This window comes from Triturus cristatus, chromosome 7 (assembly GCF_964204655.1).
Source record: "Triturus cristatus chromosome 7, aTriCri1.1, whole genome shotgun sequence".
NCBI classification, from domain to species: domain Eukaryota; kingdom Metazoa; phylum Chordata; class Amphibia; order Caudata; family Salamandridae; genus Triturus; species Triturus cristatus.
The window spans coordinates 1,278,717,682-1,278,789,770 of NC_140590.1; the positions used below are offsets into that span (position 1 = coordinate 1,278,717,682).

Here is a 72,089-nt window from a genome sequence, read left to right on the forward strand (position 1 = left end):
ATTCTTTGTCATCTCCCTCTATGCTCTTGGGCTGCAATGAATTTGCCCTTTGCGCATCAGCAGTGGCTGTTACTACCTCTTCCCCAAGCTGTTTCACTCTTCAAGTGTGGGATGCATGTATCAATTTTGGTAGACCTCGACATTTAACAGCTATGTTAGTGACAAAAATAACCTGGAGTGGGGCGTGGTTTCGGCGCCGATCAAGATGGCCGCCTGAGACGGGAGCTCCGCCGCAACGGGACGGCTTTTTCTTCGCCGCTCCTGGCCTGGGTCATTAAACTTCCCTAATTGGATTAGTTCCGTCAACCAGAACACAGCGCGACGCCGGTGAGAGCTTTTGCGGCATGAATTGAGCCGTTTTTGGTCCTTTTCTCGTCGAGGATACATTCTCCTCACAAAGCTTTTTTTCTTTAACATGGAATGATACGCTGGTGCCATCTGCTGGCCTCTTCATGCAACTGCACCCTTTGTGGAGAATTTTTTCCTTCATTAAGCCTTCTGCTTTAAGTTAATATGCCCACAATTAGCCTCTGTGATGTTCCTGGCTTCGGGTGGCATGCTCATTGGCTTCTTCCATCCTTTTACCTGTGAGACTGAAGGTTTTTTTTTTATATATATAACATTTCAATTGTCATGGTGCTTGGCATGTATTTCTTTTGACAACTTCATCCAAATGTCAGTTTTTTGATGGCGCTGTTTTCCACCACTTTCAGTTTTTTAAAGGCCTGAAATATATCCTTCACTGGCGAGATACATATTGGGAGCTGTTTTTTTTTTTTTTTTTTCTGTCAAGTCATCGTTGTCTACCTAGATACCACCCTTGAGGTTTCAGTAGTCACGGTATTGCCTTGGTTGGACCTCCATCTCTTCACGTCAAGCGGTTTGCGCATAGTTCATTTCTCTGGAAGAGAGTCTATGGGCAAACTGCGCAAACCCAAATTTATCTTTGTTCCGTCGAGGGGCACCTCTGTTACGATTCCACCAGCCTCTTCTCTACAATCTACTCCCTCTTCACCTGCAGGTCACATGGCTGGGACTGCTCCTCATCGTCTCCCCTCTACACAGTCGTCTTCGACTAAACCTGCTTCTTCTCCTTCATCTACAAAACGACAAAAGCAAGACTCACCGCCGCCTTCTACCTCTCCGTCCTCTATTTCAATGGAGTTATTGTTAGAGGAGATTCGCGCTCTGCGTCCTTTTGTTGAAGAGACCAATACCAAGATGCAACAGTTTGAGGAGAAATGGCTGGCTTTGGATAGTAGATTGTCATCGGTTGAGCAGCAAATCTCCGAAACAAATACCCATTCTCAACGTATTTCCTGTTTGGAAAAATCTGTTCTTGCCCTTCAGCGGCACACTGAAGATTTGGAAAATAGAAATAGGAGGAATAACCTTCGTATTTATGGTCTGCCGGAGTCCCTTGAGGGAGATGACCCTGTGACTTTCTTTACTTCCTTCCTTCCGAAGCTTTTGGATATGTCACCTTCTACGTCCCTTACCATCCAAAGGGCTCATCGTTTGGGTCCCCGCCCTGATGCAGCGGTTAAGCCAAGAGGTGTCATTATTCTGTTTCTGAAGTTCACTGATCTTTTATCTGTTCTTTCAGCAGCAAGATCTAAGCGTCAAATAACATGGCAGGGTCAGAGAGTATTTCTTTCACAGGATGTTTCCAATGCTACGGCCTCCAGACGGAAAGAATTCTTAAATCTTCGTGCGCCTCTTCGAGCTCTTGGGGCGAGATATGGCTTGTTTCACCCCTGCCTGTTTAAAGTTACTCATCAAAATCGCACCTGGTCCTTTCATGATCCTGCTGAACTTAAAATTTTTATTCATATCCAGAATAATAGCGGCATGGATACCTCAGCTACTCCTAATGGTTGACTGTTTACTGTTTTTTTTGCCTAACTTTTTCTCCTCACAGGTTTTATGATAAGTACGTCATAGTGTTTTTTCATCTCTTTTACTGCTTACTGCTTTATGCCTAACTTTTTCTCCTCACAGGTTTTATGATAAGTGCGTCATAGTATTTTTATCTCTTTTTGAAGCTTTTGTTTTTGTTGGTTCTCCATTTCTTGTTGTTAATTTCTTTCTGTACATTCTTTTCTCATTTATGTAGATCAATTCGTTGTATTTCCCTCCATTATATTTGGCTCTATTCCCTTACTTCTCCCGTCCTGGGGTCGCTGGATTCCCCGGTCTTTGGCTGGCTCGTCTTGTTGCGTGTCGCCATTGCCCCACCGTTCTTCATTCTGTTCCCCTCAGGTATGTTTCCCTCAGTCGTCCTGTTGGACATGTACTGTCTCTTCTTGTTTCTCTATCTTCTGTTTTTCCTCTTCCTTTTTTCCACTTTCCTTTCCTTCCCATTCTCTTCTAGTTCTCCCACCTTTCCGTATTGTTTTTATTTTTCTTCTATCATCCTCCTTATACGATCTTATTTATCTTCTTTCTCTTCATACTTTGTTGATTTTGGTTACTATGCTCTCTTTCTTTATTACCTGCCCTTATTTCTTATCCTTTGTACTTTTCATACGATTTTTGGTATATTTATATTTTTGAGTGTTAATGTGATCCTTGTTCTTATTGATTTATACTGTTTGCAATTTCAGAGTTATTTCCTGGAACGTAAAAGGTTTTGTTAGCCCAGTTAAACGACAGAGAGTCCTATCTCACTTAGCATCTTATAACCCAGAACATAGTTCTTTTGCAAGAAACTCACCTTACAGAAGCTGAGTCACTTAAACTTAAAAGGAACTGGGTGGGTACGGTCTTGTTTTCCCCTGCTGCTCACAAAAAAAACGGGGTTGCTATGTTATGTCACAAACGCTTGAAATGTAAAATTCTGTCTCAAGAAAATGATACTGATGGTCGATGGATCCTTGCTAAGTTATTGATTAATTCTGTTTCTTTGACTGTTTTCAATGTTTATGGCCCCACGCACCCTGATTTCCTTTTTTGGCCCTCTATTACAGAAAAATGTATTCAATACCAAGATGAATTTTTTATTTTAGGTGGAGATTGTAATCAGATTGTTGATCCGTTTCTTGACCGTAAATCTGCAGTACGCTTTCTTCCCCACAAATCTCATAAACAATTCCTTGACACTCTTTTCCAATCTCACTTTGTGGACTCTTGGCGGCTATCCCACCCTGACACTCTAGACTATTCCTTTTTCTCTCCGCCTCACTTTTCTTTCTCTCGTCTTGATTACATCTTTCTTTCTCAACCTTTATCTCAATCCTTACTATCTTCTTCTATTGAGCCCATAGTTATCTCGGATCATGCACCTGTTGTGACAGATCTTGAATTACTCTCTCCTTCTCCTAAATCTTCTAGGTGGCGTTTTAATGCTTCCCTTCTTACTGACCCTCTTTTTTCCTCCTCATTCCGTGCCTTTACTCGCGACTTCTTTTTAATTAACTGTGACCCTGGCATCTCCCCTCATATTTTATGGGATTCCTTTAAGGCTACTGCTAGAGGTTTTATAATTGATTTTGTCTCCAAGAAAAAGAAACAACGTCTCCAAATAAAAAAGTCTACATTAGTTGCTATCAAGGCATTAGAACATAAATTTTATACATCTTCGGACAAATTGATTCCTCCGGACCTTTTGCGTGCTAAATTGGAGTTCAATAAATGTACCACGGACAATGCCTCATCTATTCTTCTCCGTAGTAGTGCCCGTTTCTACGGTGGTCGCAATAAATCAGGGAAACTTTTAGCGAATTATCTTAAGGCGCGGAAGGATCGTGCTACTATAGACTCTATTTTTTCTTCAGACAATACTCTTTTACATAAGGATGGTGAAATTCTCGACCAATTTTGTTCCTTTTATCAGCAACTCTATACTCCAGAATCCCCTCCTACCCCTACTCTTATCCAGACTTATTTGGAGGCAATCCCTAGACCCATTACTTCTCACCTCAATTTTCCAGATCTAGAAACTGATCTTTCATTGCATGAACTCTCCACCGCCTTGAATACTCTCACTAAGGGGAAAACTCCTGGTTCAGATGGTTTTTCGGTTGAGTTTTATTTGCACTTTTCTGACCTTTTGCTTCCTAAACTTCTTGTTCTTTTTCAATCCTTTTATGCTTCTGGTAAGTCAGATGGCACATTTCAGGACGCTACTATTTGCCTTATTCCTAAAGAGGGTTGGGATCCTCAATTTTGCAAAAATTACCGCCCGATCTCGCTAGTTAACGTGGATTATAAGTTACTGGCTAAAGTACTTGCTCTGCGTCTGGAATCCTTTATGCCGCACCTCATTGGCAAAGAGCAATGTGGCTTTGTCAAAGGTAGGCTTACTTCTGATAATTCCCGTCTTTTTCTAAACGTTTTAAATAAAGCTTCCTCTCTTTCTATCCCCTTAGCAGCCATCTCTGTTGACGCAGAGAAGGCTTTCGATAGAGTTGACTGGTCTTTTCTGTTTGCTTCTTTACGTTGGCATGGTTTTGGACCCAATTTTATTTCTCTTATTTCCTTACTTTATTCTGCTCCCAAAGCTTCTGTTCTTGTCAATGGTCAGATCTCTTCTTCTTTTATGCTCCATCGAGGGGTTCGTCAGGGATGTCCTTTATCTCCGCTTCTTTTTGTTCTTGCTCTTGAGCCCTTTTTATCTTCTATTCGCAATAATGACTCTATATCCGGTTTCCCATATGGTGATAACCAGTTAAAGCTATCTGCTTATGCTGATGACATTCTCTTATTCATATCTGATCCAACTTCTTCTATTCCTTCTTTACTATCTGAATTCACCTCTTTTTCTTTAGTCTCGGGGTATAAAATCAATGCTGACAAGACTGAGATCCTCCCCCTTACATCGGTTTGTCTTCCTCATCTCTTCTCTTCTACAGGTTTTGCATGGAATAAATCAAAAATTAAATATTTAGGAATTTGGTTCTCTTCTTCTATTGCCACTTCCGTTAAATTAAATATGTCTGCCGTTCAATCTCGTATTGAAAAACTGTTTACTACTTGGAACCCTCTTTTTCTCTCCTGGTGGGGTCGATTGGATTCCATAAAAATGATGATAGCTCCTGTCTTGATTTACACTTTCTCTATGTTACCTGTTCACATTCCTCTTCTCTATTTTAAACGAATTGACTCATGTCTCTCAAAATTTCTCTGGAAGGGCAAAAAATCTAGAATCTCTTTACTTAACCTTCGAAAGCCTAAGTCTAATGGAGGAGTCAATTTTCCAGACTTCCGTCTATATCATAAATCTTTCTCTCTCCGCCAGGCATCCAGATGGCTTGCATCAGGCTCCTCTCCTTTTACTCCTCTTTGGCTCCTGATCGAACAATCGTTGTTGTTACCCTTCTCTTTTCCCGAAATCCTACGCTTTTCCGCCAACTCACCATATACTCTTCCACCCTTATTTAAACATACTTCTTCTCTTTTGCGTCCCCTATTTCTCCTTTCCAACATGACGCGTGAGTCTTTTTTAAATTCGCCTCTTTGGTATAATTCACTCATTCTTCTCAAAAACAGACCTATCTGTTGGAAGTCTTGGCGTTCAAAAGGTATCATATGGGTTAATCAGCTTTTTGATGGCTTAGTACCTTGCTCTTTCCCTAAATTTCAACTTCTGTTTCATTGTCCCCGTTCCTTTTTACAAAAGTTTTCTATCCTTATGACGATTGTTCTTGACCGTTTCTATTCTCTCCCCTCTTCCATATCCACTTCTACTCCTCCCCCTCTCCTTCCAATTCTTCTTACTTTGCCCAAGGCTTCTCTTATCTATAAATTCTTTTCTTCCCCCAATCCTGCACGTAATAAAACTAAATTAGAACTCTCTTGGGAATTGGATTTGGGTTCTTCCTGGTCTGTTGCTCTTTGGGATAAAATTTGGGCCAGATCTTTAAAAATTTCTCGTTCTGCTTCTCTTACTCAATCCCTATTTTATTTTTATCATCGCCTTTACCGTTCTCCTCTCTCTCTATCTCGTTTTTCTCCATCTATTCCTAATGCTAACTGCTGGACCTGTGCTTCGCCTATGGCTGATACTTTTCATCTCTTTTTTTTATGTCCTTCTGTTTTAAAATTTTGGGATAAAGTTTGGTCATATATCACCCATATTTTTGATCTTTCCTGTCCATATTCTATCCCCCTCCTTTTTCTTGGCAGCCTTTCTGACTTGCTTGATATTCCTCCACACTCTCATGGTCTCTACGACCTCATGATTGCTCTTGCCTTCCAACACATTTCCTCGAACTGGAAATCCCTCACCAGCATCTCTGTTCAAGCTTGGTGGAACGCACTATGCCACACTCATAGACTTGATGTTTCTTTTGCCTCTTCCTGTAAGCCACCTCGTAATGTGGATCTTTTCTGGTTACCTCTCACTTCATATTTAGATCTTTTGGCCACGAAGAAGGTTTCACAAACTAATTTGGAGAACTTTAAACCACCTTGAAATATTTATTTATTTATTTATTTTTCTTTTCTTTTTTTGACTCTCTTCTTTTCTGCCGCCTTTTGCTTACTCCTCTAGTTTATTATTATCTATATTGTATTATATTTTATATTTTATGTACTGATCGTGGATCACTCCTGTTTTGCATTCCTTAATGATTATTGTTGACATGTTTTAGCATTAAGTATTATTTTCCCTTCTTCTTCTTCCCTTTTTTCCCACTTTCTTTCTTTTCCCTCCCTCCCTCTTCCCTCTTTTTCCCCTTAAAAGTTTATAAAAGAAGCTTTTTCGGTTTTTAAAATGATATCAGCTATGTTCATATCTTGTGCTACTTGTTCACTATTTTATGTTTTCTCTTGCTGATATTTTCCTGTATAATATTATTTCAATAAAGCTTTTTCAAACACAAAAAAAATAACCTGGAGTTATTAACAAGTTACAGGAAATGTCATGACTTAGAGCTGACAACCTCTTTAGTCACTCCACTCGCAGCAGAAGCTGCTCCTGTTTGGAGTCTTGATCCCAAATCTGAAGGGACCTCCGGGCCTGAAACAGTGCTAGAATTCTCAGGGGATTCCCTCTGTGGGGCTGGGAGCGGAATCGGTGGCCTCCTCTGTGGAGGTGAAAGTAGGCTCTGCGACATTACCATGGGAGCTGGACTTGGAATTGGAGCTGAGGCTGTTGAGATGCCATAGGCATTAGCTGTGGGGAAAGCAGTGTATTTGGCACCCTTTCGTCAAGAAGATTCTGGTCAATAGGCACACTGGCATTGGCACTGACAGGGGACGGGAGTCCAACAGAAGGTTGATCTCCCCCAGCTGGTGAAATTGAGTTATAAGGGGGGGGGGACAATAATTTTTCTAGAAAGTCATCACTAGCATCACTATCACTCTCCTAATTGTTCTTTATTTCAGCCTCACCTCCCTCTCGTATTTTCTTTCTCTCTGATTTGATGTTAGTTAATGCAGGATACAACCTAAGTCCCTCAATTATATCTCTCAGCCATACCTGTTGTTTAGCATCCCACTGTAGAAACGTACACAGCAAATAGACTACCTACAATCGTAAGGAAAGAGCCCAGACCACAGAAAAACAAAGCTACTATTTTATGGTAAGCCTGAGGGAATTGATAGCACTTTTTCACTACACTAGCCAAGGTTGTTGAGATGCTATAATATGAGATCATGTGTTGAGGTGAAATGTACATGGAATTTTGAACAAATGAAATACTTTAGGAATATTATATATATAATTGTTCCTTTTTTGTAATTTGGAATTCAGCAGAGTGATTAGGATCCGATAGGAGATGTATTGAGAAATGGGCAGAAGGAAATAACGATTTTTGAGTACTTTTGCTTTATTCTTTCATGTATAAAGAATTGTTAAAATCATTTTTTTAATCATGAGTTATGACTGTCTGAATTGTATATAGTGTAATATAAAATGAGAAATTTTGTGTAAATAATGTATATTAATTTTATGTATATATATGTATTGTTTATAGCCCTGAAGAAGTCCGTGAGGATGAAACGCGTTGGCTATGGTCTGTTTTAATATGTTGAAAGAAAATTTCTGAATAAAGGATCAAAAAAAGACAAGAATCGTCTCTGCTGAAAGTCCATTTTTTGAAAGATTAACTGTCGACATTTATTTATGTCATGTACAAATGTCTAATATCTGTTGCTTCTTGGGTGCTGGACCATTAAATTTAGCATCCCACTTCGCATCCACCCAACTATGGACTGACTTTTTAGCTTGGGTCTGATATTTCTCATTTTTGCTCTGCATGTGCTCCTGTGGTAACTTTTTCTAGAATGTACATTTCTGGATGACAAATTATTTTTCAATACTAACGATTTTTATGAGAAATATAGCTGTAACTGATGAATTATTAATGTTGCACTTAAAACAATTTGTATTAGATGTTTTAGAAGTGTGTTTATTATTATACTTTTGTTGTGCCACATTTTTTACAGATACATCATTTTAATAATATGAATGCTTTTTTGGTGTTATGTTCATTTTGCTCCTGCTCGTTACCCCTACTAATCAATGTCGCTGTGCATGTCTTCCCTCCCCACAGTCTTCGCAGAGCAAGGGACACTGAGGCAACTGTTTTTTTTCCTTGGAGAGCATGTATTGTGAATTGAACTTTCTTAGTGGATGCCTGCTAGCATACTGATGTATGGGTCTTTAAAAATGTTTCATATAGTGTTGTACATCTTCGCACTCTGTTTCTGCCGCATCTGATGAAGTATTCCTTTCCTTAGAAATGGGTTAGTTTTATGTGATTATGTGTGACGATCTTAATTCAGATTTGCTCAATATGTGTTATCACTAGCCATCAAAAAAAGGTAGCACGCCGTTTGCAGGTCACCGTCGAGTTGCACAGCCTTACACACACTGGTATTTCAATTAATACACATTCACCATGGTATTTCCAAATTTTAATCCATTTTAATTCATCTTTACTCCAATTTTGTCCATCACGTCAAAGGTACGAGATCCAATTGTCTTATGCTTTTTAATTGCTCCAGAATTGCCCATCCGGGCCTATTCGTAGGCATTTAACGAACCCCGAATCCTCCGAATCATCCCAATATGATTTCTCCCAGTGCATTTCGGTCAATAATGACCTTCGTCAGGGGTATCTATGATTGACAAAAAATATGTATCAACCACATGTGTTCAACATTCCACACAGTACAAAATGATCAAAGTGATACAAAAATAATCTTAAACGTGAACATACATTGCACCACAAACCTTAACAGACAAGTTACAACATGATATACTTACTATCTACCCCTAGACCTTGGACTAGAATGAGTCAGATTAGCAAACCTTCAACTCTGGTAGCAAGCAAGTTTATCTTCATAACCACAAGCAAAATACATAAGCCAGCAACACTAGTCTAACAACAAGACTGATCTCTAATGGACTCATAATGATCACCACACTGCACAACACACTAACTCATCAAAGACTATAAAAACCACAACATTCTAAAACATTCTCAAAGACATAAAACATTACTATATGTACACTCCTAGGACTCTTAATCTGCTCAGGAATGCCAGATTTCCGCCAATTGCTCGAATTTGGATCATTGGAAACTCGAGGACATGCATTAGGCTGGGGCAGATTTTGATCAGATTTTGGGGCAAACTCAAATAGTGAGTTAAGATAAAACAAGGATGGTCTTTGCTCCTCCCTAATCTTGAACAATCTTAAAATTCCTATCTAACGGTCTTTGTCTCGAACTGAGGGTGAAATCACAAATCCACTAGCATTTTATTGACAGTAAAGCAGATTTTTGCCCCACAAGTAAAGACAGAGAGGAGTAGATTGCAAATTGTTGTAATCTTCTCCTAGGTATGTTATGTTAAGGACCCTCCCAGCGTGGAGTGTGGAGCGCTGTATTCAGTGCATTCCACGTTCGACCTAGGAGTGGTAGATTCTGAGCTAGGCAGTTGATAACTGGCTGGCCTAGGGTGAGCATCGCTTTCCATGCAGGACAACTTAATTCAATAAAGAATTGCCGTACCTCTTACCTGAGTTCATCTGGTGATTGGAGAGGACCGTTCTTAACATTGGCGATGAGTTGGCCAGCGTTCCTGCAGTGTATCCAAACTTCGTGAACTATCCCTAAAGTGCAAATTTGGTGCAATGACAGACGAACTTGTTCGTGATCAGTTGATAGTGCAATGTAAATGCAAGAAAACACAGGAACGTCTTTGGGCTGCAAAGAATCCCTCGTTGAAAGATGCCATTGATATTGCGAAAGTTCTTGAACAGTCTCAATACTGTATGCGCGAGCTAAAGTAAAAACAAGAAAATATTTCAGATAGTGTTACGAGTGTGTCTAGAGATGATTCAGATGTTGCAGCTGTATTTAGGTCAGGTAAAATGCCACAAAGAGGTAGACAACAAATCAGATTGTGTTACAGATGTGGTAGTTCATTTCATAATGCAGATTATACTAGATGTCCGGCAATAGGGAAAGGTTGCAAGAAATGTGGACGTAAGGGCCACTTTGCAAATATGTGTAAGCAATCGTTTAAACAGAGGGTGGCCACAATTGATGGTAATGCTAACATCTTTTCTCATGACACAGATCCTTCGTGTGTAGTCAGTACACCCATTCAGCAGGTGGATAAAATTTTAAGTGTGGATGATCCTGCTCACAATATTCTAAGTGTCGATGACCAAATAGGTAGGAAGAATAGACCTAAAGCAGACTTTGGGATAAATGGGAAACCAGTGCAATTGATGGTGGACTGTGGATCCATGTACACGATCATTCCAAAAGACATATTTGATATGTCATGGGCAGATGTTGTGTTATTACCCAAAGATATCAATCCTGGGGGTTACCAAGGTGAAACAATAAATTTGTTGGGATACATGAACTCCACGATAGAATTTGAGGGCAGATCCATACAAGGAAAAGTATATGTTGCCACGGAGGGACCACCTATCTTAGGGTGGATGCACCAATATGATCTTTCGATCATAGTTAATCCCAGAGCTCCCACTCAGGTGATGGTGATTGATAACAGGACCGTTCTTAACACAAATCATGAAGGTTTTTTACAGATTAGTAAAATTACATCTAACACCAGTTCAAGCAATACATTTGAACTTCTCTTGGCTATAACATGTATGAATATAATCCAAGTAATACAATGGTTTAGTGTATCAAAAGCATCAAGTGCAAATCCCAGCAAAGATTTGTTTCCATAAAGTAAACACCCGAGTTCTATGCTAAAGTCGTGGGCAAGATGGTGAATTTCATCAGCAATTGGTATCAACAAATATAGAATTGAAAGAGGAACCAAATAGATTAGAATCCGAAGAAAGACACTTGCTCTCAAGAGTATCTTTGCAAACAGGAATATAAGAAGTAATGGTCTCAGGATATGAGAGGAGACATCTGCCTCCAAATGTGGATAGGAGTAAGAACTATGTGACATATTAGGTAATCTTGGTGGCTGGAATCTCAGAATGGAAAGTAGAATGGTATGTGATGGATATTCCAGCCACTGACAGTTGGCCTAGGCCTCTTCTCTTTCAGGAGGTTTATTCCTGCTGTCAATGGTTTCAACAAATTAACCTACCTTGTTGAATACTGATGCATGTAAAAGATTTCTTGCCAACAGGACGTAACACCGGTGACAAGAGGATTTAAGGAGAAAAGCCTAGAGCCTCTGGATGTTACAAGAGGTGCCTTCCCACGCATCAGAAGTGCAAGAGTGGCCGATTTAAAATGTGGAATGTATGTTGATCTCGTGCAATGCTATTGAGGAGTCCAAAAGGCAAGGAAATTAAATTATTTTAAAATATAGAAGGAAAACGGCTTGAGTGAGTCCGGTGCGAGCACAGAGCGTGGGCTGATACAAGTTGTGATTGAATGACATCAAGCTCAACTTCGTCTGCTTCAACTAGAATGCTAACGAGCCGACATGGCATAAAGAGTTGATGCCTACGCTAGAACGGCAACAACAATGCTCCATACACATAGCAGCCATATTGCATATGAGTCTCTTCAATTTGGTCATTGCTTAGTTACAAACAGTGTGTCAGTGTACCTGCAGTCACATTGAAGTAGCGCAAGAATAGCTATTCATTTGATATTAAGGTGATATCTTGCTTTGGACAGTCACGTCATGTGGGAACAGCTTGCGAATACAAGAGATATATTTTGGTGATTCGCACACCTATGGTGTTGATTAATTTGGTCCAAAAAATTTGATGGAAGCGACATTGCAAGTCAAAATATATATTTCGGTGATTCGCACACCAGTTATGTAAAACACTTGCAAATACCAGGAATATTGTTCAGAGATTCACACACCTTCTATTATTAATAGATGTGTGGATTATAATATTATAAGGTTATATTAGTAAATTAGTAGCCTTTGTTTGTGCTTGTGAGGGTATATACACAATATTGTCTAGGTCATTGTGCATAAGTTTTTTCTTTTTTTTCTCTACAGTTAAAGGAATCTTATACCCACTCTAGTATTATTATTTTTGTGTTCTCTGTGGGACCAAATGGGGGGAATTAAAAGCACCTATTGCGTGTTTAACCTAGCGCAGGTGACCCTGTTCTAGAGTGGAAACAATGGAAAGATGGTTTTGAGGCCTACCTAGAAGTCATTGGGGGAGATGTTTATATAGACAAAAGAAAGTTTGCCGTTTGAAAGCATTACTTAGGTCTGGAAGGGAGACCCATTTTCTATCATTTACCACCAATGCCTATGGAAGATGAAGATGATGAGGAAATAGATTTATATGAAACAGCGATAAAATCAGATAATCTCTACACTAAGGAAGTAAATGAAGTAGTTGCTAGGCATACATTTTTAAGTAGATGTAAAATACCTAATGATCTGTGATCAAATGGTACATAAGATTTGTGGTGTTAAATTACATGAAAAGTTGTTATCAGTTGAAGATCTAACATTAGGATAAGCCTTAGATATAGCTCATCAGTTTGAAGAAATGAAATTAGGTATGAGGGAATTATCTGACAAAACAACTAGTGAAGTACAATTGGTGAAGATTGTAGAAGTAGAAAGTGAAGTTCTTAGTGGAAGAGGGAAATCCAGAATTCAAACTTGGGTTTATGGCATAGACAAAAAGGAGTATTTGTGCTAGAAAGTTGGTCTTGTGTAGAATGTGTAGGAACAAAAACAGTAACAGTAGTGCTGAGGTAATCAAACAAAATACTGGTTACATCAAAGAAGTCAAGCAAGAGGTGGCGGAATTTCCAGATGAGTACATCTTGAGTGTATATGAAATTGATGACAAGAAATGTGATGTCCCTTTTTGTGTCATTGACATTAGTGAAAAAGAGATCAAGGTAATGGTAGAGATGAGTGGTTACATAAGTTTCCTGATGTACAATTAGTCCCTCCTGATATCAGGCTTGTGGGTTATGTTAAAAAATCCTTTAACGTATTGGGTCATTTTACCTTTACTTTGAGTTACAAAGGTAAGACAATTAATGCAAATATGTATGTGGCTAAAGAAGGGTCTGAATGGGATGGGCATAACAGAGGGATTTGATGATTACATTCCATCCTAATCATCCTTAACAGGTTTGGCATATTATGATCTAATTCTACAAGTTAGTGAAGATAAAGCATTTGAATGGGAGAATTTGTTTCCCAAAGTTTTCTCATCAAAGTCATCACTACTACAAAATTGTTCATAAAACCATCTTAAAGCAGGGTACGGTGCCTAAGGTACATAAAGTCTGGAATATTTATTTATCTATGAGAGAAGCGTTAAAGGAAGAATTTGAAAAATTGTGCATGCAGGGTATAATAGAGGAAATGCATCATCAAAATGGTTGTCACCAGTAGTGGTAGTGCACAAACTGAATGAGAACATCAGACTGTGTGTTGATTTAAGAGATCTGAATCAATGGGTGTGTGTGGATCGGAATTCATTCCTCAACATTTAGGAAATGTTTTCAATGCTGAAGGGTGCCACAGAGTTTTGCACTTTAGACCTTTCCAGTGTGTACCATCAGATTGTACTACATGAGAACAGCAAACAACATACGTTGTTCATTACATCAGTAGGGGCGTACAGATATAAAAGGATGGCATTTGGTTTAATATCAGTATTAGCATTCTTTCAAAGAGTTAATTGCTAAACTATTTAAAGATGTAAAAATGTCATATACTTTCAAGATGACGTTCACGTTTTTGGGAATACAAAAAAGAGCATCTTGAGACTTTATGCAAAGTATTAACCATTTTTCAGAATTATGGGCTAAAGTTGAGTAAAGATAAGTGTACATTCGGTATGGAATCAGTTGATTATTTAGATAAAAATATTATTAAACATGGTATTTCACTGAAATACATTCTGGTCAAGGCAATAGAACATGGGTACTCACAAATTTTCTCTCGGGGGCCAAATTTACAGTGTGGTTTGTGGCCGAGGGCCGCACTGGTGGGGGTGGGGTCAGAGGGGGAGGGGCGGGGCTAAAGCAAAAATCTCCCCCTCCCTCTCCCTCCCTCTCCCTCTCCCTCCCTCCCCCTCCCCCTCTCTCTCCCCCTGTCTCTCTCTCCCTGTCTCTCTCCCTGTCTCTCTCTCCCTGTCTCTCTCTCCCCCTGTCTCTCTCCCCCTGTCTCTCTCCCCCTGTCTCTCTCCCTCTGTCACCCTCCCTCCATCGCCCTCCCTCCCTCTCTGTCTCCCTCCTCACCCTCCACCCTCTGTCTCCCTCCACCCTCTGTCTCCCTCCTCCCACTCTGTCTCCCCCTCTGTCTCCCCCTCTGTCGCCCTCCCTCTGTCGCCCTTCCTCTGTCACCCTCCTACCTCTGTCACCCTCCTCCCTCTGTCGCCCTCCTCCCTCTGTCTCCCTCTGTCTCCCTTCTTCTGTCTCCCTCCCTCTGTCTCCCTCCCTCTGTCTCCCTCCCTCTGTCTCCCGCCCTGTCTCTCTCCCTCTCTCTGTCTCCCTCCCTGTCTCTCTCCCTGTCTGTCTCCCTCCCTCTCCCTCCCTCTGTCTCCCTCCCTCTCCCTCCCTCTCCCTCTCCCTCTGTCTCTCTCTCTCCCTCCCTCTCCCTCCATCTCCCTGTCACCATCTCCCTCCCTGTCTCCGTCTCCCTCCCTCTGTCTCCCTCCCTCTGTCACCCTCATTCTCCCTCCCTGTCTCCCTCCCTTTCCCTCCCTCCCTCCGTCTCCCTCCATCTGCCTCTGTCTCCCTCTGTCTCTCTTCCTCCGTCTCCCTCCCTCTGTCTCTCTCCCTCCGTCTCCGTCCCTCTGTCTCCCTCCCTCCGTCTCTCTCTGTCTGTCTCCCTTCCTCTGTCTCCCTCTGTCTCTCTCCCTCTGTCTCCCTCTCCCTCCCTCTGTCTCCCTCCCTCTGTCTCCCTCCCTCCCTCCCTCTGTCACCCTCTGTCTCCCTCTCTGTCTCCCTCCCTCTGTCTCCCTCTCTGTCTCCCTCCCTCTGTCTCCCTCCCTCTGTCTCCCTCTCTGTCTCTCTCCCTCCCTCTGTCTCCCTCTGTCTCCCTCCCTCTCCCTCCCTCCCTCTCCCTCCCTCCACCTCCCTCTCTCTCTCCCCGTCTCTCTCTCCCTGTCTCTCTCTCCCTGTCTCTCTCTCCCTGTCTCTCTCTCCCCCTGTCTCTCTCCCTCTGTCAACCTCCCTGCGTCGCCCTCCCTCCATCACCCTCCTCCCTCTGTCTCCCTCCACCCTCTGTCTCCCTCCTCCCCCTCTGTCTCCCCCTCTGTCTCCCCCTCTGTCACCCTCCCTCTGTCGCCCTCCCTCTGTCACCCTCCTACCTCTGTCACCCTCCTCCCTCTGTCGCCCTCCTCCCTCTGTCTCCCTCTCTGTCTCCCTTCCTCTGTCTCCCTCCCTCTGTCTCCCTCCCTCCGTCTCCCTCCCTCTGTCTCCCTCCCTCTGTCTCCCTCCCTGTCTCTCTCCCTCTGTCTCCCTCCCTGTCTCTCTCCCTGTCTGTCTACCTCCCTCTCCCTCCCTCTGTCTCCCTCCCTCTCCCTCCCTCTCCCTCCGTCTCTCTCCCTCCGTCTTCCTCCTTCTCCCTCCATCTCCCTGTCTCCATCTCCCTCCCTGTCTCCGTCTCCCTCCCTCTGTCACCCTCATTCTCCCTCCCTGTCTCCCTCTGTCTCTCTGCCTCCCCCTCCCTCTCCCTCTGTCTCCCTCCATCTCCCTCTGTCTCCCTCCCTCGCTCTGTCTCCCTCCCTCCCTCCGTCTCCCTCCCTCTTGCCGTGTCCCTCCCTCCCTCTGTCTCCCTCCGTCTCCCTCTGTCTCCCTCCCTCCCTCTGTCTCCCTCCCTCCCTCCGTCTCCCTCCCTCCCGCTGTCTCCCTCCCTCCATCTCCCTCTGTCTCCCTCCGTCTCCCTCTGTCTCCCTCTGTCTCCCTCCGTCTCCTTCCCTCCGTCTCCCTCCCTCTGTCTCCCTCCCTCTGTCTCTCTCTGTCTGTCTCCCTCCCTCTGTCTCCCTCTGTCTCTCTCCCTCTGTCTCCCTCTCCCTCCCTCTGTCTCCCTCCCTCTGTCTCCCTCCCTCCCTCTGTCGCCCTCCTCCCTCTGTCTCCCTCTCTGTCTCCCTCCCTCTGTCTCCCTCTCTGTCTCCCTCCCTCTGTCTCCCTCTGTCTGTCTCCCTCCCTCCGTCTCCCTTCCTCTGTCTCCCTCCCTGTCTCTCTCCCTCCCTCTGTCTCCCTCTGTCTCCCTCCCTCTCCCTCCGTCTCCCTCCCTCTGTCTCCCTCCCTCCGTCTCCCTCCCTCCGTCTCCCTTCCTCTGACTCTCTCCCTGTCTCTCTCCCTCCCTCCCTGTCTCTCTCCCTCCCTCCCTGTCTCTCTCCCTCCCTCTGTCTCCCTATGTCTTCCTCCCTCTCCCTCCGTCTCCCTCCCTCTCCCTCCGTCTCTCTCCCTCCGTCTCCCTCTCCCTCCATCTCCCTGTCTCCATCTCCCTCCCTGTCTCCATCTCCCTCCGTCCGTCTCCCTCCCTCTGTCACCCTCCGTCTCCCTCCCTGTCTCCCTCCCTCTACCTCTGTCTCTCTCCCTCCCCCTCCCTCCGTCTCCCCCGTCACTCTCTGTCTCCCTCCCTCCGTCTCCATCCCTCCCTCCGTCTCCATCCCTCCCTCCATCTCCCTCCCTCCCTCCGTCTCCCTCCCTCCCTCCATCTCCCTCCGTCTCCCTCTGTCTCCCTCCGTCTCCCTCCCTCTGTCTCCCTCCCTCTGTCTCTCTCTGTCTCCCTCCCTCTATCTCTTCCTGTCTCTCTCCTTGTCTCTCTCTCTCTCTGTCTCCCTCCCTGTCTCCCTCTCCCTCCCTCTGTCTCCCTCCCTCCCTCCCTCTGTCACCCTCCCTCTCCCTCCCTGTCTCCCTCCGTCTCTCTCCCTCCCCCTCCGTCTCCCTCTGTCTCCCTCCCTCCCTCTGTCTCCCTCCGTCTCCCTCCCTCCCTCCCTCCGTCTCCCTCCCTCCCTCTCTCTCCCTCCCTCCTCTCCCTCCCTCTCCCTCCGTCTCCCTCCATTTCCCTCCCTCTGTCTCCCGCCCTCTGTCTCTCTCTCTGTCTCCCTCCCTCTATCTCTCCCTGTCTCTCTCCCTGTCTCTCTCTCCCTCCCTCTGTCTCCCTCTGTCTCCCTCCCTCTCCCTCTGTCTCTCTCCCTGTCTCTCTCCCTCTGTCTCCCTCCCTCTCCCTCTGTCTCTCTCCCTCCCCCTCCCTCTCCCTCCGTTACCCTCCATCTCCCTCTGTCTCCCTCCCTCCCTCTGTCTCCCTCCCTCCCTCCGTCTCCCTCCCTCCCTCTGTCTCCCTCCCTCCCTCTGTCTCCCTCCGTCTCCCTCTGTCTCCCACCATCTCCCTCTGTCTCCCTCTGTCTCCCTCCATCTCCCGCCCTCCGTCTCCCTCCCTCCCTCTGTCTCCCTCCCTCTGTCTCTCTCTGTCTGTCTCCCTCCCTCTGTCTCCCTCTGTCTCTCTCCCTCTGTCTCCCTCTCCCTCCCTCTGTCTCCCTCCCTCCCTCCCTCTGTCGCCCTCCTCTCTCTGTCTCCCTCTCTGTCTCCCTCCCTCTGTCTCCCTCTCTGTCTCCCTCCCTCTGTCTCCCTCCCTCTGTCTCCCTCCCTCTGTCTCCCTCCCTCTGTCTCCCTCCCTCTGTCTCCCTCCCTCCGTCTCCCTTCCTCTGTCTCCCTTCCTCTGTCTCCCTCCCTGTCTCTCTCCCTCCCTCTGTCTCCCTCTGTCTCCCTCCGTCTCCCTCCCTCTGTCTCCCTCCCTCCGTCTCCCTTCCTCTGACTCCCTCCCTGTCTCTCTCCCTCCCTCTGTCTCCCTCTGTCTCCCTCCCTCTCCCTCCGTCTCCCTCCCTCTCCCTCCCTCTCCCTCCGTCTCTCTCGCTCCGTCTCCCTCTCCCTTCATCTCCCTGTCTTCGTCTCCCTCCCTGTCTCCATCTCCCTCAGTCCGTCTCCCTCCCTCTGTCACCCTCCGTCTCCCTCCCTGTCTCCCTCCCTCTCCCTCTGTCTCTCTCCCTCCCTCCCTCTGTCGCCCTCCTCCCTCTGTCTCCCTCTCTGTCTCCCTCCCTCTGTCTCCCTCTCTGTCTCCCTCCCTCTGTCTCCCTCCCTCTGTCTCCCTCCCTCTGTCTCCCTCCCTCTGTCTCCCTCCCTGTCTCTCTCCCTCCCTCTGTCTCCCTCTGTCTCCCTCCGTCTCCCTCCCTCTGTCTCCCTCCCTCCGTCTCCCTTCCTCTGACTTCCTCCCTGTCTCTCTCCCTCCCTCTGTCTCCCTCCCTCTCCCTCCGTCTCCCTCCCTCTCCCTCCGTCTCTCTCGCTCCGTCTCCCTCTCCCTCCATCTCCCTGTCTCCGTCTCCCTCCCTGTCTCCATCTCCCTCCGTCCCTCTCCCTCCCTCTGTCACCCTCCGTCTTCCTCCCTGTCTCCCTCCCTCTCCCTCTGTCTCTCTCCCTCCCCCTCCCTCCGTCTCCCCCCGTCACTCTCTGTCTCCCTCCCTCCCTCTGTCTACCTCTGTCTACCTCTGTCTCCCTCCCTCCCTCCGTCTCCATCCCTCCCTCCGTCTCCCTCCCTCCCTCCGTCTCCCTCCGTCTCCCTCTGTCTCCCTCCGTCTCCCTCCCTCCGTCTCCCTCCCTCTGTCTCTCTCTGTCTCCCTCCCTCTATCTCTCCCTGTCTCTCTCTTTGTCTCTCTCCTTGTCTCTCTCCCTCCCTCTGTCTCCCTCCCTCTCTCTGTCTCCCTCCCAGTCTCCCTCCCTCTGTCTCCCTCCCTCCCTCCCTCTGTCACCCTCTGTCTCCCTCCCTGTCTCCCTCCGTCTCTCTCCCTCCCCCTCCGTCTCCCTCTGTCTCCCTCCCTCCCTCTGTCTCCCTCCGTCTCCCTCCCTCCCTCCGTCTCCCATCCCTCCCTCTGTCTCCCTCCCTCTTTCTCCCTCCCTCTTCCTCCCTCCCTCTCCCTCCGTCTCCCTCCACCTCCCTCCCTCTGTCTCCCTCCCTCCCTGTCTCTCTCCCTCCCTCTGTCTCCCTATGTCTTCCTCCCTCTCCCTCCGTCTCCCTCCCTCCGTCTCCCTCCCTCCCTCCCTCCCTCTCTGCCTCCCTCTCTCTGTCTCCCTTCCTCTCCCTCCGTCTGCCTCCCTCCCTCTCCCTCTGTCTCCCTCCGTCTCCCCCAGACTGCACCTCTGTGTCTCACTCCCTCCGTCACCCTCTGTCTCCCTCTCCCTCCCTCCGTCACCCTCTGTCATCTCACCCCGGGTGTGTGTCAGCCCTCAGCCCGGGCTGAGACAGCTTCCCAGTGCGCACACACAGCCGCACTGAGACAGCTTCCCAGCGCGCACACACAGCCGCACCCGAGTACTTCACAGGTCTTGAAAAGACCATTTAAATGTTATGAAAGCTTTCTTGTATTTCACCTCTAAGGCCCCTGCATCTCCACTTTGACAATCACTGGAATCCCCCGGCCCCCACAGAGCAGAGTCTGGGCTGCTGCAACCGGCAGTGTTTGCTAACACTAATTAAAAAAAAAATTAAAACACAGGTAGGATGTCTGCAAGGTTCGCGGGCCGCCAAGAAAGGCTTGCCGGGCCGCTGGCGGCCCGCGGGCCGTACTATGAGTAACCGTGCAATAGAAGATGCTCCCGAACCTCAAATTAATGACCAACTTAGGCCATTCATAGCTTTAGCTGAATTTTATGCTAATTGTATTCTGTTATTTTTTAATAAGATGAAACACATGAGGAATTAATGAAAAAATTTATATATTTCATATGGGATAAGGAATATGCATCTGAATTTTGTATGTTGAACAAGGACTTTGTCTCTGCTCCAGCACTATCAACATTTGATACTAAATATGATTCCAATATTATATCAGATGCCAGTAATGTAGGTATGGGGGCAGTGTTGATGCAAGATTGTAAAGGCAAATTGCTTACTACAGCATTTGCCTCAAGACCATTAAGAGGAGCAGAACTAAAATATTATACTTTGGAGAAAGAAACACAACAACTAGAATTGCGAGATGAGAATACAAATTGCAAGAGTTTCATTTCCTTGTAGAATATATTCCTGGAGCTAGGAATGTTCTAGTAGACTGTTTGTGAGGGTTGCCAGTTGAAGAGAACAGTGAAATAAGTGTTGTTGACAATGGTATGGATAGAGTTGTGTCAATTTGTGAAGTGTTTGGTGGCTCCATTATGGACGATCAATGGAAGACAGCTCGTGATAATGATATGGAGATTCCGAAAGTTTTGTAATATATTAGATAAAAGTGGCCAAATAAGAAATCATTAGATGATGATTTACTATCCTATTTCTATATTGCCAATGAGTTGTCGGAACAGAATAATTTGTTATTACTGGGTGAGTAATTGGTTGTGCCTGTGTGTTTGAGGCAATCTATACTAGATATGGCTCACGAGGGACACGAGGGGATGGGCAGCATGAAGAGAAAAATCAAAAGGGATTTTTGGTGGCCAGCTACTGATAGAGGTATAAAACACAAAGTAAGATCATGTATTGAGTGTGCCATTAGTGATAAAACTCAGAAAGTAGTAACCTAAGATAAGGCTCCCATCTCTAGACCAAGTAGAGTATGATAGAGAGTTTCACTTGAAATAGCTGGGCCAATGAGTCTAGCCAAAAGTCAAGCTTTTGCTGTTTGATTGATCAACTGTCACAATGTCCAGAGGTTACATTGGTACATCATGTAACCTTTAAGGTCATAATCCAGTTTCTTAAGAAAGTTTTTTTTAAAAAGGAAGGATTTCCTAAAAGTCTAGTAATGGATAATGGAGTGCAATTAACATCGACTAAAAGGAAATCTATTTGTAGAGGAATATGGGATCGAACATATAAGCACAGCAGCATATTATCCTCAAAGTAATGGAATTGTAGAACAGTGGATTAAGGTATTGAAAGAGGATTTGCAACTGGCATTAGCTAATGGTATGGATTGTGATCAAGCTCTTACAGAGTTACTATGGAATTACCATGCCACACCTAGAATCACGGGTGATAAATTTCCATTTACAAAAAAGAGAGGCAGAAAGGCAGTGGTCAACTTAAATCAGATGTGGATGATTGATATAAAAGATAAAGTGGATGAAGGGGTAGTGAAGCATGAGGATTGAAGATGGACTGTGGAAAAATAAAATTTGAAGTTAAAATAAAAAAGTTATGCGTGAGAAAGGAAACATTTGTAAGGGCAGGGGAATCTAAATTTTCAGTTCCTATGAGAATAAATTGAGTAGGAAATCAAGTGGTTGAGCTATATGATGGTAATGTGTGGTGCTGAGTAAAGTGGTAAAAGTACCAAAATGTCTATGGTCAGAAGTTGAGAAAGCTGAAAATGAACAGTTTATCAGACAATTATATTTCTTTCTTTCTACAATATTTTGCATTTATCAATGTGAAATGTGTGTTGTGTGCATGTTAGCTTGTAGATTGCTTCTTATAGTTATAGAAATATGTAGTTAATAATATTTTATTATATATAGGCTTTCTTTTACAGGTTGTGAATAGGCACGTTCAGTTTGTGACATTCTGCTAGCATGAGCCACAATATACCTTCGAGCATTTGGATGTCCATTGGGTTGGGCAAGAATCTCAGCCAATCCTACTGGGCTTGCGCCAACAACTTCTGTATGTAGCTTTGGATCAAAGTAGGTCACTGGCGTTCTCAATTACATGTTGAAGCTTTGTTCACAGTCATGTGATCATTGAAATTAAGCATTTCGTTTTGTTAAGTTTCTTAATGGAGCACTTACTGTGGCAAAAGCACGGATGTATCTAGAACAGTAGCCGGCCATGACAAGAAAAGAACGTAACATAGTAACATCTTGTGGTGACAGGTGACTGACAAAGCCTGTACTTTAGCCGGGTCTGAAGTTATTCCCCCATCACAGAAAATATGGCCAAAGAAGTTAAGTTTTGTTTTGGGAAACTCAATCTTATCTACATTCAAAGCGAGACCTGCATTAGCAAGTAAATGGCACACTTGTGTAAGAGCTTTAACATATTCCTTTCATGCAGCCCCAAATGGCAATCAACTTTGTTTAGTTTACTTTTGCCTTAACTGATGTGGGCACTTGGCCATGTGTGCGTGAGTAGAACGTTGCTTCTGGAATGTTCGGGCATCCATTTTGTTTTCTCGACATGATGCACATAGTTTTTCCTTCGCTTTGCAAACTATTACAAAATGGTTCTCTTTCCCGCAGCCCTTGCATACTTGTCCAATGGCGGGACATTTACCTTCATGTGGGAAAGAAAATCTGCATCTGAGGCACAGTTTCTTTTTCTTTGGAGACGTCTCTTTGTGCCCCTCAACCTTGTGTCTCTGATTACTTTTCACATTCAAGGCTGACTCACTCTGGGCTCCTTCAGCCTTCATGTCTGCATCTTGTCGTTCTACACATTCCTCGACTCTTGCAGCCATGAGTACTCTCTACAGATTGAGCATTTCTCTCACCATTCAGAAAGTCAGCATTCAGAAAGAAACCCTCGATGACTCTGAGACTTATGGCTTCTTCATGATTGAATGAATTGAACTTACAATGTTTGATGAGCGTATCAAGTCTTTTGACAAACTTGTCGATCATTTCACCAGCTTTCTTGAAATTGAAATGAAATGAAATTTGAATTTGTAACGCGTGCTAATACCCGGAGGTGTCTAGGCACGGCGGCTACCCCTGATGTACTAACTAGAGAGGGTATTTATGATACTGTAACGGGCTAGTTGTTAAAGAGCTGAGTTTTTAAAAGTTTACGAAATGTCAGTAAGTTGTTTTCTGCCTTGAGTGCCAGTGGGAGGAAGTTCCACAATCTGGCAGTGCCTGAAATAAAACTGCCCCCCCCTGCTCCCCCTCAAGAGGCGGTTTTGGCCCTGGGGATTATCAGATTTGCAGAGGTCGCAGAGCGGAGCTGCCTCTCTGGAATATACCACTTGAACTTGTTTGCAAAATAGTCGGGGCCAAGGCCATGTAGTGCTTTAAAGGTGATACAGAGGGCCTTGAATTCTATCTTTCTTTTAACTGGTAGCCAGTGTAAAATTGGGAGGGCATAGGCCGCTGATTGACGTTTCAGGATGGCAAGCAGTAGGCCAGCTGTACATGTGCTTTCTGGTGCATCCGGATCAGTCGGAGTTTGTCCCCACTAGGAACACCGCGACGTGCATCCGGCAGTTGGTGCGGATAATGGGGGTAGACAGGGAGGATATGCCGGAGGCAGTGGTGTTATCAGTGGACATTGAAAAAGCATTCAATAGCGTGGAGTGGCTGTATCTGTTCCGGGTACTGAAGGAGTTTGGGCTGAGCGATAACTTTGTGCGGTGGACCAAACTGCTATATAGTTCCGCCACAGCTAGGGTTCGTACGGGGCGCACTATTTCGGCGGCCTGTCAGGTGATGAGGGGCACTTGTCAGGGCTGTTCTTTATCCCCGCTGTTGTTCGCACTGGCGATTGAGCCCCTGGCGGCTCATGCCCGACTGGGGCAGTGTTACGGGGCGTCCGGCTGCGGGACGAGCTGCATCACATATCGCTATATGCGGATGACCTATTGCTGTATCTGGCCGATTCGGGGGGCTCTCTCTACGGGGTGCCAGAACCCTACTTCGGGAGTTTGGGCGATTGTCGGGGTTGCAGGTGAATTGGGCTAAGACCTGCCTGTTTCCTCTGTCCCCTGGCACCCGGCTGCCTCTGGAGCCCACGGATTTGAGGTGGGAGCCGGCCTGCTTGCAGTACCTGGGCGTCCGAATATTCCATACCCCAGCTGACCTTTTCGAGGGGAATGTGGGTGCTGCGCTGAGGGGGCTCAAGGGTAGCATGGCGTTCTGGCGCACTCTTCCTCTATCGGTGGCTGGGCGGGTCGCGCTGCTGAAAATGATAGCCCTGCCGCGATTACTATACTTTTTCCGTGCTTTGCCGGTCTGGATCCCGGTCACCTTTTTTAAGATGCTTCGGACTTTGCTGATAGGATTTATATGGGGAACTGGGAGGCGGCGGGTGGCCCTGTCCACTCTGATGAGGCAGAGGGAGGAGGGGGGACTGGCGGTCCCAGACTTCGAATGGTACTATCTGGCGGCGCAGCTGCAGTGGCTGACACAGGCCGTCGCGCGCGAGTTTCGGGGCCCAGAGGGCCCGCGGGGTAGGGTCATTCCACGGCATGTGCTGTCCTTTATTGTGTTGCGGCAGAGCCTCCGGCTGGATCAGCTTACCCTTGAGGAGCGTACACTCCGCTTGTGCTGGATTCGGAGTCAGAAGCGAGCAGGCTTTGTAGCCCCGTATGCCCCGGAGATTCCGCTGGGCATGTGTACGGCCCTCCCTGATGGCGGGGATTGGTCGGCGTTGGCTGGCTGGGAAGAGCGGGGGTCCACATGATAGGGGATTTATATAGGGATGGCATATTGTTGCCGTTCCAGGAATTGCAAGGGGCGTATGACTTACCGAGGGGGGATTATCTTCTGCATACCGCATTGGTGGCGGCGATCCAGAAACAGTGGAAGATGGGGCTTTCGGAGCCCCCGATTTCTTTGGGGTGTCAGTTTGTCACCATGGCGGCGGGTACGTTCAAGGCTATCACCTGTTTATACAGGCGGCTGTCCACGGAGACGGTGCCACCTATGGATGACCTGAGGGGTAAATGGGAAGGGGATCTGGGTAGGCCCATTCCTGAGACGACGTGGGCGCAGATAGTGCGGCGGGCATAGAAGGGCACGCGCAATGCCAGATTCCAACTGGTCCAATTTTATACCTTACACAGGGCTTACCTAACTCCGGTCAAACTCCTGCAGTACTTCGGAGGCTCCCAATCGCCGTGTCCTCGGTGCAGAGTGGAGGGTGCTGATTTTGGTCATATGTTTTGGTCTTGTGTGGGACTGGGCTCTTATTGGGCGGATGTGGTGGAGTGCCTGAACCAGGTGACAGAGCGAGAGCTAGAGGCGGAGATGGGGACTTGCCTGTTGTTGTGGTTTCCGCACACATCCAAAACCAAGATTACAAGCAAGTTTTGCGATTTAGGATTGATAATGACGAAGAGGGAGCTCACTATGCATTGGAAGGCTAGATCTGGGCCGAGCTTTCGGAGATGGAAGGCGAGTTTCTTGTCCTGGGCGGGAAGCGAGGGGACGCTGCGCCTGCAGATGGCCAGACGCGCGTCTAATGACAAAGCGCTGGAGGCGGCACGGGCTTGGGCGGCGTTGGTGGAAGGGCTTAGATCCTCGGAGGAGCTGCATGAGGAGGATGGGGATCCTGTGGACAGGGCTAGGTGTATGGCGCCCGGGGTGGGGCCCCCTGGGGCGACATGGGAGTCCGCACTGAATAGAGCTACTTAGGTACATCTGGGGAGGTCTCAGCATTTGCACAATGTATTGGTAACTGTCGAATAGTCGTGGTGGGTGGCTGGGGGCTAGATGGGTGGCGGGTGGGGGGGTCTCCAGTATCTTGAGAACAGTGGACATGCCCTTGGGATTGCCTTGGGCTCGCACTTCCTGGTCCCCGGGTCCCCCCCAGCAGAAGTGAAGAAGGGGTTGACGCGGGCGCACTGACAGGGGGGGTGGGGGTAGAGAGGGTGGAGGGTTGGGGGTCTAGGGGGGAAGAGTGGGAATAATGGATTTCTCCTGATAGGTACACCGAGGATTGGGTCCTTTTACTTTTCTCTGTACTTGGCTTCATTGCGCCGATTGAAAACTTTAATAAAAATCTTTAAAAAAAAAAAAGCAGTAGGCCAACTGCTGCGTTTTGGAGGACCTGCATTTTGTTGATGAGGCTTGACTGTATGTTGAGGAACAGCCCACTACAAAAATCTATTCTAGACAGGATCAAGGCTGTTACCACCGTTTTCTGGAGTTCTAACTGGCTGTAGGGAAGATTTTTCTGAAAGTTTTGATCATGTAAAAACATGCAGAGGTGATTGCATTAATTTGCCCCTTGAAGGACAACTTGGTGTCAAAGTAAACTCCTATGTTTTCCAGCTTGGAGATGGGAGTAGGGATCTCTCCCATTTCCTGAGGCCACCAGCTAGGTTCTTCTTTTCTTGGTTGGAAATGTATCTTTCGTAATCCACATTCGGCATTGGATTGAACTTGATATTTAGCACCTCTTTAATTTGACAGTATGAGACTTTGTCAATATGTGGTATTTTCTTTAATACTTCCTTTACTTCTTGACCTGCAAGATTCTTGAGATATTTGATGACCTTTTTGTTATGTGCTGTTTCCAGTGCATCAATGAAATCATCAAACGTTTCAATACAGGCAATCCATTTGGTGCCAATATTCCACTTTTTTGGCTGTATCAAAGGGAAGCAGTGGTTTCAGGAAAACGGTGGCGTTATAACCAATTGTGCAGCTTACTGATGTTCAGAGTATGTGCTGTTCGGGCAGTGCAGGATGGGCCCCTAAGCCTGTACCTTCTGGAAGTACTGGCACAGTATTTAAACATGGGTCATTTGGCCACTCACCGGACGTGCAGCCCCTTCTTCCTTTTTTATGGTAAGTACTTGTTTTGTCTCAATTTTCAATCTTCTGCATTGTGCCTGGTTTCCACTGCCTTTAGCATTTCTCTGTATCTGGCTATTTCTCTTCAAGTGCTTCCTGGCTATCACTGTCTTTAGCGCTTCTCTGTACCGGGTTGTCACTGTCTTTAGCGTTTATCTGTACCTGGCTGTCCCTGCCTATACCGTTATAGTTCTGTATGGCATGGCTCTGTGTTGCTTTGTGGCACAGTACCCTTTTCACGCTTCACCAGCAGCTTCCTGGCCAATAATACATACATTTCTCTGTAAGCCTTTTTCTTCTACAAAAGCTTTGCACTTGCTGGAATGGCACTTTGACTCCACATATACCAATCGTCAATCTTCACTTCGACTGAGGCACTTGTGGCATGCATGAGCAGTTTGCTGGCACACAGCAAACTCTCTGGGAGAGCACTGTTGGTTCTTCGGGTTGCATCTCCCCTATCTCATCTGCAGTTGTAGCGTCCTCCCTACCCTCGAAGCATATGAATGATTACACCACACATGGAGCTTGGTCTAACACGTCTTTATTCCTCAGCGTGTATCTGTAACTGAACATTCCACATCATGAATTCTATCAATCACACCCAAGCACTTAGGTCACTATTCTACTGAGTCCATTAGGAACCAAAAGGGTCCTGTCATCTCTAATTAACAAGACACTACTTGACCATGACAGAGAAGGTGGACAAACTGACTGCATTATTGGTTCATCTTAATCAGGAGGAGAGGTCTGGATCACATATTAACACAGTTGAACCTGATCCTTATGTGTGGCCTGTGCCCCGAACATTCCAATTAGAGCAGGCAGTGTCACCCACATATTTCCTTGGTATACCAATCTGAACACTGCAAGGGATTCAAATTCAAGATACAAAGTGATGCCTCATCAAATGGGTAGTGGGCAAAGGAGAGAGAATCAGAGCATCCAGTTTAGCCAGGCATCAATGTGCCCCATGCTCCTGAGATCCCCGCTAGACAACCCTTTGAAGCCAGGCAGTCAGGACCTAAGTTGCTGGCTATTGACGAGAAGTGGGTAGCTTCGTGGCACTATGTGCAGAGCTAGAGAAATGCCAGTACACACTTGGGAGACAACATCTTTTTGATAAATTTCCCTAAACTAAACCCAGGATCCACTGAAAACAGAGACTCATTAGTCAACAAAATCAGCCACTGGTTGCGTAAAGTTCACAAGTGTAGATCAATAATTAGGGAAGACATTGTAGTGGCCAGGTACTATAGCAGCAAGCACGATAGTTTGAGCCATATTGGTGTAAGATTTGTCAATAACAAAATCAATGAAGGCCTAATTGTCCTGGAACATAGAGCACCACTACACAATGTCTGGAAGATACATATTAAAATGAAATTACCCATGGCTACTCTCCCTGAGAGTAACAATGGACTCGCTCTCACCCAAAAATGCTGCATGAACTGAGGGTGAGTAGTACATTTCTTGACTACGTTAGATATAGATTGACTCCCTCAGGTGCCTACGCAGAATGTCAATGCTATCCATCAAATGCCCCTGGCGCAGAGATTGCCGGGGCTGCCATTGGCCCACAGCCATGCTGCATGAAGGCCCAAGTGATTTTGCCAATGGCCAAATAAAATCTGTAACACACTCCCAGGCTGTTCTCCAGGCTCCCTTCCCACCTTTCTTTCCACCAGCTTCTGCTTTCAGGATGGGAGCCTTAGTCAGACTTGTGTCATGGAATGTGGCTGGACTACAGGCCAAACTAAATGACCTAGAATGGGGTGAGTTCATTGATAACCACCAAATTACTCTACTGCGGGAATCATGGGTGACAGAGCCAATCTATAGGCCAGGTTATCTCACATTCTTTATTAACACTACTCCAGCTAGATCTGGGAGAGCTGCAGGGGGCTTATTAATTTGGTTAAAAAACTTGAATAATTTTAGGGTGAAAGTCTTACTCTGGATCCAAGGATATCTTGGGGATCTGTCACTTCATAGAACTGTGTCGATAAATCATATAGCTGTGATAAATATTTATATACGCACAGTTCAGGACAATGTATAATCTCTCACCATACATGTTTACAAACTTTGTTAGAGAGAGTAGTTTACATAAGTCCTGGCTTGTGGTTATAGTAGGTGATTGCAACACAAAAGTTGAACCATTTGACCCTTTTTCTGCCATAATTGCCAGGGAGGATGAGGAGTGGGGTCTCGTACATTACTATCAATAAAGAACACCTCTATGTAACCTTCATGGATAGGAAGGCCGCATTTGACCTAGTGCCAAGAAATCACCTTTTGGAGGTACTGGACCAACTGGGAATGCCCCCATAATATTCTCCATCTCCTGGTCAAACTTCACTCAGACACGAACGCACAGGTCAGGTGACTTTTCTTCCAGGATCCCTATTGAATGATGGGTGACACAGAGATGTGTTTTGGCCCCCACGCTGTTCTCTTTGTTTATGAACAGTCCGGTGGAAACATTGGAAAAGTGTCAGCATGATGCTCCCAAGGTAGCTGGTGCCCGCACCCCTGTATTGCTATTCGCTGATGATACTTTGCTACTCTCACATACTCCAGTGGATCGGTAGGAACTGTTAAACCATTTGTGGGGTTCAGCAAGTACAAGGGCTTGGAGATTAATGCAGGGAAGTCCACGTTTATGGCCATAAATCACTATTGTACATTCAGGAATAAAAATGACGGCGGCTGGAGCAATTATAGATCAGTTCGGGAGCTTTGATTATTTGGGATTCAGACCTACGGATAAACTCTCATGGAGCCTTCGGTTGTCCAAAAGTAGCTACATACTAACCCATAGATCATCAGCTATTGTTAGGAAATATAAAGCATCAACTGATAGGGCAGTGTCTACAGCCATTGAGGTTTATAGACCTGCGACCCTGGGAGGGGCACTGTAGGGGGCACAAATCCGGGGCTCTGGGGACATTTCACAAATTGAATATTATGGAAAATAATTTTGTGAGATCACTTCTAAATGTCCCAGCTAGCACACTACTAATACCTTTAAGGGGGATTTGAATCTTGAAAAGATTTACCATATTGCCTGCCTTAAAACTTTGACTTACTAGGTCAGAATCTGGACAGCTCAGGAGCTGACCCTGATCCAGCGGCGTACCAACAACAGATACTCTACTACCATATACTCTTATTTTTAATACACTGAATACCCAGGACCTGAACGGTCCTAAATATTTGAAGGGCCAAGAGGAAAAAATGGAGAGGAGTACACACTCCTGATTCTAAACTTTTGTCACAAAAAAGTACTCTACTGTTGTTCTCATTAGATTGTTGTTAGAGATCAACAACAGTGAGACTAGAGAAAAGAAAGAAAGAAAAGCACTGGGATATCCCTACGTGAAGCGACCTCTGGAGGGGTCTTACAGGAAAAAACCTTTGTTTTTATTTATTTTCCCTCACACACCCTAGTGGTGTCATGCTTCATCATCGGGACACCGCGACCCCTATAAGTCGGGGTGGGCTCAACCAATGTTCCAGGGAGCACTTGAATGATATACCAGACCAGGGGGATAAAGATAAAAATTCGCTGCTCGACCCCAGTATCCCTTTATTCTTGGGTCTCGCAGGAATGTTAAAATATTTACAATAGGGTCATATGGAAAATTATGGTCCTAAGACCCTAAGGCCAAAATGTTTCAGTCCTTTTATGCCCAAAACGCCAGGTTTGGTGCTAGGACTTTCTTCAGGGCTATATGAACCCCTGGTACAAAGAGAACAGATAATTTCCCTATCCTATTTATTAAAAAGGGCCAGATAGCTGCTCCTTTATGTCTTGGTTTTATTTTTATAGTTGTGTCACTCCATCTGAAAAGATAAAACAACAAAACAAAAATATATGTATAAGGGCATGTATTAACATGTCCGAATCTGTAGATGCTAACTAACACCACATCGTAAAAACACCCACATGTGATCCCAGTGAAGACAATCAGTGCTCATGACATATCATGTGTCAGTTGAAACTCATATTATATATAAGGAGCATTTTCTATCATATTGTGGTTATTTGTATACATTGTTTGCTTCTTAAAAACATTGTGCACCCCCGTGACGTGGACAGGGAGAGAGACCTGAATCATCCGTGCATTCACTCCCATGCTTGTCTGTATAGGTACTCTCATAAATTTGATAAAGATTTGTTCAAACCAAAGGAACATGACATGTAACTTATTTTTCTTACCCCATTTGGAGAATGGTAATATTTCACGTGAAATCACGCTGTTACGGAAGTATCCCTAGTTATCAGGTTTTTTTTAAAAAAAACGACAAAAGACAAAAAATATATATGGGACCGTTAGAATTGTGGTAGTCGTTTGCAACGAAGAAACATTAAGAAGATAAAACAAATCGAAAGGGTGGGGCTGAGTCGTGGAGGTAAAACAGCGTGATAAGGTATAATTTCGTAGCGGTACTCTCAGAAAAACGGAATTGCCATTATCAAAACTGCACTCAGAGTACTCACGGACTGCCCGGTCTCTCCCTTCGTATCACCTACGTGGCGTGGATTTCATCGGCTTGAGGCTAGAAGGAAACCATTCATTTCCGGGTGTTTACGTGAGGTCATGTGATTTGCGTAAGCCTCCCCAATAAAGTTATACACAAACACGAAAAAGTAACAGAAAAGGCACAGTTGAGCCTCTAGTTTATCAATCGGAATGGGTAATTCTCAGAGTGATTGTTGCATCCCTTTAAAACCGCTCCTCGGTATTCATGACGATTTTATACATTTGCGATAGTATCTGGACTATCGTCCACGGTGGGTAGCGGGGATTATGGGAAATGTAGTTATTTTTGACAGCCAGAAACGGGGGTATGTTAATGTTATTGGCAAAAGAGGATTCGAAACATTACATGAAATTGCAGATGGATAGTAACACAATCCGCATTATTCTTCATTGTATGCGTATATGATGTAGATAAATTTACTGCTAAATTATCGATGTAGCCCCAACAAAAAAAAAAAAATGACATTTTGGTGATTTATTGGGAACAGAAACCTATTTAAGAAGAATAGGAAAAGGTGGAGAGATACCTTTGATATAAAAATGATACGGACAAAGACAATATCCAATCATACTTATGATTTCTGGATGGTAATGGCAATAAAGGGAAACTCCTTCATTAAAGCTACTCATCCTCTTGATAATAAACAGAGGTTCCTCTTTCTTTTGGGGATTCTCTCCCCTTTTAATGTGCGCTTTGAAAAAACGACTACTGGAAAAATGCTGTATTGCCTAGTAAAAGGACTATATAGGATGTCGTCCTTTATATGTGTTTATATACATATTATGGGTCTCGTTTCAATGGGTAAGAAACATGAAAGTCGACATTTTTTAGTTCGATGTTAAAAGTCGGGGTGTATGTTTGCCATGCTGTTTTTTTCATGTCTCGTGGGGTATTGATACTTTAGCTCTTTTTATTATTAATTTGATTACAAGGAATGGAATCATTGAGTCCATGGATATGTGTTCTCCGGCGATACACCCACCGTTGTTCTCTTTCAAGTAGTTTTCTTGTCAGATCACCTTCACCTTTGACCTTTTCGATCACCCTCCAGTAGACATCCATATCTGTGTGTTGCATTTCAACATAATGTGACGTTAGTCGTGTGGCTGTGATTGCTCTTCTGATTGTACTTCTATGTTCACTGATGCGTACCTTAATTTCTCTTCCAGTCATTCCAATGTACATCAATTGACAAGGGCATTTGATCATATAGATGACTTTGTCACTATTGCAATTTGTATGCGTCCTTTGCTCCCAAGCGTGGTGCAAACCCAGGTCGAACTCTTTTGTATGTTTTGTCAGTGGGCATGCTACACATGCTCCGCACGGATACTGACTGATGGTTGTTGCCAGAGAGTTAGTTGTTGCGAAGTTCTTCTCTTTAAGTCTGTATGTATCAGATTATCTCTCAGGCTTCTGTTCTTCTTAAAGGAGAACATGGGTCTTTCAAATTGTAATTTGTTTGATGTAAGGATCTGCCACCTCTTATTAATGATCTTCTTGACGTCATTAGATGATGTATTGTATGTTGTAACACAGATGATGGTATCTTTAGATTCTTTTTTATTTTCTCTCTCCAATAGAGCAGGTCTAGGTGTATTGCGAGCCCTCTTCTTAGCTTTTTCGATGACGTGTTTAGGATAGGCTCGTTCTTCTAGTTTTTTTGTCAGTGTTTTCGCTTCGATTTTATAATCTTTTATATCTTCGCAGTTCCTATGTATACGTAGAAACTTCCCAACGGGAAGATTTTCCCGGAGAGAGCGTGGGTGTCCACTCTCAAAGTGCAATAGACTGTTTCTGTCGGTCAGTTTTGTGTAAAGAGAACTTGACAGGCCTTGATCTTTTGCTTTGATTTTTAAGTCAAGGACGGAGACCTCTTTTTGATTGTAGGTCATGGTGAATTTCAAATGTGGATTCAACTGGTTGAGCCACCCATGGAAATTAGACAGAGTTCCTGCATCTCCCTTCCAAATCAACAAGACATCTTCGATGTAACGCCACCACTTACAGATGTTATTAGAGTAAGGGTTGGGGGACCAGATTTGTTGTTCCTCTATCTGGTCCACATACAGACACGCTATGCTGGGAGCAAAGGTGCTGCCCATCGAAGTGCCATGGACTTGGAAATAGAGCTGGTCTTCGAAACGGAAAAAGTTTTCCATTAATGCTAGACGCATCACTGTGGTGATCCAATCAATTGGGGCATCCCAGGTCCACTGTTCTTGTTTTAGCCGGTTTTCAATTACCCGGATGCTCTCCTCTTGAGGGATGCTTGTGTATAATGCTTCTACATCCAAACATACCAGCAGGTTGTTTGTTGGGTCATACGTGATTTTCGATATCAGGTTTAATAGATGTTTTGTATCCTGTACATGTGACTTGATACACTTAACCAGTGGATGAAGAAACCAGTCCGTATATTGGGAGAGAGGTTCCAGTAGAGACCCCACACCGGATACAATGGGTCTACCAGGTGGCGGAATTCTTCCTTTATGTATTTTTGGTATTGTGTAAAACACTGGAACTGGAACCATATACTCACCTGGGCCCATAAACACACACAATTGAGTAACCCGCTGGAGCCAAAGTTTCTTGTCTGATCATAATATCAAGATTAGTTATTCACCATTCCTAACTAACCTCTCACTGATCCAAAAGTTCTATCCTCTGGTCGATGGACCATTAGTTGAACTAATTGATGGTGATAATGAACATACTTCTAAAACTTCTCTATACCTTGAAGTAAATAACCACAGACTCGGTTAAGTTTTAAGTCTTTATCTAAATTAATTGCATGTGAACCACTTCAAAAATACAGTACAGAAACCATCACTCATAGGAGAGAAAAATTCTATTAATCAATCATCAAACACATACTTCAAACCTTTGCAATTACCTATGCTCAGAAAGGAGAGGACAGAGAGAAAAGGAGATCTGCAAATGCACGAAGTTATATTTACCAAGAATGGTTTGAAGACCGTCCCCCTGGCTAAAGGGCTGGTAAGGGTCCCCCAGGATAGTTCAGGAGACAAAGACTTCAGGATAGGATTCAGGACAGAATAGATGACCTCTCTAACACCGACGCTTGCGTCGCACCCCTCTCTGACACTCTCTTCCTCCTCGAGATTCTTCCGCAATCTTCTGTCTAACCCTAATTAAAATAGGATAGAAGGTTCTGCATTTGATTCTTCATCAGCATCTCTCGCTACTCCGACAGCACCCACGGCTCACGGCATCTCAGCATCGACGTCTCTCAGACAGCATCCCGAGCTCTGCTAAATAACTAACTAAAGCTACCTCAGTTATACCTTTTGCTCTTCATGTACCACCCACTAAAGTTTCAATATCGCAAAAATACGACATCTAATTGGTCAGGCAAGGGGGGAAAGATCATCACACCATGCTTACATATCACTTTTTCAGTTAGCCCATTGTTAACAAACCCATCCTCTTAATTTTTATTCATGTTTTATTTTCCCACCCGCATTCACATTTCATCTGCAACAAATGTTTTAAATTGAACATGTAGACTCATTCATTTTGATTTTTCACTGACGGTTCTCAGGCACATTGCGACCTTGTCCTCTTCCCGACCCGCACGTCTATCTTCCAGGTTGACTTCTGGTTGTCATGCGCAATTAACACGTGACTTAGCTCACTTCGACCATACACGAGAGGCCCAAATACGCACTAGTGATAAAGTCAGAAAGACAGATGTTATTTTAAAAAATAAATGGTTTCACTGTATACCATCCATCTCTATTCTAACCCCCTTTACTTATTAATACTTTCCCAGCATTAGCATTAGATAAATAGCTCGATTTCGCTAAAGCTAAGCAGGTGCCATGCACACGAGTCTTCAAGTCTCCATTTTAGTGCCTTCTGCTCATGCGCAGGAATTTCCCTCCAAGCATTAGTACGTCATATTACGTAGATGCGGTTGACACATGTGCAGTAAAGATTTCCCTGTTTCATACAATACGTAATTAATAACATGTTAGTGAGTTAAACGAGAGGATTACTTCCGAGCAAGTCTCTTCTACGAGTCCTTGCTCCATCAACCCCACATAAAGTGGTGCTGCAGGAGCTAATCTTGCTAGTCAAGTGCTGTACTACGGCCTGGCTGAAAGCAGTGAAAACCTTGTGTAGCCAGCAAAAGCTAGAGGGTGTGTGGGAAGACCACAGTAAGATGAGGAATAACCAAGTGGATTAAGGGAATCCACTGGGAGTATACCCTCCAGAAGGTATGGCGCGAGGAGAGGACTGATGGTCTGAAGGATAAATTCTTAAGCCATAAATGCAGCCCACAATTTGAATTATTCCTCGACAGAATTCTCCCCTCAAACGCAAAAAACGTGCATATCCGGTACAGAGTTGGTACATTGCCACTTAGAATTTTACATCAAAGTGGGAAAGGGGCGGGCTGGAGGAAATTGCCTTTTCTGTCCCAACATTCTGCAAACTGGGGCAGACTTTCTACTCATTTGCCGCAAGTACAAAATTCTGAGATCTAGGTGGATCTTTCGTCTATGTAAATCTAGGCGTGAAGCACTGTACGGCAGCCTTGCAACTCCTAAAATCTAATACATCAGAACCAATTGTATTTGCTCTTTTAAGATTTCTAAAGTCGGCCTGGTCTGTCAGATCGGCCGTGGTGTAGGCTCAGGCCAAAGATGTTACAGATGATTGCACAATTCACTTTAGAGCTTCTGAATTTTTATCTGGGCAATTGAGCAATTGTAAATGATAACTGATTGGTGATAATTATATGACTGCTGTTTTAAGAACTGGCTTAATCTGTGATTTGTAACCCTTTGTATCATTCATTCTAGAACTGCCTGGTTTTACACCTAGAGTAGTATGCATATTAATTTCGATTGATACATTTTGGCAGCTAATTGTCAGGTTTTGTCCTTAGCTTTTATTAGCCAAAAACTGAATTTGCTGCCCTTCAAATGCCCTGGCTTCATACATGCTGACTACATCCTGTCTTTGCAAATTCTAAAGTTTATGGCCTAGTGATATTAATTTTTCTATTTATTATAAATATATTTATAACTTGTTTTAACTGATGTTTTTATGAGATTGTTTTTAGCTATGCTTGTATTGTACTTATTAAGATAGTTTGTGACCGAAATAAAGTAATTTGATGATGAGTTGTTCCAGAAACCCTAAAACGTTGGGACTTAACTAAGTCCGAAGGTGCATTCTTTGATCCAATGCACCTGGTTAGTGTATCCGACGTGCACTCCATCACGGTCAGCCTGAATTCCACCTTTGTCCTGGTCTACTGCGACCACAGACTATCATTGATGCGTATTTCTTTTTGGCGCAATTTCTGCTTAAAGCTTTAAAAATTAACATCTCCTGTCCCTCTTATTGGATGTTTGTAATGTTTGTGTTATTTATTAATTTTTACTTTTTTTCTCATTTGGTTTGGGATTTGTATTGTAGTGCATTTTGATTTTATTACTGTTTTAGTACTGCATAAATACTTAACACTTTGACCTAAATTAAGCCTGTCTGCTCTGTGTCATAGCTAACAGGGGATTTAGCTCAGGTGAATATAATGACTTTAAGGTTCACCCTGAAAAACGTTGTGATTATTTCTTGAGGTGGGCAGTCACCTACCCAAATAATAATCCAGTTTCTTACAGTTTGGGTTATGTTTTTTGTTTTGTGTTGTGGTTGTGTCTTTTTCTGTTGTTTGCATTTTTTGGGGTATTGTATTTGTACTTATATAGTGCTTACTACCTCTGACGAGGCATCAATGTGCTTTTCAGTGTGTAGCATGCTACTCCAGAACCCAAAAAGGATTAGTGGTGGCTAGTATAGGGAAATAGGAGTTAATTTAAATGGTGTGAATGCGAATCTGTAGTTGGATTGAGTAAGACAATGGGGAGATAGAAGAGGGAAGAGTCTAGAAAGTTTTATTTAGGAGATCATAGTAGTATGATGAGGTTTGAGATACATAAAGTAGAGATGGAAGAGGCAAGAGTCTCTAGAATGGGATTCGGAAGATCATAGTAGCAAAATGAGGTTTGGGATAAGTCAAAAGTGGGATTCATGAGAAAAGAATTTAGAGAGAGTTGTTTTGGGAAATCACAATAGTAAAATGAGGCTTGGGGTGAGCCAAGGAGGGATAGTGGAGGGAAAAGTCCAGAAAGGGTTATTTTGAAGATCATAGTAGTAGAATGAGGTTTGGGATGAGTTAGATAGTGGAGGTAGAGGAGATATTGAGAGAGGTATGGAATGAGACAGATTAGTGCATTTGAGAGAGCCAAATGTTTTTTATTATTATTATTATTTGTTCTACAGTAGGAGTAAAGCAACAAAAACACAGTTACATAACCACACAGAAATGGTATACATGAATAAGGAATACAACACATAGAGATTCAAAGTTGTATTGCAGAAACTCAGACCCCCAAGTGCTGCACTTGAAGCCAATTCATATGTGCATTTTTATAACTATTTTTTTAATTTAATTTTATTTCTATTGAATCTTTTCCTCAACAAGGAAGCACCTGCAGACAAAATAGCCATGACAATATTTACATACTGTGACAAACAAAACCCACAAGCATCCAATAAACCAACCAATATGAAAACTATTCAGTGACCCATAAACAAGTCAAGTATATATATATATATATAATATATATATATATATATTTTTTTTTTTCCCGACATTGACAAAGCCGCGAGGTGAAACGCGTCTGTTGGGGGGGTTTAGGGGTCCGGATAAAAAGCACTTTGCAAAAAGGATATTCCAGTGTGCTCTCTTCATTCAGCATATAATCCGTGCTGATAGTGCTGTTATATATATATATATATATATATATATATCACACATCCCAAACAGGAAAGTAAACGCCGTGTCTATCCGCAAAGTATTTTAATGTCAGCTGGTAATGCTAGATGTGTTTCGCCTGCCCTGCAGGCTTGTTCACTAGCAAATCAATAAAGTTTCACTGCATTTTTAACAGTGAATACCATTGTGTCACGTGTTGAACTACAAACAATAAAGTGAGATGAAAGACTAGTCGTTTTCTTACGTATACATGCACAGTGCGTCAAAGTTTGTAATATCATGGATTATCACCTACATTTTTGTTTACAAAACACTAAAACCATTTTTATGTATAAAGTATATAATAACGGTGCCAAGTGCTCAATTTAGATTTATCACAATTAATCTAGACTGAATGACACAAACTGCACGATATACGCGCAGGCGGAATCCTGCCCCAGTGGGCTAACTCACAGCATGACCAAATAATTCACATGTTCAATAATATGCCCATTCAAGTTTATACACTGGATAGGAATAAGTATCCAGTGCGACAGCTGTATCCCTGAATGTTAAAGTCATGTGGCATCGATAAGCAAAATTCAAAATTGGTGATATCCTCAATACTGCCCAAGTGGGCTGCCCCAATCTTTCTCAACTGGAGATACACTAGTAACCCTGCATGCTTGCATGCATATTCAAACTGACGAAGTATCTTTCTTTCATACTAAAATGTCTGCCTAAAAGTGCTTGTGCAATCCTAAAAAATGGTTAAAAACATACAACGAAGGGACAGGAGGAAACTGTAGATGTGTATGCAGATCTTCTTCCATATTTAGGCCTTCAGGGGTCTTGGTGTTGAGCTTAATAATGTATCTGGATTCAAGTCTTCATAATCTTTTTTCACAATCATCACCCCTTATACTTAAAGGAACAGCGTCAATTACAAAATAGGAAAGCCCTTTCACATCTTTAGTGTGATGCTGCTCAAAATGACGGGCCACGGGGTAGGATTTATACCCATTTTTAATGGCTCGTAGATGCTGTAGTACCCGTTTATGGACAGGAAGGATAGTGCTGCCCACGTACCTCAAACCACAAGGGCACTGAAGTACGTAGACAGCATAATCCGTTTTTCACGAAAATGGCCCCTTGATTTTTTCTTAACCATTTTTGCAAAACCCAGAGAGTAACTGGGAGTGTTCTTGCCAAAGGTACAAGTCTTGCACTTTGTGCATCTAATGAAGCCATCCTTTCTATTTAGCCACAAAGCAGTAGGTTTTTTCCCTGCCTTGCTCGGTAACATGTTGCTGACAAGGGTTTGTTTAAGGGAACAAGCCCTTCTAAAGGTAATTTGAGGCCTTCTCTGAACAGATTTACCCAAAATTGGGTCATTACGGATGATATGTCAGTGTTTGTATATAATGCTTTTTAACTCACTTTGTTGGCTATTATAGGTAGTAATTAGCCTACACTGGTTGCTTCCCTCCTTGGATAATTTCTCTTTCTTGCTCTTAGTATTAAAGAGTATTTCTTCTCTGGATTTGTGTCTTGCCTTCCAGATGGCTTCGTCAATACATGTTTGGGAGTACCCTCTTGCCAGGAATCGTGTTCTAAGGCATGTAAATTCTACCTCTAAGTCTTGGCTGTAACTACAATTACGCATGGCCCTAAGACACTCCCCATAGGGTATGCTTCTGACCAGATTGACTGGGTGGAAACTCGTTGCATGTAATAACGTGTTTCCGTCCGTAGATTTGCGATTCAATTTGGTCTTGCGATTCAATTTGGTCTGTAGTTTGCCATTATGAACAAACACTGTCAGGTCCAAAAAATTTACTTCTGATGCGTTGATGACACTCGTCAATTTTAGATTCAAATCATTAATCTGGAGTTTTTTAACAAACTCCTTAGCACTCTTTTCAGTGCCCCTCCAAACGACAAATAAATCGTCGATATACCGACTCGAATGTATTACATTATTCTGCCAAAGCATCTGGACCATCTGCTCCTCCCACCAGCCCATATGCAAATTCGTATAGCTGGGGGCGAAGCAGGTGCCCATCGCTGTTCCACACACTTAATGCAACAGATCCCCATTGAACAAGAAAAAAGTATTCTCAAGACAAATAGTGATCATCATCAACAGCATTTATGTGTGGTGCCAGAGTTTAGTTGGACGGTTACCCAAAAAGTGTTTGGAGTCATTAATGCCATCCTTGTGTCGTATGCTGGTGTATAAAGTAGTGGCATCAATGGTCATTAAAAGGTAATCTGCCTCCCAAGGAACACCATACACTTTTCGTAGGAAGTCCCCTGTATCTTGAATAAACGATGGAAGTTTTTTGACTAAGGGGCAAAGAAATAAATCAACATATTTAGATGTATTTTCAAAAGCACTTCCAATGGCCGAGATAATGGGCGACCCGGGGGATTTACCATATCTTTGTGAATTTTTGGAATTTAGTAGAGTACAGGAGTGGTAGGGTTACTGATTTTTAAGAAAGCCATTTCATCTTTACAGATTATACCTTGCCTGTGCCAATCTAAAAGCAATGCATTATACAGCCGATGACTTGTCACCATAACAACCTCCTTCACCCTTACATAATTCAATCTGTTATTAAGCTGTTTGTATGCTTCGGTTAAATATTGTTGCCTACCCCAAAGCACCACGTTGCCCCCTTTGTCAGCATTCTGAACAATACAGTTGTCATTACATCCAAATTTTTCAACTAAAGTGTAATAATCCTTGGTTTGCTGCGTAAATGGCTTTTTCTTTGCATTTATTGTTTTACATACATTTTTGACCTCATTATACAAGCCTGCATGACAGGCGAAATGCGTCTAGCATTACCAGCTGACATTAAAATACTTTGCGCATAGACACGGCGTTGACTTTCCTGTTTGGGATGTGTGTTTAATTCATTCAGACCGTGTTTGGGAGGTCCGCAACGTCGACGCGCCCTTTGATTTGGAGGCAGTGGGATATCCTGAACAAGCGTGGAGCATATATATATTCACTACAAAAAACCATAGGTTTCACACACGTTATAGTTAGGAATTAGCCTTTAAAAAACCTTTCAAATTCACTTAAAAAACCATAGGTTTCACACATGTTATAGTTAGCTGTACGTTTCACTCGTAAAAAACCAATGAAATTCCACATTATAGTTAGATCAGGTAACTATAACTTGCGCGCCCACAATAAACTGCTGATGACGTCACATATTACATCACTCATGACATGGTCAGTGACATCACTCTTCACATCAATGATGACATCTGAAATGACACATTGTGGATTGCGGTCGCGCAAGTTATAGTTACCTGATCTAACTATAATGTGGAATTTCATTGGTTTTTCACGAGTGAAATGTACAGCTAACTATAACATGTGTGAAACCTATGGTTTTTTAAGTGAATTTGCAAGGTTTTTTAAATGCTAATTCCTAACTATAACGTGTGTGAAACCTATGGTTTTTTCAGTGAATTTGTACGGTTTTTTAAATGCTAAGTTATGTATTTATTATTTTTTTTTTTCTGGTTTTTCACCGTGCGCACACCCTGCGCGCACGGTGTGCTTCGCGCACCGTGCGCGCGCTGTGGGCACTCGCTTCGCGCACCGAGCGCCCACGTTACGCAGTTCATACCGTGCGCGCCTCGCCTTTTTTTACACAGTAACAATTTTTTTTCTCCCTTGCGGGTCCTTCAATTTATTTAATAAATGTGATTGTTATTTCTTTTTTTTTTTTTCTTTTTTTTTTTGCCGTGCGCGTACGGTAAGCTTACCGTACGCGCACTCCGCGATTTTTAAAAAAAATTATTAAATGTATTTTTCGTACTTTTTGGTCCTTCGTGGACCCCCTGACAAACGCTAGGGGGTCTGCAACTCTCTTCGTTGCCCCCTTTTCACGTTATCCACCTTTGTTTTTCAGTGCGAGAGACAGAAAATGGCGGCCGACACTTTCTGATTTCGACCGATTCGAATGTTTACAGTCATGTAACCACCAATCAGAATTGAGCTCGCGCACGGCACCGTACGCGTACGGTAAGCTTACCGTAAGCGCACGGAGCGCGCTTACAGATATATATATTGATTTAAATGCTATTTTCTCAGGACCTACTGAACAGATTTACACCAGACCTGCAAAAGGCACATCTCTGACCTGAGGACTACCTCTCTGCCAAATTTCAAGTAATTCTGTTCAGCCGTTCGGGCTGTAGCTCGGACTAAAGGTCCTATGGGAAAATGCATGGGGAAAACGTGTTTTGGGACCCCCCTTTTTTCTCAGCCCCCGCTTGACGAATTCCCCCGAGACTTTCAGGGTAGGAGCGGAGCGGAGCGGAGCGCCCCACCTATTTTGAAAATTTCGCGAGGATTCGTCAACCGGCGCCAAAGTTATTCCAAATAGAATGTTGCGGATTTCCTATGGAAACACGGTCCTAACTATAACTATCTACTGGCGACCGCCAGTAGATAATATATATATATATATATATCCACAACAATCGTTTCCGACAGTTTTCGAACAAACGATGCCAAGGCTAACAAACATTCCTTATTCAGCTTGTTTATTTGTTTTCAAGCCAACTCACTCGACGCGTTTCGGAGGCAAGCTACTTGAAAACAAATAAGCACGCTGAATAAGGAACATTTGTTGGCCTTGGCATCGTTTGTTCGAAAACTGGCGGAAACTATTGTTGTGGAGATTTGGGGTTCGCGACCCCGCCAAGGCCCGCCACTAAAAGCGGCACGGGTTTCTGCACGAAAATAAACTGTGGATATATATATATATATATATATATATATATATATATATATCAGAATTACGCTCGCGCACGTTAGGGTGCGCGCACCGTACGCGGCTATAGATATGCATGTGCTTTTAAATGTAATTTTCTCAAGAACTACTGAACAGATTGACACCATATAGGCAAAAGGCTCATGCCTGACCTGAGGACTACCTCTTTGCCAAATTTCAAGTAATTCTGTTCAGCCGTTCGGGCTGTACCTTCGACTAAAGGTCCTATGGGAAAATGCATGGGGAAAACGCGTTTTGGGACCCCCCTTTTTTCTCGGCCCCCGCTTGACGAATCCCCCCGAGACTTTCAGGGTAGGGGCTGAGCGGAGCGCCCCATTAGTTTTGAACATTTCGCGAGGATTCATCAACCGGCGCCAAAGTTATGCAAAATAGAATTTTCAGATTTCCTATGGAAACACGGTCCTAACTATAACTAGCTACTGGCGACCGCCAGTGGATAATATATATATATATATATATATATATATATATACTTAACCAAGGGAGGAGCTACTTATGACTAGAAAGACTCCACCCCCTAGTGAGAATGCTGCCCATTTAAACCTAGATGAGGCTAACACTGAGATGAGATTTATAACTACATTTAGCAGCCGACACAAGACAATCAGGACCATAATCAATAAACATTGACCCGGTAACAAATAAACAAATCTTCCTGACCTCCCCCCTGTGTCCCTCCGGTTCCTTCTTTGAAGAAATCTTCGTAAGCATATTTGGCGTGCTAGCCCCTGGAGCGCCCTGGGGGACCCGTCTAGCAAGCGGCTGGTGCTTCAATGGCAAGAGGCTTCCTCATTGTGTTTTTTCCAAGGGATTGGATTTGCGTCAGCCCACCGCATCCAAGAGCAGCAAGGCAACGCTGTTTATCTACAGTCCGTGATTACACGGAGAGACCTGGATCATGTACTGGAGTCTCCGGTACGGCAGAACTTGGAACTATGGGGTTTAGGCGTCTGGGGACTAAGGAGAAGAGTTTCTGCCGCAGGGACATCAGGACATTTTAAACTGCACCCATTTGCACTTTGTTAGATTTCTCCAGCACTCACTATGGGTTTTAAAAGGCGACAAGAGCAGCTTACCTGTTTGGCCAAGATGGTGCCTTCTGGGTACTGTAGTCTGTGGAGAAAGGCTACAGTGACTCGCTCAGGATCAATCGACTCAGCTGGACTCCCGCCAATCGGGAGCAAGATGGGACACCTGAAAAGTGGTTGGTGCACTTTACTGATTTGTAACAGCATATGATTAAGGCACTTCGCCGAAACGTGTCATGCCGACCCGGCAACAAATAAACTAATCTTCCTGACCTCCCCGCGGTGTCCCTCCAGTTCCTTCTTTGAAGAAATCTTTGTGAGCATATTTGGCGTGCTAGCCCCTGGAACGCCTTGGGGGACCCGTCTAGCAAGCGGCTGGTGCTTCAAGGGCAAGAGGCTTCCTCACTGTTTTTTTTACAAGGGATTGGATTTGCGCCAGCCCACCGCATCCAAGAGCAGCAAGGCACCGCTGTGTATCTACAGTCCTTGATTACACGGAGAGACCTGGATCATGTACTGGTATCTCCGGTACGGCAGAACTTGGAACTATGCGGTTTAGGCGTCTAGGGACGAAGGAGAAGAGTTTCTGCGGCAGGGACATCAGCACATTTTAAACTGCACCTATTTGCACTTTGTTAGATTTCTCCAGCCCTCACTGTGGGTTTTAAAAGTCGATAAGAACAGCTTACCTGTTTGGCCAAGATGGTGCCTTCTGGGTACTGTAGTCTGTGGAGAAAGGCTACAGTGACGTGCTCAGGATCAATCGACTCAGCTGGACTCCCGCCAATCGGGAGCAAGATGGGACACCTGAAAAGTAGTTGGTGCACTTTACTGATTTGTAACGGCATATGATTAAGGCACTTCACCGAAACGCGTCATGCTGACCCGGCAACAAATGATCTATTCTTCCTGACCTTCCCGCTGTGTCCCTCTGGTTCCTTCTTTGAAGAAATCTTCATGAGTATAGTATAATATATATATATATATATATATATATATATATATATATATATATATATATATATATATATATATATATATATATATATATATATATATATATATATATATATATATATATATATATATATATATATATATATATATATATATATATGAAGGCTCCCAAAGTTGCACCAGCAGCCGGGTCACTCGCAGGCGGGTGCTATGAGAAATGAAAAAACGACTCAAAAAATACGAACTTACAATTAGACAACGGAAACAAGAGAAGTTTGCCCGTGATGAACGCGATTACTCACAGGGGAGGATCTTAACTTTCGCGAAAAAATTCGACGAACCCCGGAGAGCATTGAACAAGAAACAATCATCCGAACCGACAACTAGAATTGAAACATCAGAATCTGAAATCACGGAGAGTGATCTCTCCGGAGACGAAGTACCAGCCCCTTCTAGCGTCCCTGTGAAGACCCCTTTTCATCAGGAGTTCAACCTTATACGCCAATCTTGGCTAAGAGGGGGCAAGAGCAAACCACCCGAAAACGAAGACCGACCAGAAGGAGCGGCTGGAAGGGCAAGAGGAAGAGGAAGGGGCAAAACAATGACACGTGGGTCACGGAACAACAGAGGCAGGAGATGGTAAACGATGTTGATGACCTAACCATCGTGAACCTGACACCGAGAGTACTCACGAATGCCGAAGAGTCCGCCCTCAAACTGGGACTTTCCTTTTGCCCCAACAATCATATGGAATATACGCAAACACGTATTGATTTATTCAAATTCACACGGAAAATGAAGCTTCACAAATTCTTCAAGTTAAAACCCACGGTGAAGAAAGCCAGACAACTCCAACAACAAGGACAACTACATGGAACCGATCTATTGACCACTGGTGATCTTGATATGCTAGAAATGCTGGAGGCCCTACGGAATGAGGAAGAAACTGCTGGTACCCTGACAGATGATGTGGCAACCAGAGCCATACGAGTGGGTATACACCAAAGAACACCGACTACGAGTTTTAAGCCCCCCTCAGTTTTTATTCCGCAAATGCCATTTGATGCGATTGACGCATTTTCTGATGCGGTAATGCAGGACCTCGTGAAATTTAGAATGAAAGCTTCCAGTACAATAGATCGAGTTAACAACCTTACCGAAGAACAACGTTCCATATTGAAAGACTTATCACAGGATGCACAAATAGTGTGCAAACCCTCCGATAAAGGAGGAAACATCGTACTACTGACAAGAGAACAGTACTGTCGCGAGGCTTACCGTCAATTGAATGATGTGAAGGTTTATGAAGCAACCAACACTGCACAGTACAATACAAGCATTCTACAATATCAAAATCTACTAGAGAAATGGCGCAAAAGAGGCATGCTGGGAACTAACGAATTTCTCTTTCTACGTAATTTGGACCCCATTATACCAACTTTTTACCAGTTACCAAAAATTCATAAAGACAATAAAGACCCGCCTGGGAGACCCATTGTTTCCTCGATAGGAAGCCTCACCGAGAACATGTCTGTATATATTGACTCCTTTCTTTTTCCACTGGTTTTGCAGTTGAAATCATACATTAAGGACACTACTGACTTCATTATGCAGATTAAGAAGATCAATTGGGAACCTACATACCAACTAATTGCTTTGGACATCACTAGCCTGTACACATGCATTGAACATAGTCAAGGTCTCGAGGCAGCTGCATACTTCCTGGCGAAAAGACCTTTGAAATTTTCCGAGCACAATATTATGCTCCTTGAATTTATCGAATTTTGTCTGTCCAACAATATTTTTCTATTTCAAGAACAACTGTACAGACAACTGTCTGGGACTGCCATGGGGACCTGCTTCGCCCCCAGCTATGCGAATCTTTTCGTGGGCTGGTGGGAGGAGCAGGTCGCCCTCAGCGACCATAGGAGCAAATGGACCAACTATGTGATAGCCTGGCACAGGTACATAGATGACCTCTTCTTGGTATGGGGGGGTCATCAGATGAGGCTCAGACTTTCATATCTGAGCTCAATGACAATCAACTTAATCTCAGGTTTACATCTGAGATTAGTTCCCTAACGGTGAATTACTTGGATTTGAAGGTGTTTGCTAGAGAGGGTGCCCTCGAAACCGAGTTATATAGGAAGCCCACTGCGGGCAACTCCATCTTGCACGCCCATAGCAATCATCCACCTACATTGATTCGTAGCATTCCGTACGGCGAGCTGCTTCGCCTGAAACGGAACTGCTCTAGGGAAGTTGACTTTGAACAAGCAGCAATTCAAAGCATAAAAAGGTTCCAAGTTAGAGGTTACAATTATACAGACCTGATCTCTATACTTAATAAAGTGAGAAAAATACCCAGACAACAACTTCTGACATATAAAGATGCAGCCAATAGGGACACAGCTGAACATGAGGGCAAATTTCGCCTCATAACCACTTTCTCAGATGACGCAAATTTACTGAGGAAGATAGTCAGAAAAAGTTGGCACATCCTTAAAACCGATACAGTCATCGGTAAGGACATCCCTAAAGAACCAATGATCACTTTCAGAAAATCAAGATCACTCCGTGATAAATTGGTACAAAGCCATCTATCACCCTTGCCACAACCTAAGGGTACTCTCACGGCCCTGCACGGATTTTTCCCCTGTGGGAAGTGTAGAGCCTGCAAAAACTGTAAAAGAGTTCTCACATTTAACATCCCAGGGGTCAGGCAACCAAGGCGCATAGACAAATTCATCACTTGCTCGACCACCCATGTAGTGTACTGCCTCACCTGCCCGTGCGGGCTTAAATACATTGGTAGCACTATTAATAGTGTTAAAATGCGCATTTTGGAACACCAACGTGCCATCAATAGAAATGATGCAAACTACCCTGTAGCTAGGCATTTCGCCATCATGCACCAGAGCAACCGGGATCTTCTACAGTACTTCGGTCTAGATCAGGTACCCGCAAACATTAGGGGAGGTGACCGAGTCCAAAGATTGCGTAGACTGGAATCCCGCTACATTATAGATCTATACACAAAGGCTCCACACGGTCTTAATAGTGGGGAAGAATTGAGTGTACACCTGGGTAGATGAGCACACTTTAAGAACACTGGAGATAATTGGATCTCATATTCGTATGAATTATGAAATAAGTTTGAAATCCCAACATGCAATGCTTAGTACTATTATACTGTTGGATTCCTCTATTTCCTTGTCTTTCCCGTACAGTGTCTCCCATGTTTCCCATCCCTTCTCTCCAGTTTCTTTCTCTTTTTATTTCTGTCCATCACCCGTCTCTTTGAATGTATAGGGAGCTATGGCCAATACATGGCGTTATATGTCTTTTCGCATGATAACGGTATATACCTTGTTATGGCGTTCTGTTGATTTATTTAAATATGCAGTATTATTTAATGAATTATGCTTTACATAACTGCTAACTTCATCATGGCTCCTTTGATCATAAAACTTTAGTTGTATGGACATGATCAGTGAATTTATCACTCTAAGATGGCCGCCGCAGAATGTTGTAAATAGTGGGATTTGAGCCATCTTCTGTTTTTAGTGGCTGTCAGTCGATTATGTCTCACGCTGTCGCGCAATACATGACGTAATCTGTATTTAAGTCTAAGCGCGCGGTCTTGCCGCTGAGACACTGACGAAGATTGATTCGAAACGCGTCTGTCTTGCTGCTATTTTGATTTCTGCCGAAATAAAGCAATAACTGATACAGAACCCCTCCTGTGAGTGCTTAACTCTGTGCGAGTAACTAGAGTTTTTGGGAGCTGCAATATATATATATATATATATATATATATATATATATATATATATATATATATATATATATATATATATATATATATATATATATATATAATCAACGAACTCCTCGTAAGTTTCCTCGATTCCTTGAACACAAAGGAGCGTAGACCACATCAAATTGGCGGTAGAGTGCGTTTATTTTTCCTCAGTACAGCGATGTAGCAGCCATTACGCGTTTCAGCCCCGGAGGGCCTTGATCGCGAGCGCGAGTTGGCTCAAGATGAGGTCTTTATTTCCACCAGCAAGCACATTGAATTAAAGTCCTCCAATTACAGCAACTGGCAGACGCGTTTCGGCGGAAGCCTTCTTCTGTGCCAGTATTCTTTGCAATGAAAGTTCATTTTGGTTTTCGTGTTTTTTTTTACATGCTGGTTAGAGGGAATGGAATCAGAATAGAGAGAGGACTGGGAAAGTTCCGTAAGTAAGTACTTTCCTCTCTCTTCACGATCTCCGGTGTGCAACAATGCGCAGAGGATCCTGCCGTTACAAATCAAGGTAGCCCAACTCGCAAGCCTAGTACAGTGACTGGCTCGTGAATCTGATAATGCACTGACGAATGCCAGCCGTTGTGCTGACCTTCCTTTGCACATGCAAGATCACTGGTGGTTTGCCTCACCGAAAGCCAGCTCGAACAGCAGTAATCTGCTTCTCCCTCCCCAACACTGCAACCATTCACGGCCAGGGCGGCACCATGCTGTGCAGTCCATGCACCATCACCACCATATGCCGGCTGTCCGCGGTGCTCCTGATCGAGAGGCATGCCAGGATACAGAGCCGACCTCTGTCAAACATGAAGCACCAATCCCGTTCCCTGAGTAACAGACGGGTCTGACACAGTGCAGGTTGGCTCAAGATGAGGTCTTTATTTCCACCAGCAAGCACATTGAATTAAAGTCCTCTAATTACAGCAACTGGCAGACGCGTTTCGGCGTAAGCCTTCTTCTGTGCCAGTATTCTTTGCTATGAAAGTTCATTTTGGTTTTCGCTGTTTTTTTTACATGCTGGTTGGGGGGCTCTTATTGGTCCATCGGAATCAGAATAGAGAGAGGACTGGGAAAGTTCCCTAAGTAAGTTCTTTTGATGGAGCAAAGACTCTTATAAAAGGAGACTTGCTCGGAAGTAATTCCCTCAAATAACTCATAACTCTGTAATAATTGTGTTTGTAAGTACTAATCTGCACCAGAATTCGTACATTTGAATCTAGGGAAAGCTTGCCTATGTGTATTACTAACAAGTAACCTGTGTGTCTCTAAAATGGCTGCTAAACGCGGGATTCTGCATTGCGCATGCATCTACTGCATCTACGTAGTATGACGTACTATCGCTTGGAGGGAAATCTTTGCAGCTGCGCAGTTGCTCTTAAAATGGCCGCTTAAAACCCACATGATATTGCGCATGCTTTGCTGAAACTAAACCATGTAAGTTTACTAAAATGCTAATGCGAAAGATTATTATAGGTAAATGGGAGTAGAGTAGAATAGGTGGTATACAGTGAAACCATTTATTTTTGATTTTAATATTCTTTTCTTTGGCCTCTCTATTAGTTCGTATTTGGGCCTCCAAGAGGGACTGAAGCTCGTGTATCATGTGACTAGTTCACATGCGCAGTAACGACAAACCAGGAACCATGATGCAAAGCCTTGAATGCCATCTAAAAGAAAAAGCAACATGTCCTGGGAACCAGTATGATGTCCTGTGAACAGGAACCAAATAATATACAATGTATTGATTAAGATGTGAATACAGGTGGGAAATAAAGCTTGGGAAAGTAAATTAAGGGGTGGGAACATTAAACAATAAGCTTTAGAAAAATATCAAAACTTAGCATGGTGTGATGATCATCTCCCCTCGCTTGTCCAATCAGAATTAAGCGTTTCATGAACTTGAAACATTTAAGGGTGGTGGTTACCATTAGAAGAGTATAATTGAGGTAGTTTAGTTAGTTAGATGTGGTCGCCCGCTCATGCTGCAGAGGTTCTGAGAGACCGAGATGCTGTCCGAGAATTGAGCAGATCCTAAAGAAGAACCGAACTACAGAACTTAGAACCAAAGCTAAATTAGAAGAACATCGCGGAAGAATCGAGGAGGGAAGTAGGTAAAGAGCTAGAAAGAAGATCGCGGAAGAATCGAGGCGGAAGAGAGTATCAGAGAGGGGTGCGACGCAGGCATCGGATATAGAAGAGGTCACCTATGCTCTCCTAAATCCTGTCCTGAATCCTTTGGTATCCTGACCTGTCCCAGGGGACCCAGCCCTGCTCCTAGTCAAGGGGTTGGTTTCTACACCATTCTAGGTAAATATAATTCTGTGTAGTATGTCATTGTACTGCTCTCTCTGTTTTCTCCTTTTTCAGGTACTGTCATTATTATTACCTAGTCTGAACTCTCTAACCTAAATTGATTTTCCTTCCTTGAGAAAACAGTGTTCAAACTGTTCTTTGCATCCTTTGGTTCACATGAAACTTACTATATAAACATTTAAAACTCTCCTGAGTCAGCGGTCATTTAAAGTATTTAGATGGTATTACACCTATACTGCTAACAACTAGATCCATTGATCAGAAGAAATTATATACGGACGAAGGGTTGGTAAGAATAGGTAAGGTAAACATACCTCGCAGGTATCATCACAAAACAATTGATCCGAGCGGAGTTTACTAGTATTGTATGAATGTTTATGGGCCCAGGTGAGTATGTGGATTGTGTGTATCCTTAGCTGGTAACCGCTCGGCTCCATCACTTTCCTTTCTCTTCACGATCTCCGGTGTGCAACAATGCGCAGAGGATCCTGCCGTTACAAATCAAGGTAGCCCAACTCACAAGCCTAGTACAGTGACTGGCTCATGCATCTGATAATGCACTGACGAATGCCAGCCGTTGTGCTTTTCTTCCTTTGCACATGCAGGGTCACTGGTGGTTTGCCTCACCGAAAGCCAGCTCGAACAGCAGTAATCTGCTTCTCTCTACCCAATGCTGCAACCGTTCACGGCTAGGGGTGGCACCACGTTGTGCAGTCCATGCACCGTCACCACCATTTGCCAGCTGACCGCGGTGCGCTTGATCGAGAGGCGTGGCAGGATACAGAGCCGACCTCTGTCAAACATGAAGCACCAATCCCATTCCCACAGACGGGTCTGACACAGTGCGAGTTGGCTCAAGATGAGGTATTTATTTCCACCAGCAAGCACATTGAATTAAAGTCCTCTAATTACAGCAACTGGCAGACGCGTTTCGGCGGAAGCCTTCTTCTGTGCCAGTATTCTTTGCTATGAAAGTTCAAACACCCACAAGTGTCCAATAAACCAACCCATATGAAAACTATTCAGTGACCCATATACAAGTCAAGTAAATATATATATACTTAACCACAAGCAATATGTACACTTGTCAAGAAGACCCAAAGAGCAGCTATATATTTCAAAAGTCATAGCAATTATACACATTTGCACAAATAAATGCACACATCTAGATACATATATATGTATAAAATCAAAATAGCCATGACAATATTTACATACTGTGACAAACAAAACAGAGATCCACAAGCGTCCAATAAACCAACCCACATGAAAACTATTCAACACATAGAGATTTAAAGTTGTATTGCAGAAACTCAGACCTCCAAGTGCTGCACTTGAAGCCAATTCATATGTGCATTTTTATAACTATTTTTTTAATTTTAATTTCTTTCTAGTGAATTTTTTCCTCAACAAGGAAGCACCTGCAGACACAATAGCCATGACAATATTTACATACTGTGACAAACAAAACAGAGACCCACAAGCGTCCAATAAACCAACCCATGTGAAAACTATTCAGTGACCCATAAACAAGTCAAGTATATATATCATCATGCTACAGTCATCACGTTCTGTACAATTTTCCAGTACCCATCAAGGGATATACGGGTCTGATTCCATATACTTTCCCAGTTGGCTTCAGATGCATGCTGGGAGCTGTAGTCCACCGATGCGGGCTGCAGTGCTAATTGGACTTCCAATTCACCCCACCTGGACTGCCACCAATGGGAGAACGATAAGGGTAATTTAAGCAGTTTGAAGAGAGAGACTGTGTGTGCAACGGCATTTGACAAAGGCATACTCGCCATAACGCGTCATGCCATCGCTGATATAAACGTCTTTCCTGACTTCCCTGCTGTGTCCCTCCGATTACTTCTTCCTGAAGAGATCACTTTCTGCATATTTAGCGCGCTAGCTCTCTGCGCGCTTTAGGGGACCCGCTCAAAGAAGTGTCCTGAGTCACAAGGGCAACTGGTGGAAGGATTCAAGGTATTGAATGTACTCCGTGACCACCGCACCCCTTGAAGGCTAAGCATCGCTGCAGACGCAGTCCGTGACTGCACGGAGGGACAGGATAACTTTGTCTACGTTCCAGAGGCTGGCTGGAAGAGGATTCATGCGGCTTGGGCGTTGGGGGCCAGGGAAGGAAAGTTGTTCCAGCAGCAACATTGTGCTTTCATCAAGCTGCAGTCATCACGTTCTGTACAATTTTCTAGTACCCATCAAGGTATATACGGGGATGATTCCATATACTTTCCTAGTTGGCTTCAGATGCCTGCTAGGAGCTGTAGTCCACTGATGCGGGCGCAGTTCTAATTGGACTTCCAATTCGCCCCACCTGGACTGCCACCAATGGGAGAACGATAAGGGTAATTTAAACAGTTTGAAGAGAGAGACTGTGTGTGCAACGGCATTTGACAAAGGCATACTCACTGAAACACGTCATGCCATCGCTGAAATAAACGTCTTTCCTGACTTCCCTGCTGTGTCAGTCCGATTACTTCTTCCTGAAGAGATCGCTTTCTGCATATTTAGCGCGCTAGCCCTCGGCGCGCTTTGGGGGACCCGCTCAAAGAAGTGTCCGGAGTCACAAGGGCAACTGGTGGAAGGATTCAAGGTATTGAATGTACTCCGTGACCGCCGCACCCCTTGAAGGCTAAGCATCGCTGCAGATGCAGTCCATGACTGCACGGAGGGACAGGATAACTTTGTCTACGTCCCAGAGGCTGGCTGGAAGAGGACCCATGCGGCTTGGGGGCCAGGGAAGGAAAGTTGTTCCAGCAGCAACATTGTGCTTTCATCAAGCTGCAGTCATCACGTTCTGTTCAATTTTCCAGTACCCATCAAGGGATATACGGGGCTGATTCCATATACTTACCTAGTTTGCTTCAGATGCCTGCTGGGAGCTGTAGTCCACCGATGCGGGCTGCAGTGCTAATTGGACTTCCAATTCGCCCCACCTGGACTGCCACCAATGGGAGAACGATAAGGGTAATTTAAGCAGTTTGAAGAGAGAGACTGTGTGTGCAACGGCATTTGACAAAGGCATACTTGCCGAAACGCATCATGCCATCGCTGAAATAAACGTCTTTCCTGACTTCCCTGCTGTGTCCCTCGGATTACTTCTTCCTGAAGAGATCACTTTCTGCATACATATCTATCTATCTATCTATCTATCTATCTATCTATCTATCTATCTATCTATCTATCTATCTATCTATCTATCTATCTATCTATCTATATATATATATATATATATATATATATATATATATATTTATATTGTATCCCAAGGTGCTCATTCGTGCGAGAGCGCACTCCCACGCAGATGAAACCATTCGGCTTTCACTCTCTGGAAACCAGCATTGGAGAGCCAGGTAAACTTCCAGCCTGACGCGTTTCGAGGTACCATCCTCTTATTCATAGGCACATGAAGTATGTAGATAGTTCCATTTACCACATTCCACGCCTTTAGTAGGTCACGTTGGTTTGAATTGCATGCTGGACTTGGTAGTCTGTGGAGCAAAACAGTCTTTACTTTAGTAAGTTCTACGTGCTTGCAGGAAGTGTCGGACGCCATTTTGTGTGTGGCAGTGAAAAAGAAAGGTGGAGAACGTGAAAAGGGGGCAGGGTAGAGAGTTCCTGACCCCCTAGCCTTTGTCAGGGGGTCCCTGAAGGACCCCGAAGGACCCCGAAGGGTGAAAAAAACATTTTCTTTTTTTCCATATTACAGGATACAGTCAATCTATAACTATATACATAGGTAGTTTATTGTAAAATAAATATATAAAAAATATAATAATACATACATAAATTAGCATTTTAAAAAACTTACAAATTCACTTAAAAGACCATAGGTTTCACACACGTTATAGTTAGGAATTAGCATTTAAAAACCCTTGCAAATTCACTGAAAAAACCATAGGTTTCACACATGTTATAGTTAGCTGGACATTTCACTCGTAAAAAACCATTAAAATTCCCCCGTTATAGTTAGTTCAGCTAAATATAACTCGCGCGACCGCAATCCACTGCTGATGACGTCACATATTACATCACTCATGACATGGTCAGTGAAATCACTCATGACATCACTGATGACATCTCAAATGACATCACTGATGACATCACTGATGACATCATCCAGTGAATATGTGTCTTTCTGAAAAATAAATATTTTTTATATATGTATATCTAAAGGTTAATGGAAGAATAAATGGGTAAATAAGTGTCTAAATGGATATTTTTTTTGTAAAATTAATTGTATAACTGACTTATTAACAGTATCTTAGTGAATACAGTGATGTAATATGTGACGTCATCAGCAGTGGATTGCGGTCGCGCGAGTTATATTTAGCTGAATTAACTATAACGGGGGAATTTCAATGGTTTTTTACGAGTGAAATGTCCAGCTAACTATAACGTGTGAAACCTATGGTTTTTTCAGTGAATATATATATATATATATATATATATATATATATATATATATATATATATATATATATATATATATATATATATACACAACACACACACATATACTTAACCACGGGAGGAGCTATTTATGTCTAGAAAGACTCCATTCCCTACTGAGAATGCTGCCCATTCAAACCTAGATGAGGCTAACACTGAGATGTGATTTATAACCACATTTTGCAGCCAACACAAGATAATCAGGCCCATAATCAATAAACATTGGCCTATTGTTCAGACTGATATGATATTGAACCAATTATTCTCAACCCCTCCAGCACTGACTTTTAGAAAGTCCAAATCGATGCACAATGCCCTTGGAAAGTCCAGCCCTGAGTTGATTTCCCATGTAATTCAGCCTAGCTCTATGTGGTTAACACCTTGCAATGGATTTATCAAGGGCAATACTTTGCAGAGCGTGTAAGTTTGGGGCTAACACATCCCAATACACTATTGTTTTTGGTCCTGCATCAAATAAATTGAGAGCCAGATACAACTGTCGCACTGAATTTGCTGTCTACGTATTGAGCTGCACTTGCGGGCTTCAATACGTGGGCAGCACCAAACTTCAGGTTCATGTGCGCATTCTGCAGTATCTCCGAGCCATCGTCAACTCAGACATGAACTTTCCGGTGTCCAGACATTTCAAGGCAGTGCACCACAACAAACTCGATGATCTGATATTGTAGTGAGGAAATGGGGTTAACAGCAGACATTGCTATGTTAGCATAAGTAGTATAGGCTTGGCTGCCATTATGCCACTTTTGCACATGACACTACTTTGCTGGTGCTGCTTCACATGAGAACTGTCTCCTTTTCACATATCCAGCGGGGCACCGCGCTCTGTCTGTACAGCCTGTTCAAGGTCGAATAACAATGTATGCTGTTGATTCACTTTGGTCAGTCCCACGCACATAGACATAACATGAAGCACAGCGGCCCAACTGAAATTCCGGTGCTTTTAATATGGCATTACATGCATGAGAAGGCACATGGAGAAAACCTTTTCAACATAGAAGAGCTGTGCTGATCCTGAGATGTAATTCACTGCATCTGATCTCGTAGGTATGGGGTCTCGCTGACAAAGCCCAGAGGTCTTCTATAATTATTCTAAACTAGCTCATGAGCATGGGGAGGGTGGTAAAAGGAGCTATAGTGCTGTTTCCACTGTCATTATAATATGATTTCCTCTTTTGTGCTTTATGGAATTGTAACAATGCTAATTATATTGTTTTTATGCATTATGCTGCTCGTATTGGCTAGAGTACTGCACCTTAGAGCTTGTTAGTTAAAAAAAAAACATTTTAAACTATACAGTGTCTCTGATTACTCATGTTGTGGACAAGTATGCGTGTGAACGAAAGAGTGTTCTTGTTTCCTACTATTCCTGAGAGTCTACTAAGTCGCATGTTGTAGGTTGTCTAATCATTGGTAGCTTTGCTGTAGTACGGAGAACGAATGAGACACTAATGCTAGTCGGATTGGGGTTCTGGGCACTGAGGTGGCTTTTTTGGTACACAACAATACACCGAGGTCCTGGTTTCCTGTGCATAGTTCTGCGCATGAGCAGAACCCCTGCAACAAAATACTTTGTCATAGCTGCAGTATCACCAATGAGAAGGGGAGGGAACAGGGAGAAGGCTTTAAGACAGTTGGAGGCCAAATTTATACTTGAATTAGACACCCGCACACCAAATGGTTTGAACAATGGGGAAGAATTATACAATTGTTTGTGATTTTTATAGATATTTATAATTATTTATGGATATTTATGGAATATTTATATGATTGTTTTCAACATTGTTTTAGAATTACCCCCATTATATAAGTTGTCTCTAATTCAAATGTTTTTATCGATTTGATGTTGGTCCCCCACATTGATCATTCATGACAAACGTTATCAGCACGATATAATGGTTGTTTATCTAGTTCTCCGTTTCATTTCAAACACGATATTATGGCTGTTTATCCAGTTCTCCTTTTTCTTAAACAAATCCGGAACTGTATCCACCCAAACTTAGTTAATCTATGGTTATGAATATTAGATTTTATTCACACCAAGCCATTAGACAGAAACAGACTAACAGTAAGATACCACCCCTCAATCTTTTAACACTTATGTTTTATTGTATGTATTTGTCTATTGCACTGTCACTTTAAATGCACTTTCCAGCACTTCATATATCCGCCTTGGGTTTTTTGCCATAAAGTAATAGCTTTGGACTAATTACAATATAGGACTTTACATAAAAAAATATATACTGTTGATTTATTGTTTACATGAAGATGGATTCCCACTGAGTCTGACAGTCTGATTATAATTTTAGATTGTGACAGTACTCAATGATGTGTTTTTTTCATATATATCTATATTACATAGTAGATTTTCTATTTTCTATGGAGGGACCTGAGGATTGGGTTAAATTTACCAATAGGAATCCAATTGATATATTTATTGTACTTATGATCAGGTTTTAGGCCACTTAGACATAATGTATCTGAAAATCACGGTCAACCATTTGGGATGGTTACAGTCCCTTCTTGTAATCTGTTGAATATCCGGATTTGTATTCAGACGAGTCATTACCAGTTTTTTGTGGTGTCAATTTGCACTTTGCGGTTTAAATTTAAAAATGGATTTAACCCATAAATATTTTTGGATATTTTAGTCCTTGCTGCTACAAATATTACAAATTATGATTGCCCAAACACCAATGGAATATATGAATATAAGTATGTTGTTCATTTTCACCAATCAAGTGATGTATGCATGGTGTAGGTGCTTAAAAGAGACAATGGACTTTTATCTCGTCATGTGAACAAGCCCAGTTGATGGGCGAAACGCGTCATCTGCCATGCTGAGCGTCAGCTAATAAAGAAGCAATTTTGCACTTAACTGGTGTCCGTGTCCCGCTTGTCGACCAGCAGCAGTCGAAGGAACTTGGTGAAACGCATATATATTTCTATATCTATCTATCTATCTATCTATCTATCTATCTATCTATCTATCTATCTATCTATCTATCTATCTATCTATCTATCTATCTATATATATATATATATATATATATATATATATATCTATATTCACTTAAAAAACCATAGGTTTCACACATGTTATAGTTAGCTGGACATTTCCCTCGTAAAAAACCAATGAAATTCCCCCGTTATAGTTAGTGCAGGCAACTATAACTCACGCGACCGCAATCCTCTGCTGATGACGTCAGATATTACATCACTGATTACATATGTGTCTTACTGAAAAATAAATATTTATAATATATGTATAGCTAAAGATTAATGGAAGAAGACATGGGTAAATAGGTGTCTAAATACAGTGATGTAATATCTGACGTCATCAGCAGAGGATTGCGGTCGCGTGAGTTATAGTTGCCTGCACTAACTATAACGGGGGAATTTCATTGGTTTTTTACGAGGGAAATGTCCAGCTAACTATAACATGTGTGAAACCTATGATTTTTTAAGTGAATTTGCTAGGTTTTTTAAATGCTAATTCCTAACTATAACGTGTGTGAAACCTATGGTTTTTTAAGTGAATTTGTACAGTTTTTTAAATGCTAATTTATGTATTTATTAATATTTTTTTTTCAGGTTTTTCACCGTGCGCACACCGTGCGCACACAGTGCGCTTCGCGCACCGTGAGCCCGCGATGCGTTGTTCGTGCCGTTTCACCCTTGGGGTCCTTCAGTGACCCCCTGACAAAGGCTAGGGGGTCAGGACCTGTCCACCCTGCCCCCTTTTCACGTTCTCCACCTTTGTTTTTCACTGCCTCAGACTGCGAGAGACAAAATGGCGGCCGACACTTCCTGATTTTGACCGATTAGAATGTTTACTGACATCTAATAACCAATCAGAATTGCGCTCGCGCACGTCACCGTGCGCGCATGGTGCGCGCTTATAGATATATATGTACTTTTAACTGAAATTTTCTCAGGAACTACTGAACAGAACATTGCAGATTTTTTCACAACACTCTATGTCAATTTTTCAGTAGTGTTCGTCCATTTCCCGTCAATGTACGGGAGCTCTCCTCACCTCACCTGGCATCCGCTCAGAGAAATGAGGCCCCGCTCTGTCCGTCGGTACCTCGGTCCTAAACAGAGCAGGATGGGGAGGCCTCATTTCTCTGAGCGGATGCCAGGTGAGGTGAGGAGAGCTCCCGTACATTGACGGGAAATGGACGAACACTACTGAAAAATTGACATAGAGTGATGTGAAAAAATCTGCAACCCAAGTAGGTTGTATAATTTCCTTTATTGGTGTGTTTTTACTTTGTGGATCACACACGAATATATAGCAGTAGCATAAGTTCCTAGGTCCTGACGAAAGCCTGATTATCATATAATCGTGAGGCTGAAACATGTAGACCTTTTTCGAGCTGGACTTGAGCAGTTATTTTTTCAAAACCGCTCCTGCACTGGTTTTAATTTTGTCACTCGAACAGAACCAATAAAGTACCATATCTGTTTCGATAGATGATTTTAATATTCACTTTTTTTGTTTGTTGCACTGCTTCCCTCACCACCATTAACAAATAAACCACATTATTAGGAACCATGGTAGATACTATATCTTAAATCGATAGAAAGGTTCCTGTGGCCCTTTCATGCTGTGGCCCTGATTCACTGGAGGGCACTCGAAGGGCTACTGAATCCCAAATGATGTGGGTTGCTACCTAAGTGGCTGATGGGATTTACTTTCACTTGTCGAAGTATCTAATTGCTTTATCATTATTCTTTTGTTCTGACCCTAGGTTTCCTGTTTGTAGTTAGAATGTATTGAGAATCAGGGGATTAGAAACCTATTGGTCAATAAATATTTTCCCTTTGACCCTCTTGATATATCTGGCAAATTCTAGATATATCTAGTTATTTAGTTACTATATAAATCACCCATGGCACTGTCACTTTAAGAAAAAATGAAAAAAACGTATTTAAACTTACCTGTCACCTGAGAGCGCGTCATGTGATCAAGGGCCTTGGGGCTCGAAACGCGTCATGATGGCTGGTGTTGGAGGAGTCTAAATAAAAACCTATATGCACTGAAAACGTGGTCCGTGCTCTGTCACTCAAATCGGTGGCAGTGAAATGCGATCGGAGTTTGTAAAAAACAAAATTACAAATAATATATATATATATATATACCAAGAGATAATATTGATGTTTTCCAGGATGCTGTTATTTGTGACTTGAACAAACTTACACATATGCACACACGTAGGAGAAATATCACTAAAGAGCAGTGGGATTCGGTGACTTCCTTACAAAAAGATGATAGCATAGTGATCAAACCATCTGACAAAGGGGGGAACGTGATAATTATGGACAGAGAAGCTTATGTAAAAGAAGCGAACAGACAACTCTCTGACAGTATCTGCTATGAGAGGATAGACAAGGGTTACCTTGACAAACTACAAAAAAGATACCATCAGATGATTGACAAATGGGCCCAAGATGAGCTTCTGAATTGGGATGAAAGTAAGTTTCTTATAAACACCACACCTACCACACCCACCTTTTATCTTTTGCCCAAAGTGCATAAGAACCCCGTGAACCCACCAGGACGTCCAATAGTCTCTTCCAAAAACAGTCTGTTTGAGAACACGTCCATCGATATTGATCACTTTCTCTTCCCTTTTGTTAAAGATCTCAGCTCCTACGTCAGGGACACCAAGGATTTCCTCCAAAAAATTGAGAATCTCCATTGGGGGCCTAACTGTTAGATGGTATGCCTTGACGTAGAGAGTCTGTACACGAGCATACGTCATTGTGACGGAATAAGAGCCTGCCATGACTTTCTCAAAACAAGAAGTACACATCTATCTGACCACACAGATGATCCTCCAAATGATCGAGATGTGCCTAACTGAGAATGTGTTTATGTTTAATGGCAACTGGTATAGGCAAACACAGGGCACTTCTATGGGCACTTGCTTCGCTCCCAGCTACGCGAATCTTACTGTGGGCTGGTGGGAGAAGCAAGTGCTCTGGAGTGAAGACATGGAAGGATGGACTAAAAATGTCAACCTATGGCTAAGGTACATAGATGACATCTTTTTCATCTGGGAGGGATGTGAAAGTGAACTTCTGACATTCTACAATGCTTTGAATGAAAATTGTATGAACTTGAGATTTACTATGGTGCATAGCCAACAAACTGTGAATTTTTTAGACATTAAACTCATGGTCACCAATAACATCTTAACTACAACCCTCTTCAGAAAAGAAACCTCTGGAAACAGCATTTTACATGCTACCAGCTGCCACATGCCTAGCTTTAGGTGGAGTCTACCCTACGGTGAATTCCTTAGAGCTAAACGAAATTGTAGCACCGAAAAAGAATATCAAAACACCAAAAAGAGTATGATAAGCAGGCTGAAGGAGAGGGGCTACACTGATAAAATGCTTGCGAAAGGGACTAAAATGGTAGACAGTATCAGCAGAACTGAGGCCCTTTTCAAAGCATCTACAATACAAACAATCGCCCCCACTGATTTGACACCTATCAGATTTGTAACCACCTTCTCTACCCAAATGAATCAATTGAAAAACATTTTGAAAAAGAGGTGGGATATCCTTACACAGGACAGTATCCTATCAGTCAGGATCGGGTCACGTCCATCATTCTCTTTTAGGAAAAATCCATCTCTAAAAGACATGTTGGTGAACAGTCACCTAAAACCTAAGAAAGGGACTTGGCTGGAACAAGGGAAGGGATTTAGGCGATGTAGGAAATGCAAAGCCTGAATCCATTCTGAAGATGTGAAAGAAGTTATTCTACAGAGAACAGGAAAATTATGGAGGATCCTTAAAATGATCCACTGCAATATTGACCATGTTGTCTATGCCATTACATGCCCTTGCTCCAAATGGTATGTAGGGTCCACTACATTCCCAGTCAAAAAACGCATCTTGGAGCACTGGCGGGCAATAACGAATCAGGATTTAAGTTATAGCACTGCCAGGCATTTCAAGGAACACCACTCCAGTGATTGGACGAAAGCAAAATTCTTTGCACTTGATAGTGTGCCCAGACATCCTAGAGGTGGAAATAGAGTACAGTCCCTGAGGAGACTGGAATATCGTTTCATTCTACAAGCAGGCAGCCTTTTTCCGATAGGGCTCAATAACGACGAGGAAATGTATTCTGATCTGTAAAAATTGTTATATGCTGTTTTTTAACCAGACCTGGACCCCCCTTTTTTGCTTCCCTCCCTGTCATTGTAACCAGTTTTAAATGTAATTCTGATTTACCTATTTGATTTCTGTAATTGATTGTCTAATTCTGTTGGTCTTAGGGTGGATGTTCGTTAATATGTTGAATCAATGGGCTCTCCATCCAATTGAAACATGTTCTCTTCATTAAAATATTGGTTGTTATGTGACTGCTCATTCTGATCAATGACCAAATATTAACATTATATTATCTTTTATTGTCTCTGCAGCTTGGGGCCTATGAATAGATGAATTCATCACCAATAGTCACCGATAGAATGTACTGGCTAAGTTTTTGGTATGCGCACATTCTTCACTTGATATGTATGACTTAGAGCAAGATTGGGGTACTATACCTGTATTTGCATGTACTAGTCGTCAGCAGCAATTTTTTCCTTTAAATATAGACACAAAAGCACTACCTTGGTACTATACCTTACGCCTTTTAGTATAGACACGAATTACTACTATTTTTCGTCTATCCGTGACTGACTTTATACAATAAATATTTCCCAACTGCAGGTTATACAATACATCAATGATTGTCATAACGAACATGAATTGAAAATGCAATGTCGATATTGTAGAGTTATGGTCACAAACACGATGCACAATGTTACAAGAATGATGACATTAAGAAACTTTAATAATTATTACAACCATGTTTCCATTGTTCGGGAGACATATGTCTAGTCATGTATTTTCTTTGACTAAGTTAGTCTTTATAAAAACGAACACTTTCATGTAATTCGAAGAACTATTCCCCTGTTGTGACCAAGTCTGTTCTCACTTTCTGTTTGAGCACGCTGCGACGTGCCCGGAACTAAGTTTGATATATACTTCCTGGTTCACAGGCGAGGTCATGTGACCAAGGCTGCTTGTCAGCCGAAACGCGTCTTCTGGTGTGAATAAACTTTACACTTTTTTTTTCTTGCAACAACGGAGTGGCTTGTCTTCTTTCCTTGGATGTATGGAGAGAACCTCGATGTAAAATATATATATATATATATATATATATATATATATATATATATATATATATATATATATATCCAAAATCATTTCTCCTGTTCCGGAGCCTCCAACCCTTCAGGGCAGCCTCAAAAACAATGGGCACGGAGCAGCCCATCCATCAAACTCCACAGAAACACTTTGAGGCTCGTTGCTGGTAGTGAAGTATTTATTAGGCATCCAAATGACACAGCATGCTTTCCCTTTGTCTAACGTTTCGGCGTTTTGCCTTGCTCACAGACGGGAAGACAGATTGCAAAGTGCACTCATGTGTGTCTACTTAAGTCCAACATCACGTGACTGCATATTAAAAAATACATTTCCCATAGTGCTTTAGTAAGTTCCAATAATACTCTGGAAGTCCTCATTTTATGTCATCATTAATCCATTCACTCGGCACAAGCACTGATGAAAGTGTGGAAAATTAGCAACCAGTCAGGTGAGTTCAAAAATTGCGTAGTGCTGCAATTCTACTGGTGTCCCAACAAACCTTCACCTCCAGCACGATCGAAGCAGGGATATTCTCCCCCTCGAATCCCTTCCACACGCGCTCAGGATTTCGCATTCGTAGCCTCTCCCTAATGGGCTGGGCGCGTGAGTGGGTCATGCTCCTCCGTCAAAATCCAAAATCATTTCCCCTGTTCCGGAGCCTCCAACCCTTCAGGGCAGCCTCAAAAACAATGGGCACGGAGCAGCCCATCCATCAAACTCCACAGAAACACTTTGAGGCTCGTTGCTGGTAGTGAAGTATTTATTAGGCATCCAAATGACACAGCATGCTTTCCCTTTGTCTAACGTTTCGGCGTTTTGCCTTGCTCACAGACGGGAAGACAGATTGCAAAGTGCACTCATGTGTGTCTACTTAAGTCCAACATCACGTGACTGCATATTAAAAAATACATTTCCCATAGTGCTTTAGTAAGTTCCAATAATACTCTGGAAGTCCTCATTTTATGTCATCATTAATCCATTCACTCGGCACAAGCACTGATGAAAGTGTGGAAAATTAGCAACCAGTCAGGTGAGTTCAAAAATTGCGTAGTGCTGCAATTCTACTGGTGTCCCAACAAACCTTCACCTCCAGCACGATCGAAGCAGGGATATTCTCCCCCTCGAATCCCTTCTACACACGGAGTTTGATGGATGGGCTGCTCCGTGCCCATTGTTTTTGAGGCTGCCCTGAAGGGTTGGAGGCTCCGGAACAGGAGAAATGATTTTGGATTTTGACGGAGGAGCATGACCCACTCACGCGCCCAGCCCATTAGGGAGAGGCTACGAATGCGAAATCCTGAGCGCGTGTGGAAGGGATTCGAGGGGGAGAATATCCCTGCTTCGATCGTGCTGGAGGTGAAGGTTTGTTGGGACACCAGTAGAATTGCAGCACTACGCAATTTTTGAACTCACCTGACTGGTTGCTAATTTTCCACACTTTCATCAGTGCTTGTGCCGAGTGAATGGATTAATGATGACATAAAATGAGGACTTCCAGAGTATTATTGGAACTTACTAAAGCACTATGGGAAATGTATTTTTTAATATGCAGTCACGTGATGTTGGACTTAAGTAGACACACATGAGTGCACTTTGCAATCTGTCTTCCCGTCTGTGAGCAAGGCAAAACGCCGAAACGTTAGACAAAGGGAAAGCATGCTGTGTCATTTGGATGCCTAATAAATACTTCACTACCAGCAACGAGCCTCAAAGTGTTTCTGTGGAGTTTGATGGATGGGCTGCTCCGTGCCCATTGTTTTTGAGGCTGCCCTGAAGGGTTGGAGGCTCCGGAACAGGAGAAATGATTTTGGATTTTGACGGAGGAGCATGACCCACTCACGCGCCCAGCCCATTAGGGAGAGGCTACGAATGCGAAATCCTGAGCGCGTGTGGAAGGGATTCGAGGGGGAGAATATCCCTGCTTCGATCGTGCTGGAGGTGAAGGTTTGTTGGGACACCAGTAGAATTGCAGCACTACGCAATTTTTGAACTCACCTGACTGGTTGCTAATTTTCCACACTTTCATCAGTGCTTGTGCCGAGTGAATGGATTAATGATGACATAAAATGAGGACTTCCAGAGTATTATTGGAACTTACTAAAGCACTATGGGAAATGTATTTTTTAATATGCAGTCACGTGATGTTGGACTTAAGTAGACACACATGAGTGCACTTTGCAATCTGTCTTCCCGTCTGTGAGCAAGGCAAAACGCCGAAACGTTAGACAAAGGGAAAGCATGCTGTGTCATTTGGATGCCTAATAAATACTTCACTACCAGCAACGAGCCTCAAAGTGTTTCTGGGGATATATATATATATATATATATATATATATATATATATATATATATATATGAATAAACAAAAGCCCAGGGAGCTCAGGGAAGCACACAACAGTTTGCCCCACCATCCGGTGCAAAAATTCAGCTTGCATGAGTGTCCCGGTAAAGTTTCATGATGCCTGACACGTCTCACGGCTGTCCAACGCTTTCTCAGAGGCAATTAACATACAGCGGAAAGCCGTGAAACGCGGCAGGCATATATATATATATATATATATATATATATTTAACCACAAGCAATATGTACACTTGTCAAGAAGACCCAAAGAACAGCTATATATTTCAAAATTCATAGCCATTATACACATTTGCACAAAGAAATGCACACATCTAGATACATATATATGTATAAAATCAAACGCCATATGTCACAATGACTTGCGCACCTGTAAGTCAGGTGTACCCAGTGCCTACTCTTTTGACAGTGTCTTTATCAACTCATATGGATGAATGATCGGTGGAGGCCAGTTGGCACCTCCTTAATGTCACAGGGTAGGCGACGTGGCCTTGTTTTTTCAAGAAATGGCTGGCCCTGGCTTTGGCAGTGGCTAATCGCAATATTGCACTAAGATGGGGGACAGCTCTCCCATCCCCCCCCCCCCCCCCATGTAAAGGATTGGGAAGCGGATCTTGATTGGTGTAGAGATCAGGGTATCAAAAATATGCCCACTACCACGGATAGAGTAATCTCACAGTTACACGCACATACATTCATCATACGCTAGGGCCCATTTCACTAACATACGCTCAAATACTCTACCAGCAATAAACCTGTGGGAAGAAAACTCCTAAACCACCCTGCATCTATATCTAAGCGATAGGACCTGATTATAGTGGTTGTTCTTAAACATACTCTATACAATCTATACAACAATGATCAAAAATGTACACAATAATTGACAAGAAAGAATATTCAACACCATGTTTAAAATTATATTGCTTTATCTAAATTAGTCAAAGTAAATCAATCAGAATAAATCATTTCTCATAGTTACCTATTCTAACTAAATGTCAGAACGGGTCAGGACCAGTCTCTCGGTAAAGTCTCTCAAGACAGAGTCCTCAGCATCGATCCTCAGCAACGCAAGTTCACGCGGCAAAGGTAAAATGGCAAGTGGCAAAGCCCTCCCTAGGCTAACAATTTTTATAATGAAAATTACAATGGAAACACACATAAAGTTGGCAGAATAAACTGTATCACTGAGCAGAACGAGAAGGAAGAGATGTAACATTGCTACATCTGAAAATCTTCGCTCAGGAAAAGTCACAAGACGTGAACTACGGAACAGGAACCAAGAAACTATCAAAGTATCCAACTCGCTTAACTTCCCTCGGCAGCCGAGCCACAGTTCATTGTCTGTTTCTGAAGCTCCTTTGTTTGCCAAGGACGTTCCATTTCTTTTGGAGATCCTCCAAACTGCTGATGTCCTCATGGAAAAATACAATAAGGACCACGGTCAGTTGTCTTCGACCTTTTTCCAGCAGGGGTCTCTCTTGCCACATCACAGAATATGCCACAGCCAGGCTTCGAAATACTGTCAGCTCGGCTAAGGCCTTCATAGGCCACAATAGACCATCTTTAATTAAAGAGACAAAATAAACGTTACTACAACATAATGATTAAACAGTGTTAACCCCACTAATACCCTTATGTGTATGCATTTATCTAGCTTTGCGACATAAAAAGCATTAATTCAGACAGCGTTTTGTGCCCGAAAATAAATAGCACACAGCAACGTTTAAACATGAAAACTTGCACGTTATTGTAAATACAGAAACAGCACAAATAAGCTAACCCTCGTGTAACTTTCTCTTGTGTTAGAACAAACGGGTTGATTAATAGAATCACACTTACACAAAGACAAATAATTAATTGTTAATTATTAATAAATTAATAAAACGCATAGACATGCCAGAGCTTCAAAAGCCCATGAATTTTCTAAAAGAAAACTCTGCTCCAGCAATCCCCCCTTTGGTGATTTTATCACCAAATAAACCCAAAAAAAAAATAGTGAAAATTTAGTCCCATTTTAGGAAAAATCAGAAATGTCTTTTCCCTTTACACAACATTAAACACTAGTCACTCTTTCATCATCTCTCTTTGTCTCTAAGAAAACACTCTCCCTCAATTCTTCTAATTCAATTTCTTTAGGTTCTCTTTTCAACTTCTTATTTTTCTTTTCCTTATTCAATTTCTTTTTCCCTCCCCTGTTTTTACAACACACACACACCAATCTTATTATTAATAAAGCCACAATTATACAAGACAAGGGAAACAATATTCTACCTATAATTGTACTACCTATTTTTGCAATAAAATCCTTAACAGCTATCATTTTATTAGCTATTTTAGTCCACAAACTCCCAGCTTCAAGTGGTACTAATTCTTCATGCAAATCAGTAATATTTTTAATATAGACCTTTAGGTCTTTACTTTCGTCAGGAATGTAAGTGCAACAATGTTGAACTTTCAAAATTCCACAGACTCCACCCTCCTTGGCCAAAAGAATATCAAGGGCAAGTCGATTTTGCATTGACATGGCACGTACGGCACTCAATTCCGTATTCACCAAAAGAAACCCTCCTGCGGTATTTGTCGATAAGCGATCAACCACTGTGGACAGTTTCCGAATTCCATAAGCATTTAAAGAAATTCCCACTGCTGGAATCAAAACCCCAAAAATGTCACCCACAATTTCAGACCAAGTTTCTCTCTTAAAACGTGTTAATAGGTTAATATCTTCTACATCTTTTATTTTATCTGTATGAAAAATCTTAGGAAAAACCAGGCCCACATAACATGTGCCATACCAATGGTCAGGCAACTTGTAATAAGCCTTGTTCCCACAAACATAATACACTCCTGGAAAAATTGTATCTTCTCCACCTCTGAAACCCCAACCTGTCGCAATGAAGTATGTATCATGGCACTCACTAGTTCCCACAAAATATGTATCATATTGGGATTTCCTTCTGGTAATGCATAGTTTACCCTTCTGCGGTGCATCTAAAGCCAAAGTTGGACTAGCCCCATTTCTTAACTCTTTTCCCATCTCAATGTCCCAAATTGTTTCACTCTCTTCATATTTTCTCCCTTTCTCATGCATGCTCACTCTCCTTTCTTCTATCATATCCAGGAAAGCTCTCTCCTCTTCTTTCAAACTGCAAGTTAAATTATTCTTAAAAATGTAATCTAATGTTAGTCCTTTTTCTTCAATAAAAATCTCACCAAAAGTGTTAGCTTCTTTAGCTGGATTCAGTTCTTTATTCATTGGCAAATGCCCAAAAATACTATCTCTGTTAGACATCTTATAATCTATTTTCCCTAACAAATAAAAAACACTACTTAAAATACTACAAGAAATACCATATGTAGCTGGTAAATGGTGATAAGTAACACCCTCTGATACGGATGCAGGTAACTGCATGCAGACATAGCAATCCCTCACTTCCATTGTCTTCACATATTCATATAACAATTTAGAAAAAACATTACTAGAAAAATTATTAATTGACCTATCTTTGTGTATATAACTACTACTTCTAATTGGAACTACTTTCTGTAAATTCTTCTCTATATTAGTTATATTCTCTGTGTCCATCCCAAATTCAACCTTAAAAGTTACTAATAAAACTAAAACACCCCATAGAAGCATTAATAATCCAGTACAACAGCAGCACATTCTGCACCACCTCTTAAAGAAGGCACATCTATTTCTATCATCCTCTATGTTAGCCATTTTAGTTTAGCCTCTACTACTCCACTACTGTTTGAACTTCTTCAATTTTTCAACAATTCTTCAACTTTTAATTTATCCAAATGGTCTCCTCGTTCACTTGATCCAAGTGAATCCTTCTTTCACTCAGTTTGGATATTTGTCATTCTTCACTTCAATTTCTTCAACATCAAATTGTATCAGATCTCCAACGTCGGAATCCTCAGTACTCGACTCTTCTCCAATGTCAGTCAAGAGTACTTTCAGAATTTCACCAGTATCTTCCTCAACCACTTTTCTCAAGACCACTTCCGGATTATCTCGAGTCACTGTTTCTTCTTTTCCTTCTTCAGACAGTGTCACATAAGACCATTCCAGTGATCTGTACTTTTGGTTGGGTCTTTTAACTCTTTTTATTTCTACTGGCTCTTTTGATCTCCTTGATTCTTCTCCTTCAGCCTTTGAAGTTTGACTTGATATTTCATTCACTTGTTCAGCTTTTGATGAATTTGCTCTTATTACTCTGTATCTCACTCTTTTAACTCGGTTGTTAGGCCAACGATCTCCTTTCACAACCTTTTTTGGCCTCAATTCTTTAACACTCTTCTCTCCAATCGAAGTTCTCTTTCTCAGAACTCGACCCTCTGTTTGTTCATCCTCATCATCTGTTTCAAGCGCCTCTTGTTTCCGTTTCCCAGTAGCTTTTCTTTTCTCCACAGATTTTTTCACCACTGTTTGAGACTTCCCTACTCTTGTCCCTCCTCGGGTCTCCGACACGCAATCTTCTTGCTGTCTACTTGTCCCTTCACCTAGCTCCTCATCAATGTTCCCTACACCTCCTCGGGGGTCTTCCGTAATCTGTCCCTCTCTATCTTCTTCTGACCCTGTTTCTTCAAGAATAATCTCAAGTGGTTCTTCAATCTCCTCTTCTTCTGATTCAGGAGTAATCTCTGTGTGATTTCTCTTTTCTTTTCTTTTTTCCCCACTGCTACTTGAAACTTCAGGCTCTTTATCAGAATCTGATCTTCTCTCTGATACTCGCAGTGATTCTCTTGAAGCTCTCTCTGCTTCTTTTCTCACTGATTCCGTATCTTCAGGATCTTCACCATCACTGGAATCTGACTCTTCAAAATACTCTTCACCAGTTCCTTCTCTCGGGCTCGGAACTCTCAGAGTATGACTTGCATGTACCCAGTGCCTCACTCCAGCACACTTTACTGCAGTCGTTGTAGTCAGAATAACTTGTCTTGGCCTTCCCCACCTTGGAATCAAGCAATTTCTTCTTCTGTGCACCTTAATCCTCACCCAGTCTCCTGGACTCAGATCATGGGCTTGCTTCTTCTCAAGTGTGGTAGCTTCTTCTCCAACCTGGTGAAACACAGAATGAACTGCGTCAGCCAGGCCTTTACAGTAATCCAAAATCATGTCATCAGTTATTGACACCAACTTATTCACAGGCACGAATGCATGGCGCATAGCACGTCCCATGATTATTTCATGCGGGCTCAAACCTGTAGTTCTATCTGGAGTAGATCTCATGGTCATCAGGACTAGAGGCAAAACATCTGGCCATTTCATGCCAGTGGCTAAACACATCTTTCCAATTCTATTCTTGATTGTGCCATTGATCTGCTCAACCACACCAGAAGCCTCTGGTCGGTATGCACAATGTAGCTTCTGCTGTATTTTCAATGCTTCACAAATCAAACCAATGAGTTCATTTTGAAAGTGTCTACCTCTGTCAGACTCAACTGTGACTGGAAACCCGTACCTAGGAATCAATTCCCTCAACAGTAATTTTGCCACTGTTAATCCATCATTTCTTCTAGTCGGGTAAGCTTCCACCCACCTTGAAAACAAACAGACTACCACCAAAACATACCTCAGTCTGTTCACTTGGGGCATTTCAATGAAATCAATCTGCATTCTTGTAAAAGGACCTCCTTCTCTGCCAATTGTCCCTAGACTCACCACTGTCTTTTTCCCTGTGTTAAATTGCTGACAAATCAAACACCTTTGACAGATGCTCTCCGCAATTGTCCTAAACTTTGCATTGTACCAGGTTTGTTTAAAGGACCTTACCATCGCGTCCCTCCCCAGATGTCCCTGGCCATGATACATCCTTGCCATTGACGACAAAATTGAGTTTGGCATTACTGGTCTGCCATCTCTGTAGACCCAA

The 72,089-nt window shown here is 43.0% G+C and overlaps 1 long non-coding RNA gene across 1 annotated transcript; it reads right to left on the minus strand.

Moving 5' to 3' along the window:
* Positions 1 to 8,871: 8,871 nt before the first annotated feature.
* On the minus strand, positions 8,872 to 31,427 carry LOC146811828 (uncharacterized). Its single transcript, XR_014965840.1, has 3 exons — positions 31,363 to 31,427; positions 9,970 to 10,234; positions 8,872 to 9,066 (listed from the first exon to the last, which is right to left on the minus strand). It is a non-coding gene; the product is annotated as an uncharacterized LOC146811828 (long non-coding RNA).
* Between the last annotated feature and the right edge of the window lie 40,662 nt (positions 31,428 to 72,089).